The 72,089-nt window shown below is 43.5% G+C and overlaps 2 protein-coding genes across 2 annotated transcripts; both read left to right on the top strand.

The window, feature by feature from the left end:
* Positions 1-18,725: 18,725 nt before the first annotated feature.
* On the top strand, positions 18,726-21,133 carry LOC127785213 (BAG family molecular chaperone regulator 1-like). Its single transcript, XM_052312643.1, has 4 exons — positions 18,726-19,639; positions 19,748-20,004; positions 20,081-20,227; positions 20,320-21,133. The coding sequence occupies exons 1-4, from the start codon at positions 19,375-19,377 to the stop codon at positions 20,671-20,673; spliced, it is 1,023 nt and encodes a 340-aa protein (XP_052168603.1). The 5' UTR covers positions 18,726-19,374; the 3' UTR covers positions 20,674-21,133.
* A 24,081-nt stretch (positions 21,134-45,214) lies between these two features.
* On the top strand, positions 45,215-47,304 carry LOC127784245 (protein DETOXIFICATION 49-like). Its single transcript, XM_052311439.1, has one exon. It carries the CDS (start codon positions 45,292-45,294, stop codon positions 46,915-46,917), a length of 1,626 nt encoding a protein of 541 aa, XP_052167399.1. The 5' UTR covers positions 45,215-45,291; the 3' UTR covers positions 46,918-47,304.
* Positions 47,305-72,089: the final 24,785 nt, after the last annotated feature.

The raw sequence follows: 72,089 nt of genomic DNA, 5'->3' as shown, positions 1-72,089 counted from the left end.
AATTGCAGTATTTTAAGCACTGCGACACACTGCTCACATTTTCCCAATTGATGCATCAGCTTCAGAAGAATCTCTGAATTTTTTTTTTAGGCAAAGCTTCAGAAGAATCTGATGTGATTTTGGCACATACTCCTAGATGCGCATATCTTAAAATCAATCAACCGTGCTTGCAAGAGAGAGTGCGGTTGCCAATACATTATATGCTCATGATGGTATTACATGTCACAAGAACAAAAGCAAAAGCAAAGGCAGGCACACATTATGGCATTAAAGAAGTATCATATTATTGCTGAAGCATAAAGATTCAAGCTCAACAACATGATTGCTGCCTGATAAAGCCTTATGTTAATCGTTGCTCCATGCATTGCTCTCGTACTTTCCTCTTCTTGTTGTGCCAACTTTTGTCAAGTTTTTGTGGTTGATGTTTTACTCCTCACGTTACTGAAAGTCTGAAATGTCTCTGAACATGATCACTGAACTGAACCGTTGAAATTCAGAGAAATGATTTCGATCCATCGGTCAAGGAGTTGACCCGGTGAAAGTGCAGACCAAATGCAACTTGATCGACTTTAATGATAAAGAAAGCCCACAAATTATCAAGTGATCTTACAGCTAGTTAAGTGTACCAGAACTATAATCAACTGAAACTGAAGTACCAGTAAGTGCTAATTTATATTTGCACGACAGCTACAGGTAGAAAGCAATTAATCATCAAGCTGAGATGAACTGATGAACACTGCTTGTACGTGCAGTATTTGATATGCCTTTTGACTAATCTCATCATATCACAGATGAGATCGATCACGAGAAGCGTCCGGTTCAGTGCTACCATCCAATGCAGATTTTGTCCGCACACGTTATTACATCGGGTATTGCGAGATTACACCAAATGCAGAGATGATTATGCGTTGTCGCGCTCTGCAAATCGGCCATTGCTGACGACTCTTCCATGGAAATGGTCACAGGTCTGCATATACCAGAACGAAATCAGACACATACGATGGAATAATGGATGAATTAGATGTACAAATCCGTGTGCTCTCTGGTCGTTTTGTACGTTGGCAATCATGTTGGTTTTTGCAACATTTTCACTAGAGGCCAAGAAAGAAAACTTTGCTGAATATTGTACCAACTAACTAATCAATCATGCAAGCTTTACAAGTTTCGAACTTGATCTGAACAGTGTTCAGTTGCACAGTACTCTGCTGCTGCTGATGATGATGGTATAACTCTGGCTCTGCCTGAATCTTCCTGCTCTTATTTTTCTCCAGAAAGGGAATAAGGCTGCAAGGTTGGTTCTTTTTTAAAAAAGAAAGAAAAACTTGTTCTTCTATGCTCTATGGGGTATCCAAAGTTAGAATTGCCTGTGTAGTCCAAGTAGGACAATCGGTGGCAAAAGCAGCCAAGTAGGACGGTTTGGCTGCACATACTATGGTGATAATTCTGCTGGTTAGCTAGTTCAGCTGGAGTTAAAATTACAAAACTTAATTTTAAGGTTTTCATTATAGTATAATTTTTAGCATTGATTTTTAAACCATAAACAAATACATATATAAAAGTTTCAGCTCTGATTATTTTTCTTATATACTTGTACTTGCTCCCTCCATCCTAAAATATAAGTATTTTTGGACCTTGGATCGGTCTTCGAGTTGCTATTTTAACCAACAATATCTACAAAAGTAAGATGTTTTTGTTGAATAGTCCCACATTGGTTGTGGAAGGGCAAAGGACCTAAGATATAAGTGGGGGAGCCCCTCACCTCAATGGCTAGCTTTTGGGGTGGGAAAGGCCCTTTACGATCCTACAAGTGGTATCAGAGCCTTGTTTTCTTCTTTGGATTTTTATCGATCTAGAATTTTTGCCATGACTACTCCCGCTAGGTTTTCAACTAAGCCTCATATTTTCGATGGAACGGATTTTTCTCATTGGTGTAGTAGGATGAAATCTTATATTATGGCTGAAGATTATGATATTTGGAGAAAAGTTTCTCATCCTTATGTGATTCCTGAAGCTATTAATACTGCTGCTGAAAAAACTGCTTTTGAACAAAATTGCAAAGCTCGCAACATTCTTTTGAGTGATATTTCTCGTTCGGATTATGATCGTGTTGCGCATCGTCAAACTGCTCATGAGATTTGGACTGCTTTGAGTAATTTTCATCAAGGAACAAATAATATTAAAGAACTTCGTCGTGATCTTTTCAAAAAGGAGAATATTAAATTTGAGATGAAACCTGGAGAAGCTTTGGATGACTATCTTTCTAGGTTTAATAAAATTTTGAATGATCTTAGATCTGTTGATTCGTCTTATGATGCTAATTATCCACAATCTGAGATTTCTCGCTACTTTTTGAATGGTCTTGACATGTCTATTTGGGAGATGAAAGTTACATCTATTCAGGAGTCTGTTAACATGTCTACTTTGACTTTGGATTCACTTTATACAAAATTGAAAACACATGAGATGAATGTTCTTTCTCGAAAAGTTGATTCTAAATCGAGTGCTTTGGTTTCTTCTTCTTCCTCTTTGGATGTTGATGCTTCTTCATCTAAGTCTTCTTTTCTTGTTGTTTTTAATGCCACATCCGATGATCAACTCGAACAAATCGAGGAGGAGGATTTGGCTTTGGTTGCTAACAGAATTGCTCGAGTTATGAATAATGCCAGGAACAGGAAAAGAGGTGGCCCAAATCATTGCTTTGAATGTGGTTCAATTGATCATCTTTTTTCGCATTGTCCTAAGCTTGGGAGAGGCAAAAGAGAATACAAAGATGGTGAGAAGACCAACAACAACAAGCCCAACAACAACAAGTCGAAGGGTTCATCCCAAGGGAGGAAGCTGGACAATCTTAGGAAGGCTTTTCAACAAGTTTGCGCCGCCTTCGAGCCACTAAGTGATGTAGATGGTGAAAGTGGAGATGATGATAAGGGAAAGAACATCTCCGATGTTTGCTTCATGGCGCGTGGTGAATCTGACACAGAGTATGAAGATAATGAGGTGAGTGAGGAAGCTATTAATATTTTGAGTGAAAAAAAATAAGAAGTGTGAGAAGATGTATAGAAAACATGAATTTATCATTGAATCTCTTAAATCTGAAATTGCTAGATTAAAATCTCTTATTCCTAATGATGATGATTGTGAAAATTGTGAGGTTTTAATGAATGAGATTTCAAAAATTAGAAATATTAATGCTGCACATGATTTGAAAAATATATCTTCTCTTGCTTGTAGCTTTGCTTTGCACACACGCACTTTGGATGAGTTGTTTTTAACTAAAAAGTTGTTGCAAAAATATCGAATTGCTTTTCATGCCAGTTTGATGTTTAACATAATTTCTGCTAAAAAGTTAAAACGACCTCATGATGTTTTGGATTGCTCAACATGTAATTTGAATAAAATGAAGTTAAAAGATGCTTTAGGTCGTGTTGAGTACATGGAAGATGTTGTGAAAAACAATGAAGTGCTTTCTTGCCCTAAATGTCGTAAAAGCAAAGGTGTTATGGTAGATTGTGAAAATTGTGCTAATTTGGAAAAAGAGGTTTCTTATTTGAAAAATTCTTTGCTAAGATTTTCTGATGGTAAAAAGAACCTCAACATGATTTTGGATCAGTCAAAGGTTAGCACACATAACCGTGGTTTAGGTTTTAATCCTTATGCTTATAATTCTAGATATCCTCCTGTTGTGTTAGGTGTTGGTGCTAGAAGTGGTGAGATTTTGGTTAAACCTGATAATAACAAAACTGTGTTTAAATCTGCTGGTATCATGTCTACTATGAGTGCATCTTCTTCGAAATCCAATGTTGTGCATGCAAAATCTCCTGTTGTTGCTTGTGTTGCTAAGTCTTCTAATGCTACCAATGTGTCTAATCATCGTGAAAAATATACTTGTTCTTTTTGTGGCAAAGATGGACATATTGTTGGTTTTTGTTTCAGATTAGCTCATAAACAGAAAAAGGAGAGAGAGATTGCTTTTGTAAAATCAAAGTGGCAAAAATCGGGTTTTCCCTCGAGGAAACCGGTCAGACCGCAGTGGGTCCCGCGGTCAGACCGGCTATTGAGCGTCGGTCAGACCGGGCACCGGTCAGACCAGCGGTACAGACCGGCCCCCGGTCAGACCGGCCACTGTACCTCGGTCAGACCGGCCTCGGAGGAATTTTTCTGAAAATTCTAAAATTGATTTTGCACGTGGATATATGCCTGTTGGATCTTCTGGTCGTGTGTCTCAATACTGGATTCCTAAATTTTTATTATCTTCTAACCCCAGTACTGAGGCTTCGACTTCTGCTTGTGTGTAGGCTTTGGTGGCAAGGAAGGAGAACGTGTGGATCGTGGATCCCGGTTGTTCGCGGCACATGACCGGTGATAAAAATTGGTTCTCCTCTCTCAAAAAGGCATCCAAGACTGAATCGATTATCTTTGGTGATGCTTCTACAAGTGTCGTTCTCGCTACAGGTTTGGTTAAGGTAAATGAAAAATTTGAATTGAAGAATGTAGCTTTGGTTGAGGACTTAAAATACAATTTGTTTTCAGTTTCACAAATTGTTAATGAAAATTTTTAGGTTCACTTTAAGAAAACTGGAAGTAAAGTTTTTGATTCTTGTGGTGATTCTGTGTTGAATATTTCTCGCTATGGGAGAGTGTTTAAAGCTGATTTTGAAAATCCTGTTTCACCTGTGATAACATGTTTGGTTGCAAAGTTTGATAAAGATGTGATGTTTTGGCATCGTAGACTTGGACATGTTGGTTTTGATCATCTCACTAGGTTAAGTGGTTTGGATCTTGTTCGTGGTTTGCCTAAACTTAAGAAAGATCTTGATTTGGTTTGTACACCGTGTCGTCATGCTAAGATGGTTTCTACTTCACATGCTCCTATTGTTTCTGTGATGACGGATGCACCGGGACAGCTATTACACATGGACACTGTTGGTCCAGCTAGAGTGCAATATGTTGGAGGAAAGTGATATGTGTTGGTTATTGTTGATGATTTTTCTCGATATTCTTGGGTTTTCTTTAAGGCAAGTAAGGACGAAGCTTTTCAACACTTTCGTGGTTTGTTTCTTCGATTGGAGCTTGAATTTCCTGGTTCTTTGAAAAGAATTCGAAGTGATAATGGTGGTGAATTTAAAAATGCTTCATTTGAACAATTTTGCAATGAAAGAGGTATTGAACATGAATTTTCTTCTCCTTGTGTTCCTCAACAAAATGGTGTTGTTGAAAGGAAAAACCGTGTTTTGGTTGAGATGGCTAGAACAATGTTGGATAAATATAAAACTCCTAGAAAATTTTGGGCTAAGGCTATTAACACTGCTTGTTATATTTCAAATCGGGTTTTCTTGAGATTTAAACTTGGCAAAACTTCTTATGAACTTCGATTTGGACATCAACCCAAAATTTCACATTTGCGTGTTTTTGGTTGCAAGTGCTTTGTCTTGAAATCTGGAAATTTGGATAAGTTTGAGGCACGTTCTACCGATGGATTGTTTCTTGGTTACCCCGCACATGTGTACTTATTTTGAAGACTAACAAAATCGTTGAGACTTGCGAAGTTTCTTTTGATGAGGCTAGTCCAGGTACTAGACCCGATATTGCAGGTACACTGTCACAGGTTTAGGGGGAGGATGGTCGTATTTTTGAAGACGAGAGCGACGACAACGACGATGACGAGGTCAGCTCGGTCGGTCAGACCGGGCGCTAGGCCGGTCAGACCGCCGGCACACCTCCGGTCAGACCGGCCCATGAGGAGCGGTCAGACCGGCCAGGGTCGTCGGCTGAGGGTTCTGTTGATGCAGTTCGAGATGGTCCTCCAGAGATTAAAACTTCGACCAGTACTGATACAGAATGTGGATCAACTTCAGAAGTCGCTGCTCCTTTGAACATTCAACGACGACATTGTTAACGACCAAATTTGGTAATATTAGCATCGGAGGCGAAGATGGGATTGAAGCGGAATCAGAGATAAGGATTGTTGCGGGAACAGAGTAAGAATCGGCTAGAGTCCAGATCGGCTACGACTAGAATCGGCTAAATCTGAATCAGACTGGGTTAGGTGATACAGCCGATTCCGGCAAAATGACTCGTATCCAACATTGGGTTTGAGTTGATATGCTTCAAGATGATTACCGCACGTGGATAGAGTCCTGAAAAGGCAATTGTATCTATTAATTAGGATGTTTTATGTAATTTCCTTAGAGATATGCTTAGGGCAAAAGTCTGCCGCAAAGACTTATGGTATCTTAGAGTTTGTTAGAGATAATAGTCGTGTCCAGTATGGACATATCTTGTAATTCTCGGGTATAAATAGACCCCGAGCCTTATGTAAAAAAGGAGAACACACGTTCAATACAATTTCGGCGCATCGCCACCTTTTTGCTTTAGTTTTATTTCGACAAGTTCTTGCTTTCGGGTTGAGCTGCATCGGTTTCGATCTTCAACAAGAGGTAAAACTTGTTATGATGGCTTGTGTTCTCGGGATTAGTGCTTCCATCTTCATGATACTCTAATCTTGTTTACGTAATTCGTTGAGTTATCATATATCGTACATAATCTCTGGCAATATCGCTACCTAATCTACAATCGGCTAACAGATTAGAGGACAGCCGATTAGGTTAGATTTTGATGTTGATTTAGATTATATAAGATATCTACCACTCTATGAAACTTCCAGCGGCTTGATTGTCTAGATATTGTTCTTCTTTTCATACTTAATGTTGCATCAGTCGAGTTTGATCTATTAAGTCGTGCTTAGAATATCAATCTCTAACCTGCCTTCTGGTTGCCGATTAGGGTAGTATCGGAGTTTCAGCCGATCTTATCTGATTTAACCATATTCGCTCTATATGCTTCAGTGACATATTAAATCCGCCCTTTATGTCAAGATCTTATTGCATTTAAGTATATTAAGCTTTTGTTTGATATATTATACTTATTTTAATATCCTGATATAGAGTAGTATCGGAGTATTACCGATACATGCTAGATCTATATGATCGGCTATGCTATAAACATATATAGTCCTGTTATTAATATATATTTCGATCCAAGTGATTTATACTGTCTCGGCATGGCGACCGATCTATCCCAATCACTTGATTTAAATATATATCAATATAAGAGCTATATATTGGTAATATCTACAGCCGATCGAGTAGATTTAGTTCTTTATTATCTATTTATAGTCGTCGATCGATTCACATATGACATCGGCTCAAAGATAAATGATATGTCATCGGCACTTAGCCGGTCGGCTATCATTTATAGATTTAACCACGATCTCTCTGTTTCTATTTCTTGTTGATTGCATGATCAAATCAACTGGCAGGCTAACACACCCGAAGGCGAGCTTTGGACCTGCACTGGAGTTAAGCAGATCTCCTAGGCCTCGTGTTTTACGTCAACAGACATCCGCCGGAACAAATCATTGGTAATATAGGTGAGCGGACTATAAGGTCTAAGGTAACGACTCATGATGTTTGTGCAAATTCTGCATTTGTTGCTTCTTTTGAACCCAAAGATGTGTCACATGCATTAACTGATGAATCGTGGATTAACGCCATGCATGAAGAACTTGAAAATTTTGAGAGAAACAAAGTTTGGACTTTAGTTGAACCAACTTCAGGACATAATATTATTGGAACCAAGTGGGTTTTCAAAAATAAACAAAATGAGGACGGTTTGATTGTAAGAAATAAAGCTAGACTTGTTGCTCAAGGTTTTACCCAAGTGGAGGGTTTGGGTTTTGATGAAACTTTTGCTCCTGTTGCTAGAATTGAGGCAATTAGACTTTTGTTGGCTTTTGCTGCTTCAAAAGGTTTTAAATTGTATCAAATGGATGTGAAAAGTGCTTCTCTAAATGGTTTTATACATGAGGAAGTTTATGTCAAACAACCACCAGGTTTTGAAAATCCTGTTTTTCCCAACCATATTTTTAAATTTTCTAAAGCTTTGTATGGCTTAAAACAAGCTCATAGAGCATGGTATGATAGGCTTAATAACTTTTTGCTTGCGAAAGGTTTTACAATGGGAAATGTTGACAAAACGCTTTTTGTTCTTAAGCATGGTGATAATCAACTTTTCGTTCAGATTTATGTGGATGATATCATCTTTGGTTGTTCAACTCACGCTTTGGTTGTAGATTTTGCTGAGACTATGCGCAGGGAATTTGAGATGAGCATGATGGGTGAGTTATCATACTTTTTGGGATTGCAAATTAAGCAAACACCTCAAGGTACTTTTGTGCATCAAACAAAGTATACAAAGGATCTTTTGAGACGGTTCAAGATGGAGAATTACAAGCCAATTTCAACACAAATTGGTTCTACAACTGTGTTGGATCCTGATGAAGATGGTGAAGCTGTTGATCAGAAGGAATATAGAAGTATGATTGGATCTTTATTGTATCTAACTGCTTCTAGGCCAGACATACAATTTGATGTGTGTTTGTGTGCACGCTTTCAAGCTTCTCTTCGTGCTTCACATCGTCAAGCGGTCAAGCGAATAATGAGGTATTTGAATCATACACTTGAGTTTGGAATTTGGTATTCTACTTCATTTTCTATATGCTTAAGTGGATATTCTGATGCTGATTTTTTGGGGGTTGTAGAATTGATAGGAAAAATACTAGTGGAACATGTCATTTTCTTGGTACATCATTGATTGCATGGTCTTCTAGGAAACAATCTAGTGTTGCTCAATCAACTGCTGAATCTGAATATGTTGCTGCTGCTAGTTGTTGTTCACAGATTCTTTGGCTTTTATCTACTTTGAAAGATTATGGTCTTACTTTTGAGAAAGTACCTCTCTTTTGTGATAATACTAGTGCTATTAACATTGCTAAGAATCCTGTTCAACACTCACGCACAAAGCACATTGATATTCGTTTTCACTTTTTGAGGGATCATGTTGAGAAGGGAGATGTTGAATTGCAGTTTTTGGACACCAAGTTGCAAATTGCTGATATTTTCACTAAACCTTTGGATTCTAATCGCTTTGCTTTTCTTCGTGGTGAATTGGGCATAATTCATCCTTTTGGCATGGTTTGAGGGGGAGTTTGTACCTCATGGTTTTATCAAGCAATAATATGACAATGAAAAATTTGCGAAAAGATAGCTTTGTTTATGCATATGGTATTTTCTTGTGCATGCTATCAATAGTTTGAAGGTTTATTTGTCTCTAGCATAGCTTGTATGTATTCTAGTCTTTTCATGAGATTTAGATTTTGCTTTTAAGGGAGATGATGCATGACACTTAAATTTTACTTGAATTAAGTAAATATGCAATGTTGATGCTAGCATATGGTTTGATTTATAAATGCTTTATATATATGCTTTATTCACTTATTATTCCTCAAATAGCTTTAATTGCTCATTGTGAAAAAGAGAATAAAAAATATGAAAAAAATGAATACCGAATCCTTGGAAACAGTCTTGACGACAAGGACGTATTTGATGTGAGCAAAATAATGGGTGCCGAATCCCTGGAAACAGTATTGATGACAGGGACGTACCCGGAATAAAAGAGAAAAATATGAGCAAAAAGGCTCAAGAAAAGAAAAGTTAAAAAATTCTCTTGGTTATTTTTGTGCTAAAGTTTATTTGAGAAAGAGTGATAAATGCAATAGGTATATGTGTTTAGTGTTTACTCTTCAACCTATGTGCTTGTTAAGATGTTGTATTATAAATCGTATGAAATCATAAATTTTGATTGTTGATTCAAGCTTAATTGTAAAATCTTTGGTTCATGGTTATACTTTAACGCATGCTTGTTATATTATAGATGGGTTCATTTTCTTTTTATTGCAACACATGACTTGATATGATATATGTATGCTAAGCTCTTGAACATTAATGAACATAATTCCTATGCTTAATGAAATCATTGTCAAAAGGGGGAGAAGTAATTTGAAAATTTTTGGATTTTTTGGAGAAGCAAGGTGAATTTTTGGAGAGTTGTTGAGAAGAGCATGTTTTTGGTTCAATTGGGAATTTCTTTCTTTTAAAAAGGGGGAGAAGTTTTCTTTTGGATTTTTTGAGCACGATGTGTACGTTTGTACGAAGTGTGCTTTTTACCACTTTTGTTTTTATTTTTCCAAACACCAAAACATTTTTGATGGGTTTGCCAATGTGTTCATCAAGGGGGAGATTGTAAAATCAAAGGTGTTTTTGATTATTATTCTGTGATGAACAATTGGCATTGGAGATTATTGGTTTTGTCATTTGGAATTTATTCACGAAGTGGTTTTGGAGATTATTGGATTTACAGGTGAATCGCAGGATTCTATCATTTTATGTGACCGGTCAGACCGGGCTGTGTATGCCGATCAGACCGGCAGTGATTGAGCGGTCGGACCGGCCAACCCACAGTCTGACCGGCCGACGCTGTGTCGGTTTCGGTTTCGGGTTGTTTGTTTGGATGTCCGTGATTATTTCATGATTATGACTTCTAGATGGATACTATACGTATGTAATACTGTTGTTTGCTACTAATGAGTCAAGTTAGAGATAGCTTGGTCTCGGAATATGGTTTCTTTGTTTATTTCATGTGTAGGTGACTCGATGTCTCAGGAGAGTATTTACGGTGATGGACCGGGAGTCGGCTTGGGGATAAGACGACGTCTGTGGTGGTCAGAGATCATGCGGGATACTTAGGCTAGAGTTGATGCACGTGGTTGATGGAGATTCCATATGGCATACGATGGAGGTATTGTGTGCGTATGGGATGCGGAGTCGAATTTGGAAGGAGTCCAAATTTGGTACAATTGGTTATGTAAAGTTTCTTTCTTGTACTAGAGGGTTTCCTAAGGTGTTTAGGACTCTTAGTATGAGTTTGGTTCGTGGCTTTAGGCTGCCTACCTCATGTATAAATAGAGAGGGAGCGTGAGGCTTCTCGGTATCGCTTTAGAGAGCAATTGAGTTGAGTTTTGAGTTAGGGTTTCGAGTTTAGTCGAAATTTTTGTAAGGAGTGCTGTTGGTGCACTTTGTAGACACAGAGAGAATCAATAAAGTCGTCATCTATTTTAAGAGTTCTTCGATTTGTGTTTCACCGGGTTTCGGCGGTCTAACCGGCAACTCACCGGCGGTCAGACCAATGGCATTGCGGCGGTCAGACCGGAGATTCAACACCGGTCAGACCGAAGGCATCCACTCGGTCAGACCGGCGGCATCCACTCGGTCAGACCGGCAGATTAATCTCGGTCAGACCGACAGATCAATCTCGGTCAGACCGACTTCCGTCAATTTCGAGGGTAACTTTTATTTCCGCTAAAAGTTTTTGGTTTTTGGGTATACCAACCATTCACCCCCCCCCCCCTCTGGTTGGCTTAGTTCTTGTGATTCGATCCTACAATTGGTATCAGAGCCAGGCTAGGTTAACATCTCGACACGTGTGAAGGCCTGATGGACCGTGGGCCGGTGGGGGTCCGGATACGGTGAAGGGGCAGTGAAGGGCTGAGGGACACCAATGTGTGAAGGGGGAGATTGTTGAATAGTCCCCACATTGGTTGTGGAAGGGCAAAGGACCTAAGATATAAGTGGAGGAGCCCCTCACCTTAATGGCTAGCTTTTGGGGTGGGAAAGACCCTTTACGATCCTACAGTTTTAAATAAAGAGAGTTACATATTATAATAGTTCGTTTAATGATAAATATAGTAGCATCAAATTTACATGATTAATCTTTTTAATTTTTTTGTTATTGATAGTCAAAATTTAAAAAGTTTGACACTGTTATAAAAATGTTTATATTTTGGGACGAATGGAGTACCATTTATCGGCCATTCCTTAACGAATCAGAATAAGAGTTGATCTCCCTAAAATGAAAAAAAAAAGAGTTGATCTTGTTGGCAAGCTGACACCTGCAGCTCCCCTGCATCATTTTGTCTGTTTGCTTCGTGTAAGAATCTGCACGTGCGTAGCACGACGTCGTGTATAATCTTTTCATGTTCTAAAAATACATTTTAATTGTTTTTTACTGTCAAAGTGGAGTGGTGCTCCGTACATATAGCAGATATTACCGTTGGAACCAGAAAGAGCACCTCCGTTCCATATTACTTTTTTTTAAAATTTTATTTACAATGTTTGATCATTCATTTTATTTATAAAATTAGTGTAAATATAAAAAGATAAGTCACTCTTAAAGTATATTTGATAATAAAATAAGTCACAAACAAAATAAATGATCATTTTAAATTTTTTTAATAAGATAAATAATTAAACATTATAAATAAAAACTCAAAGCGACGAGTGATAAGAGAGTAGAGTATATTTTTACGGGTGGCCGTGACACGATGCAGCACAGGTCAGGTGGGTGCCGCGTCACCGCCGGCGAGTGGGCCCCGCATTCCAGAGAGAGTAGTAGTAGGCCGGAGTAGGTTATACTGTCCCTTTCCGAGCCACGCGGCGAGTGCCACGTGGAGGTCTGTGATGAAGCCACGTCGGCGGCCGCTGTCGGTGCGGCTCCTCCTCCCCACCGAGCGGTGTTGGAGGACGCACCAAATGACAGGTGGGGCCCACTGAGTCCCCCGGATGCGGGGTGGGGCCCGCGCACCCGGAAGCGTTTCGTTCGGCTGCGCTGTCTTTCTGGCTGGCCCATGTGAGAGACGGGGCACCACTCGGTGGGACGGCGCGGGTGGGCCCACCAGCCTCCGTTTGGTGGCTTCGGAGAGGAGTGGGCTGGGTGACATGCGCAGGTGAGAAAAGTTTTTTTTTCCCTGCCGCCACGTCAGCTTCACCGCACGCCCAATGTGGAGTACGAGGTGGTAAAAAATATGTCCAGCGAAATTATGGGATTCTTTTATACACTTTTACTCCTCCAGTGGCTGCTCCGTTTGACCGATCAAGGTAGTACTCCAAGCTCACACACACACACCGTAGCTGCTGCTACTACACATCCGTAGTTATTCCGATTCTTGGAATTTAGATTTTTATTTGCACACTTTATAAGCTACTCCTTTCTTCCCATAATACAAGAAAATATTTTCTTTTGGATAAGATTAAAGTTAGCAATAAAATACTCCATCTGTCTCAAAATATAAGTATTTTTTAATAGTGCTAAGTCATATATTTTTAACTTTAACTATTAATAGAAAAAATAAAAAAACATCAATCATGTAAAATTGATGTTACCAGATTTATATTAAAAAATATCATAACATGCAACTATTTTTATTTAAAACATTTTACTTTCATATATATATATATATATTGTTATTAAAGTAGCATCTCGAATACTATGTCAAGTCCTGAAATATTTATATTTTAGGACGGAGGGAGTAATATTTAATTAAGGTTAAAATAGGTAAAATTTTGAATTGAAGTTGATGGATGTATACTGTGGTATAACTAGAATGGGCAAAATCACTTATATTAAGGGACGTTTGAGTACTAAAGGATGTAAATTTTTTAATACTTTTCTACAAGCAAACTTATAACTTTATAGTTGTTAATTCATTTGTTCGTTTTGTTCATAGTCTCAAATAGGAGTAGCTATCACAGAAATCAGATAAATCATAAAATTTAGCTATCTTACATGAAAAAAAACACAATGAGTATAGTGTGATATTGCATTCCGTTCTCTTTGTCTCGCCGCTTCACCCCATTTGGGTACCTTGGACTGGTACCAAATACGGCCGCCACGCCACGCCTCCGCCCTCCCCTGCACTCAAGTGCGCCAATCATCCACCCTAAAACTAAAAAGAGTGAAATACATGGCCGGTTCTTAAACTTATGGGTGGTGTCATTTAGATCCGTGAATTTAAAAATTACACGTTTAGATCCGTGAACTTGGTTTAATGTACCATCCCCAGACCAATTATCCTTTGACCATATTTGACAGCCAATATGGCATGTCACGTAGGCAACACTTTTGTACTCAGCCCCCTCCATATATACCTTCGCACATAACTTGCCCTGATAAGTGCATTTCAACCCAAATCCCCCAAAATATCCCTAAATCGGCTAGGGTTTCGACGGTGAGGTTAGTGGAAGGAGGCAGGAGACAGCACAGTGCAGTGCAGCGGGGTAAGCGGTGGCACAGCGCGGCCGGATTAGCGACGGGAGGCAGCGCAATGCGGCTTGCACACTAGGCATCCCCTTGGATTCTCCAAGCTCGTCCTCATTTTCTAAGGCCATTTTAGAGTGTAGAACAATGGCAATTTCTAATCGGGACCACATTTTCTATACATGCAGGGAGAAGAATGAGAGGGAAGAACGAATTGAGGATTCTTTTGGGGGGGGGATTTTGGTGTCACTAGGGGTGGGCGTTCGGTCAGACCAAAAAATTCGGTCTCGGTCTTCGGTTTTTCGGTCAGTTCGGTCTTCGCAAACTCAAGACCGAATTTCATCCAAAAAAACTCAGGACCGACAAATTCGGTCTCAGTCTCGATCTGACCGAAATTTTTGAGGAGAGTTTGGAACGAAAAAATTTGGAACGCGCGGTGGAGGGCGGCGGCGGCGGCCACGGCGCGGTGGAGGACGGCGGCGTCGGCCGCGGCGCGGTGGAGGACGGCGATGGCCGCGGCGGGGTGGAGGACGGCGGCGTCGGCCGCGGCGTGGGGGAGGACAGCGCCGGCCACCGCGCGGTGGAGGACGGCGGCGTCGGTTGCGGCGCGGTGAAGGACGGCACCGGCCGCCGCGCGGTCGAGGACGGCGGCATCGGCCGCGGCGCGGTGGAGGGACGGCGGCGGCGGCCGCACGGTGGAGGGCGGAGGCGGGCTGCGGCGCAGGGGAGGGCAGAGGCGGCGGCGGCGCGGTGGAGGGCGGAGTCGGTGGCAGCGGCGCGGTGGAGGCTAGAGGAGGCGGCAGCGCGTGGGGGCTGGAGGAGGAGGCGGCAGCATGGTGGGGGCTGGAGGAGGAGGCTACACTGGTAGTAGGGTTAGTATCACATCTAGGGTTTGTTTTAGTGGGCTTATTGGGCTTCCTAGGTCTATTGGGCCAAAATTTCGGTCATTTCGGTTAATTCGGTTAACCGAACCCAATAACCGAAATGACCGAAATAAATTCGGTCTTTTGAGGGCTAGGACTGAATAGATAACCGAATTTCTCGGTCTCGGTCTTTTCGGTCTCGGTCTCGATCTTTTCGGTTCGGTTCTTTGGTTCGGTCTAAATATGCCCACCCCTAGGTGTCACTATATAGCTACAAGGAGATATATGCGACGTATTGTGATGTCGAGGGGGCTGGGAGCAAAAGTGTTGTCTACGTGGTATGCCACATTGGCGGTCAAACACAGTCAAAGGACGTTTGGACCGGGGTGGTACATTAAACCAAGTTCACGGGTCTAAACGTGCAATTTTCAAGTTCATGGACTTAAGTGATACCACCACACAAGTTTATGGACCGGCCATGTATTTCACTCAACTAAAAATACACCTATAATTTCATTTTTCAAACCTTTTCCTTCTCCTGCGAGCAACTGTTATTACCCGCTCTGTTTAATATTACAAGTCATTTTAACTTTGGTTAAAGTTAAACTACTCCAAATTTAATTAAGTTTGTAAACAAATAGAATAATATTTATAATGTCAAATTAATTAAATTAAATCAATAATTAAATATATTTTTACATTATATTTATCTTGGATTGGAAATGTTACTACTTTTTCTACAAACTAGGAAGGCAGCCCGCGCAGATGCGCGGGCACCTTATTTAGTGGTGTTTGAAATTTTGTGATGAATGTTTGTTTATAGGATTTTTTTTCAAGAAAATGTATATTTTACTCTTCTAAATCTATGTTTATCAATAATTTTTCTGGGATTGTTTTGAAAGTTGGTTTCGATCACTCGACGTACGGATGTGCGTTAAGGGGTGACATGTTCCTGGACATTTGTCTATATGCATATGTGACTATGCAGGCTAGTTGGACCGACTGGGACATCAGATCCTTTAAGGGGGTGTCTATGACATCCCTAGTGCAATTAGGATGTGGTCTATATGTTTTATTCGAAGGATGTAACCTGTGTTGTACTTGAGTAGTACCATCTTGCTAGTTATAGCAAGAGAGTAGCTAACTTGTAAGACATTGCCTCTCCAACCATATCATTTTTGGGTTAACAAATTTACCCGAAGCGAGAATGATAGTGTAAGTGAGGTGATATTTATAAGTGAGCATGCCAGTTGAATGGAGGCTGGGTTGCCTTATTTTGAAGGATGGGTTGTTACATATTGTAAACTAAAATTACTTGCATCATGGTGTCTTAAATTTATGAGAAAAATATGCCGCAACAATGGAGCTTGTTCATATGAAACTATCATTTTTATACTACATGTGTTTATTTTTTAAAAAAGATATTTAGCATCTTAATTTAAACTTTTAAGTAATATTTTTTGCTTGTATACTAAAGATGTCTTTGTAGATTTTAGGATATATTGATTTAAGAAATTTTATATTAGAAAATATGATAATATGACTTCTTTATCTAATTAAAGACATATTCACCTACTTCTATTTACTTCTACTACCTCCATCCATAAATCGAAGGATTCAAATTTTATCCTAAAATATAAGGGATTTTTTAATACTACTCGTTCCATCCAGTCATTCTTCATTTAAATTTTATCCAACATTACTCTAACCATCTTCTAACTCTCTGCATACCCCTTATTTAATGATGGGTATCTTAGTTTTTTTTTCATTCCTCCTTAATTCCTATAAAATTTTAGCATCCATTATAGGACGGAGATATATAGTAATAAAAAAATAAGCTTCAATCATAGACAGATTTATTTGTACTGTTGTAGATTGATTTAGCTATATTTGTATAGGTAAATAGACCTCGTATACAAGTTGAGAAATATAATTAAGTTGGTAGAAAGTCATTAGATGTCTTATGTTATGAAGTAATTAGTCCACAAATTTTATTAAAAAATTAAGGTGAATATTCTTTTCGGGGTAATTTTTAGGATCTTCTTCTATTCAGTTGTTAACTTAATTGTTGTAAGGAAAATAAAGAGTTGAGAGCCAGTTTGTTCGTCTTGTCCGTAAGGAGGGAACTGGATACATGTGTTGTACATACGCACTGGCCTGATCGATCAGTAGGTTTTTTTTAATATATAGATCTAAGAGTTTAAAATAAGATCCATCGGTTTGGGTAAGACGACATCAGCTCAATAGTACATACTCCTGCGATAGTTACTACAATGTATCCACTTGAGATCCATACTTGGCACCCTTCAGGGTATGGAGAAAATGGAGGTGATGAAAATAGTTTTTTTATGTCTTCAGTTGATTTATTGTATAGAGTATACATAATTTGTTTGTGGTGTTAATCAATACTACTATATTTTAGTGGTACATATATAATTTTCTCTTTTAAAAATTAGCAGGGTTGATCATTGGACTCTACTTCGAAAAATATAATAGCTTCAGTGGTGAGGACCATGGAAAAAAATATTTGCTCAAACTGTGATCCTTTGCTAATATACAAGTTAATATAGGTTTTTATTTTTTTCGTATTATACATCTAATTCACTTATGCATGTTCGTGGGGATTAATATTCGATGAAGTTTGTTAAAATTATGTGTGCTATTTATTAACACTATTTTGATGGGGACGACATAAAAAGATAAATAATGTAGTTATAAGTATGTTTTTTTCTAGCGAATAGTAGTCTCTCGTATGGACGTTTGTTTTTTTTTCTTTTTTTTCTTTTCGGATGAATATTTGTCTATCATAGGAATAGGGTATGCGTATTTGTATTCATAGTGTGCGTCTGCACGCATATATATGAGCTCATGTGATTGCCTTTTAAATTGTTTGTAAAAAAGTATATTTAAAAATTTGACGTGATGAGAGTGGAGCAACGGGTGGCATGAGACGGCGCCGTGGCGTGGCTTCTTTTACCTCCTCGCAAGGAGTCGTCACTACGTATATACTCAATTTAGAAAAAAACTTTAGAGCTGGAAAGAAAGAGAAAACTACCATATGGGACAAATCATATACATAGGAGTTGTGTATGTATGTAAGGAGGAATTAGATGATTTTTAGATAGAGGGATTATTGTCATAGATCTAATTTAATGGTTGAAAAATAAGAGATCACCGATTGTGAGTATAAATCGATGAATAGTTATTTTTATTTTATTTTATAGTTTTTCTTAGATTCTCTAATTAGAGCATCAGACATCTTCGAAACAACTCGAAATAACATATATTTTACAACTATTAGCTAAAATATTAATTTGGTTTTTATCTCATGAGAGTGAAAAAAAAAAGAGAAAATAAAAGAAAAGAAGGTGGTCACGTACGAAGTATGTATGTACATGATCGTACACGTACGGGTGACGTGGGCGTGTGGCTTTCTAATTTCTAAAGATAAATTAAATCTATTTGGTATTTTTAGATCTAACGGTTAAAAATATGGCTCCACCAGATTAAATGAAAATCAATGGTTAGATGTTTTAAACGCCACTTGGCAGCCTGAGAGTGTTTGTAGGGATACCATGTGGCGGCTTAAGAGTGTTTGTAGGAAATTTAAAGGACTTTTAGTATATAATAGACTTGATTAAACTTAAAACATTTTGATTTTTTATCAAAGTCAAAACAATCTGTAATCTAAAATGGAGGGAGTATTATTATTCTTTCAGGCCGGCAACTTGTGAAAGAAAAAAAAAATTAGAAAAAGGGCGCGTCTTTGATGTCTTTGGCTCGGTGTGTTTGCCTGCTTGCAGCGTGCGTGAAGGAAAGAGAGAGAAGAAGCGCGCCACGAAAAAGGCAAGCGACCGGTGAGGCCGGCGGAGGTGAGCGATGGTGGAAGTGGCAAGTTTGGCCGAGACGAGACGACACGACGGTTGCTTCCTTCCTAACCAACTCCCCAACCAAGCCTCCCTCCCTCGCCGGAGCTCTCGCCACGCCGCGGCCGCCGCCGCCGCGAAACGGAGCATTTGGTTAATTGCATTGCGTCCGCGTTGGGTTTGCGTTGCATGGTCACGCGCGCGCACGCACGCACGCGGCTTTGGGTTTTTTTTGGCGCATAAATATTCCGCGGCTGCTGCTGCTGCTGCTGCTGCTGCTTCCTGCCTGTCCCTGAGTTGTACCCGCTCTATTTTTTTTTCTTTCTCTTTCTTCTCCATCTCTCCTCCTTCCTTCCTAACCTCTCCCCACCTACCTCTCTGCCGCCTGATCCTGATTTCCCCAATTGAGGCCAGCGTCGAGCACCTGCACACACACGCACACGCTCGCTGCTGCGCCTCGATTCTCGTCCCAGATCCGCCACTCCCTTCCCCAATTCGCCGTCACCTGCAGCTGAGTGTTGCTTGCTCGAGCTAGCTGGTGGTTCTTGCCTTGCAGGGCGAGGCAGTGGTAGCTTGCGAGCTTTAGCTGCGGGAGCGGTTGGCTTTGGTTTTGGTTTGGTAAATTGGTTGCGTGTGCGTGTGCGTGCCATGAGAAGATGATGCGCGCCAAGGCGAAAGGTACATTCCCACCGGCGGCGGCGGCGATGAAGGAGAGCTCTGCTCCTCCGCCGCCTGCTGCTGCTGCTGCGGCGGCGGCGGCGGCGAGGGAGGATGAGTGGGAGGTGCGGCCAGGTGGGATGCTGGTGCAGAAGAGGAGCCCGGACGGCGACGCCCCGGCCGCGCCCGTGCCCACCATCCGCGTCAAGGTCAAGTTCAACGGCGTCTACCACGAGATCTACATCAACTCGCAGGCGTCCTTCGGTAATGCACGCGCCTCGCCTCGCCGCCGGCGGCGTGCGAGCGCGGCGTCTGGTTTTGGGGGTGGTGATTCGGTCGAGCAGGTGCTGATGGTGGTGGTTGGTGGTGCAGGTGAGCTGAAGAAGCAGCTGTCGGCGCCGACGGGGTTGCACCCGGAGGACCAGAAGATCGTTTACAAGGACAAGGAGAGGGACTCCAAGGCGTTCCTCGACATGGCCGGCGTCAAGGACCGCTCCAAGATGGTGCTCCTCGAGGACCCAACGGCGCAGGCCAAGCGCCTCCTCGAGCAACGCCGCACCGACAAGGCCGAGCGCGCCGCCAAGTCCATCTCCCGCATCAGCCTCGACGTCGACAAGCTCGCCACCAAGGTAATCAATCACCACAATTTGCGGCGGCGCGGCTAATTTGGTTCCGAATTAGCTGAATTGGGCGGTGGTCTTGCAGGTGACGGCTCTGGAGGCCATCGTCGGCAAGGGCGGGAGGGTGGTCGACGCCGACGTGGTCACGCTCACGGAGGCGCTGATGAACGAGCTGGTCAAGCTGGACGCCATCGCCGCCGAGGGCGAGGTCAAGGTGCAGAGGCGAATGCAGGTTAGCACACGAACTCCAAACCGATTCTCGTCGCCGTTTCTTGCCCGATTGATTTCCGGCGAGCTCAATTTCCGACGAACGTCACGTCGCAGGAGAAGCGGGTGCAGAAGTACGTGGAGTCGCTGGACGCCATCCGCGCCAAGAACGCGGCGTCGCACAACAAGGCCAGCGGCAACGGCCACGCCAAGCCCCGGGCGCCACACCTCCCGCCGCGGTCGCCGCCGGTGTCGCAGCGGCGGCAGTTCCAGGCGCCGCCGCCCGCCGCGCCAACGACAACGAAGACCGCCGCCGCGCCGGCGCCGCCGCCCACGGCGAGCTGGGAGTCGTTCGACCTGCTGTCCTCGATGCCGTCCACGTCGTCGTCCACCGTGACGACCACCATGGCCGCCGCGACGACCACCACCACCACCTCGCCGATCCCGCGGTTCGATTGGGAGCTCTTCTAGCTCGCTCTCGCTCTCCCTCTCCTCCTCCTCCGATGGGTACACTACTCTACACTACACTACACTACACACTTCACCTTTTCTTTGTCCATTCATCTCGTGAGCTCATTCGATCGGTCGCACTAGCACCTGATCGATCAGCAGCGCTCGCCATTGTTTCTTTGATTTCTTCTGTTCATTCTTCCTCTTCTTTCTTTTTTTCTTCATGTTCCTTTTTTCATTTCGAGAGTATATCTACAAAAACAAAAAAGAAGAAACACCATGGGTGATCGAGTGTGTTCAGTACGTATGTCATCACTCAAGTCAGTTCATCAATCCAATGCATGGTCAGTCACACAGCCAAAAAAGAAAAAAGTGGGTGGTATCATGACGAAGAATTTTCCGGTGACACTATATATATACAAAAAAAACAGCATGTATATGTGATTCGAAACACATTGAATTTTCTTCCTGTCTTGGATCATGATTGCTTGGGATTAATTGGGGAGAATGGGAGTGAGATTTTGCCGCGCAAACGCAACGATCTCCAGTCGAATTGCAATTGCATCATCGGGTCTGTGGGCGCGGAGCTAGTAGCGCAATTATTGCTGGCCATCTGCGCGCCACTCCGGGGAGCCGAGCTGAGATGAACAGTGAGTCAGTGAGTGATCCGGGCTAAGTTGAGTCCAGCCAATTCTGGGGCCGGGTGGGGTTGCGGGCGCGTTGGATCGTGGTCAAACGACACCGCTTGATCGAGCCGTCTGGTCGGCCGGATCGGAAGTCTCGGTTAAACTTCTTGTTTTATTTTTTGGAGGGAAAGAGAAATCATTGATATCAGAATAGGAAATTGTACATTCCTAATGAATCAACCGCGAGACACACGTCGTTTCATGGCGAGCAATTTTACGGTGCTTAAGAGATATCACGAGGAAAAAAAAATTAGTACCTTATAGTATCTAGGTACTAAGAGATATCAAATTTATAATAGAAAAGATGATACCTCATAAAAAACGATAAAATTGCTTGTCTTGTGGCTGAGCCGGAAGTCCGAACATTCACCTTTTCTCCCTAAGTGGCTATAACTGATGACTAATCTTATTATGATGGCGATGTATCGGTTGAACTAGTGGCTTGTTGGGCACTAGTTGCTTCGATTCTTCGATGAGGGCATTGCTACACCGACTCACTGAGGCAATATCTGTTAAAAAAAAGATGTTCTTCTCCATGCATAATGCAAGGTGCTTCAAATAGCTTCAATATTTGGAATCGGGCTCTAACATTATTTCCTATTTTAGTCCTCATATTTTTCTCAATTTTCACTGGAGTCTAACATTCTACACTAAACGACTACTGGAAAATTGATATGAAATATTCCCAATCTGTCCTCTCTTCTCCTCGCTCCACTACCCATCCTCTTATGTAGCTAAGTAACTTCCTTCCTGCCGGCGCAGACGGAGGACAGGGATGTCGCCACCGCTCGCGACCTCTTTCCATCTACTGTATGCTAGTGCGGATTATGGGACATGGAGCTTGACGCCGCATGCGGAGGAGCTTGATGACATGGCACAAATGAGCTCGTCGGCGGTAGATTTGCTCGGTGTCGGCACGGAGAAGCTCAAACAATGGTAGATGTGCTAAGGTCGTTGTCTGGTAGGCCTTACTCCCCCTGTTGTTTATCCGCATTTTGCTAGATAACACACAGGACAATAGCTTATTCAACGTACATGTAAACCCCTGAGTGAACTCGTCCAGATGAAGCAAAAGCAACCATGACCTCTGCAGAGCACAAGGAGTCTTGCGAGGCCACTCGAACATGACGTGGTGCCTCCGATGTGCGGCGATGATCGATGCCACTCGTCACCGCACCGTATTGTGAATGCTCTTAACCATCCAGGGTGCAATTAACTGGCAGATACTAAATCACCAAGCTTTAATTTTAGTCTAGAATAATATCAAATAGAAAATCGTAGCATTTTTTTGCTTCCATTTTTTTCTCCTTTTGCAGCAATGCAGGCTTTCCTAGCTAGATTCAGCATGCACCCAGGCTACATCATTGTTACCTCCCAATGGAAGAAGAAGAAAATCTACCAGTGCCGATAAGGTCCGAGAGTCCGGGCCCAATCAACGCCCGTGCCACACTACCTGCACAAGATACAACTAACCCTTACCTGCAGCTCAGCTGCAAGAAGGTAGTACTCCAATTAAAAATACTGTTATCATCTGGGAGTGAACTCGCTGTTTTGGCCCGGACAGGAGCTCCCTGTGGCCGTCTAGAATATCTGTTTATCTGCACGAGAGAGAGAGTGAGTGAGAGAGATCAGGAATGCATGTGTGGGTGGGCACGGAAAGAGGGGAGTGAGCTGGCAAAATGTGGGCAATGATGAGGTCGTCGAAGTGGACTTTTGGAAGCTTCAGGCCGGCCATGGCCCCGTGCGGTGCTAGGCTGTAGGCTGCTACTGATTAGATTTATAATATTACGATGTATCAATAATCAATATTAGATTAAATTTTTATGGGATAAAAGAAGTAGCTCCTCCTACGTATATTGTTCCTGCTATCTGGCCTGCACTGTAGTTTCTCTGACCTAATCAATTGCATTGTAAGTATACTTACTATATTCAATTTAGGGATAAATAAAATATTTTAGAAATAAACTTAAATAGTTGACGGTAATTAATAATCAAGTAATATAGCTGAAAGAAGGAGCCCTTATACATTGTCTCTGTTATACTTTCTATATGGAGTAATAAAAAATAAGAGGATGGATGGTGAGTTAGTACTACATTGTTTGTAATATTGGTTTACTTAAAACCCGTGGGATCTTTAGAAGGTTAGGGCCGCCACGTCAGCCGATTTTGCAAAAACCCTTGCACTTTCGGTTAATTACGCGCCGGTCCCCGCTAATGTCCACCGTCCGATCTCACCGTAGGATCGATCTGGCCGTCCACGTTCCTCGCTGTGCCAGACCTTCCGCACCTGTGGGATCGTCGGATCTCTAACGGACGGTGTGGATTTCGCCAGCCCGTACAAACCCTATCCGCCTCGCCCTCCTCCCCCACGCGCGCCGCCTCGCCCTCCTCCAATCGCGTCGCAGCCTCGCCCTCCTCCTTCACTCCCGTGCATCGTCGCCGCCGCAACCTACTCCAGTCATCTTGTCGTGCTGCCGTCGCTGCTCCCTCCTGCGTGCGCACCGCTGTCGCCGCTTCCTCCCGCACGCGCGCCGCCATGCCCTCTTCTCTTCATTCCACGCGCGCCGTCGCCGCCGCAGCTTCGCCGTCCTTCTCCTCCCTCGCGCCCTCCTCCAGCTATTGTTACTGTGCCCGTGCTCCCGCGCCGGCAAGCGAGTCCGTCACGTCCGCTAGTCCTTTTTTATACCGGAACTGATCCCATACATTGGGAGCAAACGGTTGGTACTGCCCGTCTGCGCCGGCCTGTCACTCGTTTCTATACATTACTAGTATCATTATTCTCTCGATCTATCTCTCCCAGCAAAAACCTGACGTGTTGCGGTGTACAAAAGGGATGTATCATCCATGATCAACTTCAATTCGTGTCGTTATCAGCCATCAAATGCATTCACGATTAATCGCCTATGTAGTTTCCACTAAGACTTTTGTGTGTGGCTAGCTAGCTAGCTCGACGATGAACGATTAATTCAATGTGCCAATAGTCCAATACTCTCAGAATGTTAATTCACCAACAACGGATTGAAGACTTCAAATGCTACTATACGAGGAAGTGGATTTTCGTCCCTCGATAAGACATCCCTTCGTTTTGTGCATGTCGTTCAAAAGTTATTAATTTTTTTTAAAAAAATTGTCAAGATATATCAATATATGCAAATATACAAGTTAAAATTCGACTTATAAAATTCGAAAAAAAAACAAATTTGACCGTGAATTACACATTCTATTCATTGTCAAATCTATTATTTTTTTCTACTTATATAAGTTGAATTTGAATATGCATATTTGTGAAGTGACATATCACATATTGATCTATCCTATCAAATTTTTTCAAATTTTTTTATTTAAGTGACATACAAAATGATGGGATATCCCCTTATATAGGATGAAGAGTTTTCCACTAAATGATACTCCATCCGTTTCGAAATGTTTGACGCCGTTGACTTTTTAGCACATGTTTGACCGGTCGTCTTATTCAAAAACTTTTGTGAAATATGTAAAATTATATACCTAGATAAAAATATATTTAACAATGAATCAAAATGATAGGAAAAAAATTAATAACTACTTATACTTTTTGAATAAGACAAACGGTCAAACATGTTTAAAAAAGTCAAACGGCGTGAAACATTTCGAAACGGAGGGAGTATATATGTACACTAATGCACAACAAGTTCACCATGTGCCAAAAGTGCCATGCCAATATATAATATCTCTGTCAACAAGGCACGTTTTGGATCACGATCTAACCCCCCTGCTAGTCTCGTCGCTCTAAACACACACATGGCGTAGCTGCACCCATTTCGGTACTTAAATTAATTACTGATTGCATAGCCAGATATGGGATCGAGAGCTAGCTAACCGGAGAACTCACGAACCCGGCCTGATTAAGTAAGCTATATATATACTGATCTGCTGCTGATATGCTCTCTGCTCCTGCTCCCACATGACCAACAACCAAAATGATCAAGAACTAGATGATCAGAAGTAGCTAGGGCCAAGGACCCAAAACCTGTCGATCGTGCACGCACATGCGTATGTACACACCAACTCCCGTACCAAACTGGAGTAGCTACTGATGAAACGCCGGGCGTCCCATGCACGTTGTGACATACATATGTCCACATCCAAATCTACATGCATGCAGCTCAGGTACGTGTAGTTTCTCTGTTTTTTCTTATTCGAAAAGAAATACATTCTGTTTTTCAATAGATGATATTAATTGTTTATTTTTAGCATGATATTTGACCATATGGTTTATTAAAAAAATACGTTTGTTATTTATTTTTGCTACGACTTGTTTTTTTATTGTTTTACACTAAATTTTAAATAAAACGGATATTATTTTACACTAAATTTTTAAATAAAATAAATAGTCAAATATTTATGTAAAAAGTCTATGGTGTCATCCAGTATCATAAAAGCTCGATCTGGTCCTTTCTTGATCACTTCAACTTTTGCAAGCGCTGATCTCTTGCCAATTATTGCGCGGAGTTAGTTAGGAGCAGTTGCATTCTCGCCTGCTTGCAGGATCTAGTTGCAGCAGCAGCTGCTTAATTAGCTGCTGTTGTGTTTATTGTCGTCGTTGGAACGGGCCGCCGGGCCGGCCGGCTAGTTGATAGCATGGCCAACAAGAGGACAGAGAGCTATCTGAGCTTTGGATACATGGAGGAGATTATCTGCAGCACGGCCAGTTAGTACAACGTTTATATGTTGGATGCAACTGTATTACTAACTCGATCCATTTGGGCGGCGCGTATGTCCAGATCGTACGTGGCTGGAGCCGGCCGCTGTCTGTCGTCCCTCGCGAGAAGCAGGCCACATGATGTCTCTCCGATAATTGGGGTTGGGGGGGGGGGGGGGGGGGGGGGGTGGCAAAGCATGCAGCAGCGAACGGTAACACTGCCTCTAGGTTGTTAGAGCAAGTTTAATACTATAGACAACTACTACCTCTAATTCAACTATAATCAATATAATAGCTCATTCATACAATAGTTACATACTACACTATTGATACTTGGTCCCACCTATCATACACACACTATGTTTTGGAGTCCATGTTACAGCTGTCTATAAATCTATAGCCCGTTGCTCTTCTCTCTCCCTATTTATCTCCTTAAAATATGTTTGCAGCTGGCTTATAGCCTGCTATTGTACCTGCTCTTAGGGCAACGCCAATGTTAAAGGTTACATGAAACATAAAAGTGGGACCCACCACAATAAGCAGCAGTTGTTTCCATGCCTACAATGCTTGTGTTGCGGAGAGAAAATAAGGTGGGGCCCACTGGGTCCCATCAAGGGGAAAAAATATCACTACTCACTCCTTCCGTGAAACACTTGGCGCAATGAAAAGTCTCCATCTTCTGTTCACTGCATATTTTATTAGCTTATTGCCGTACCGTAAGCTTAAGGCTTCTTTTTGCTCTATGGTTCTTATGGTGTGCTTGCACAATGCTTAAGGTATTTTACTGTACAACATTAATTGCTTAAGCCTAACTTTTTACCAACATTCTGGATGCCCTTAGTATCAGGATACTAAGTAGGATCTGATTTGTTTCACATGATGATGACGTATCTAGAATTTAGGGTTTGGATGATCCAACTTACCACCACGCCGCCCTTGCCTCTTAGAGCAAGTTTAATAGTGTAGCCAACTACTAGCTCCAATTCATTTATAGCTAATCTAATAGCTTATTCATACAATAGTTAGATACTATACTATTAATACATGGTCCCACCTGTCATACACACACTGCGTCTTAGAGTCTGTGCTACAACTGGCTATAAATATATAGCCCGCTGACCTTATCTCTTCTTATTTATCTTTTTAAAATATGTATGTAGCTGGTTTATAGTCTACTATTGTACTTGCTCTTATCGTCCGCTGTTGACACACACCGTGTCACGCGCTGCCAAGCCGGTTTACTCGGATGGGGGCGATGCACTAATGCCAGCTTATTTGCTTGATGACCTTGTTATAGCCGGTTTGCCATCTTCGTGTCGGACTCCTGGTTGTCACCTGATCTGGTGACTGCTGCTACAATTGTGCGATGTGAGGAGGAAGTAGAAAAGACGAACGCGATACGTGACCGAGACGATCACCTTTTGACTTCACGTTTCACAGGAAAATGTAGTTTTTCTTTTCTTTTCCTTTTTTACCACACCTTCCTACATGCATTCCCCTAGCGGCTTGTTTGCCAACTCGAGAAAAGGGGATTACAGCCCGTTTAATTGGAGAGAGTTTTTAAGAGGGATTGGGAGTTTAGAGGGATGAGGCTATTAAGTGTTTTGTTTGGTTGGGAGAATAGGAATTTTTTTAGGATGGGGATGGGGAATTGAGGAAGGAACTCCCTCCTTTTCAATATCTGGGTAGAGACAGGTAATTGGGAGGGAATTCCTCCTTTACTTTATCTAAGCAAATCTCAGCCATCCGTTTTTATTAATGACCTAATCTCCAACTAAACTCCCTATCAATTTCCATCACCTCTACCAAACAAGATATTGGGATTAAAAATCAAATTCCCATCTTAATCTCATCATCAATTCCCTCGTATAAACTCCCAATCCCCTTCCCTCGAGTTACCAAACAAGCCGCTAGGCCCGTTTGGTTGCAGGGAGTTTTTAGGAGGGATTGGGAGTTTAGAGGGATGATGCTATTAAGTGTTTTGTTTGGTTGGGAGACATGAGAATTTTAGTGGGATGGGGATGGGGAATTAAGGAAGGAACTCCCTCCTTTTCAATACCTGGGTAGGGGCAGGTAATTAGGAGGGAATTTCTCCTTTACTTTGTCTAAGCAAATCTCAGCCATCCGTTTTTATTAATGACCTAATCTCTAACTAAACTCCCTATCAATTTCCATCACTTCTACCAAACAAGATATTGGAATTAAAAATCAAATTCTCATCTTAATCTCATCATCAATTCCCTCGTGTAAACTCCCAATCCCCTTCCCTCGGAGTTATCAAACAAGCCATGGGTATTGAAAAGGAGGGAGTTCCTCCCTCATTTCCCTATCCTCATCCCACTAAAATTCTCATTTATCCCAATCAAACAAAACAGTTAATAACCTCGTCCCTCTAAACTCCCAATCCCTCTTAAAAACCCCCTGCAACCAAACGAACCGTAGGAAATTTTTGGGTGGTCTAAGGACCACCATATAGATACGCCCATTATCATGACAGTATCACGGAATTGAGATCCTGTGTGAGATCCAATTGATCTCATGTGATGCATATGAAACTTTTACAATTATTACTATGAAAATTAGGAGTTGTGGTGAGATCGGTATTATTTCGGCGTAATAAGTATATAATCATAGTATGATACTACCTCCGTCCCAAAATAAGTGCAGTCGTGGATATCTGTGCCCAACGTTTGATCGTCTGTCTTATTTGAAAGTTTTGTGAAAAATTTGAAAATATTTAGTCACACATAAAATACTATTCATGCTTTATCATCTAATAGCAATAAAAATACTAATTATAAAAAAAATTAAAATAAGACGAACAATCAAACGTTGAATGTGAATAGTGCAAAACTGCACTTATTTTGGGACGGAGGGAGTAAAATATCGATATGTATCGAGATACTGATATGTATTGACATGTATGGATTAGCAGTGCGCTTCAATATGGTGGGGCTACTCTCGTACTATCACGCCTCGGAGAACTTCTGTCGGTTGGATTAATCAGGCATACGATACGAGGATTGATCATTTGGAATCTGGGACATATATACTGAGCCTGGAGATAGATCGATCTGTATTATTCCTGTTCCTGCACAATTGTGCTTTGAGCCTGTGACAGTGTGTGAGACTGTGAGTTGCTCAGTTGCTCAGCATCTTTGTCAGACCGATCGATGCTTCGAGATGTGGGGATCGGACGGACACAGAGGAGAGGGTTCTCCTTTCGTTCTGTCTCTGCAGGTTTGCATGTGTCTGGTACTCTGACGTTGTCCCTCGCTTCAGTCGCTCAGCAGCAGCATCTTTGGCGAGTGATGAACTGGCCTGGCCTGGCCATTGGATGGACACCGTTCTTTCGTCCTGAGGACAGTTGGGACAGCCTCCCTGCCGGTAGTGGCCCTCTGTCTTTATGCCTACTGCTCTGTCCACCAAAAGTTGGCTCCACAATACACCTTTTTTTTAGTATGTGGCCACTGCAATTCTACGAATCCTAAGCAAGGCACCTATCGAGCTGTACAACTGTATATTTGCCAAGTGCCTCGGTTTAGAAAACAGAAAGAATGGACAGGACGTTATCCCGTTCGGACGGGATGATAACTTAGAGATATTGTCTGATACCTAGAAATCAACCGATACTACTAGGTATCAGGCGATACCTCAAAAGTATCATCCCATCCGAACATAATACTGTTCTATATCATTTCCCAAATGAAAAAGATGTTGGAATCTTTAAAAAAAAAAACAGTCGCGGGCGACGGCCCACTACTACAGCGCCGTCCAGGACTCTTTGTTCACAAAGGAAAAAGTATACCCAAGGTCCCTCAACTTGTTATCGAGATACAAAATCGTCCCCAATCGCAAAACCAGATACCAGGCGTCCCTCAACTAACAAAACCGTTTGTTTTAGTCCCTCCGTGGTTTTGGCCGCGGTTTTATTTGACATGTTGGCTGAGTCAGCGTATGACCCGTGTGGGACCCACATGTTAGGCGCCACGTCAACATGTTCTCTTCTCCCCCTCTCCCTTCCTCCTCTCTCTCTTCTCTCTTCTCTCCGGGCAGGGCAGCCGGCGGTGGGGAGGAGGTCGCCGAGGCGAGGAGGCCCGACGGACAGCCGGCGATGCGGCGGCGACGCCCGCGAGGGGAAGGGGAACTGCTGCTGCATGGGGGTGGCGCGGCCGTCGCGCTGTGCCGGGACCGCGCCCCGCTGCTGGCCGACGCCATCCGCCACCGCTACGCGCTCGCCGACGCACACCGCGCCTACGCCGCCGCGCTGCACGACTTCCTCCGCGGCGTCCAGGTGCTACCGTCGTCGTCAACCTGTTCGACGGGGAGAGGAACCACGGCGGAGCGGTCCCCTTCCTCAGGTCGGGGGAGGCGCAGCGTCGCGGCGCGGGCGGCCAGCTGAAGGAGCGGCGGGGGAGGTAGTAGAGGTCGACGGGGGAAAGCGTCGGCCCTGTCAGCGACGCCGCCTTGCGCGCCCGTGCGCACGGCCCTGGACACGCTCGTGACGCGGCCGCCGGAGCCGTTCACGGCGCTGCGCGACGCGTACGCGCCCTCCGTTTTCAGCCGGCCTCCCTCGTGCCGCCACCACGTAGGACCACCAAATTCTGCAACCCCGCAAAAACCACCAGTCCACCGCCAAGATTTCTCCTCTTCCGCCGGCCGGTCGGCCGCCCCTGCTGCGCGCGTCTCTAGCTAGATATCGGCATGGAGGCATGCAGGACAAAGAAAGCCCATGAAAATCCAGTCTCAATCATCTCAAGCTAGCTAAGCATCCTGCATATCTTAGCTCAACTCATTTGATCGATACTTCGTCGCTGAGCTGAGGCTGAGCTGACAACGAGCTAAGAGAGGAAAGCAACTCATCAAGCAAGAACGGACACCACACTGCAAGCTCTCCCTACTCCTTGGTCTCGCTTTTGTGTCGTGCTCCGTGGCGGCGGCGGCGTCAGGCGGGACGGTGGTGATCGGGCTGGCTGCTGACTCCGGGTGCGGGAAGACCACGTTCGTGCTTCGCCTGACGAGCGTGCTCGGCGCCCGCACCGCGGCAACGGCGGCTGCGCCTCCGTGGGGCGGCAACCCGGACTCCACGCTCGTCGCCGACGTCGAGAGGGAGATGGTCGGCGTCGAGGCCGGCGAGGTTGGGCACGCCGTCGGGGACGTCGGTGGCGACGACGCGGCAGCCGAGTGACGACCGCTCCCCATCCGCCGGCCGCCTCGCACTCGCCCGCCGCCGCTCTGCTCCGTCGGCCGCCGCGCGCTTGCACGCCGTCTCCGCCGGCTGCCGCTCAGCCCCGCTCCCCGCCGCCCATTGCTACTCCTCCCAGAGCAACGCCCGCACGCTCTGCCCGACGACGACGCCCGCACGCCCTGCACGACAACGATGCCCACACACCTAGCACGGCGGCCTCAGCCCAGAGCGAAGAGGGCGGGAGAGATCGGAGGCCGCCGCCGCCGACGTCTTGCTCCCCCCGCCGCCGCCTTGGGCAGAGCGAAGATGACGGGGCGAGCACGGCGGCCTCAGCCCAGAGCGAAGAGGACGGGGGAGATCGGAGGCCGCCGCCGCCGACGCCTTGCTCCCCTGCTCCCCTCGCCGCTGCCGCCTTGCTCCCCTGCTCCCGCCGCCGCTGCCGCTTTGCTCCCCTGCCCAGAGAGCCCCGGAGAGAGAGAGATGAGGAAGGGAGAGGAGAGGGGAAACTGGAAAGAGAGAGAGAGAGAGGAGGTTGACGTGGACACTGACATGTGGGGTCTACGTGGGTCCTGACTCAGCCGTCATATAGGCTAAAACTGGTGTCAAAACCACCGAGAGACCTTTTATAACCGGTTTTAATTAGTTAAGGGATGCATGATATCTGGTTTTACGGTTTTTGGACGATTTTGTATCCCGATGACAAGTTGAGGGACCTTCGGTGTACTTTTTCCGTTCACAAAGCCTCCTACTTTCGTGGCCCAATATTACAACGGCCCACACGGTGCATTGCGTCGCCGCAGGCCTGCGAGGTCGCGACTCGTTCTACGGCCTTTCCACCACAGTCCGTGAGGCCCCAGCAATCAGGGAACATTCGACGCTCGCGCGCGGCCCACGGCCCGCGGTCACCGGGCCTCCTCCCACAAAATAATCCTCGCGCCGCAACGGCAATAGCAAGAGCGCATATCCGTTTACTTCCCTTCTGCGTCAAATCTGAACATTTCTGTTGGAGTAATACTCCCCCCTCCCATAATGTAGCAACCTAATACCGAATAGGACATTTTATAGTACAACGAATTTAGACAGGAGAATATCCAGATTATCACATCCGGTGTCAGCAAACTGGATTGAGGTGATCAGTGTCTGTCTCTCTGGTTGTGTTTAGATCCAAAGTTTAGATTCAAACTTCAGTCCTTTTCCATCACATCAACCTGTCATACACATAATTTTTTAGTCATATCATCTTTAATTTTAACCAAAATTTAAACTTTGCGCTGAACTAAAGACAGCCTTTGTTGCGCACGGCTCTCTGGATTCTGATCAGGACGGGGAGGATTTTCAACGGAAATCCGCAGCCAAAACAGTGCAATTTTTGGGCAGGAAACCAGACCGAACCCTGCAGTCTCCAAGTCTCCAAGCAGCAGGTACGCCTGCCTGCCTGCCTACCTATCACCGGCAGTTTGTGGCCGACGGCTCCAAGTCCAGGATTATTCACCCATTCCTGCTTCACCAAATGCGACATGCAATGCAACAAACCACTCCAAGCCGTCAGGTCAGATCAGGTCAGATCTGAACGACACACATCCTGACTGGCAACGGTGGTACATTTACTGTTTCTCTCACTGTTGGCCCAACTGGCGACACATATATTTTCTGAACTTTTCTCTCTGGTACTTATAAATCAGAATCATAGCTTGTCCGGATAAGATAAAACCTTCTTCCTGTGGCTTTTGGGGGGGGGGGGGGGGGGGGGGGTCTGGGAGACACGAGTTATTGATGATGGGACCTGATGATCATGGCCGCATCTTGGAAGGTTTCTCTCTTCAATGCCCCTTAAATTCCAAACTATGCATGTGCCTCATGAAAAAAGTAGCCCTTCTAGACTCGTTCAGAAACACAAGTTATATATATATATGGGAGTATATATATGGCACGAGCATTTTCTTTCTCCCTTGACATCTTATCAGATAATTTGGTCACTGGTCATCGTATATACTCTGTCCTATTCTATCCATTAACAATGCTACAGTGCAGCTTAGAACATGCCAGATCAAACTACTACTGGCCAAAGACAGGTCCCTTCAGAAAAATGCAGTGACCAACAAGTGCAGGACATGAACAGCAATTCAAAAGTTCCCATTTCGTACCTCCATTCTTTCTTGCTCCAATCATCCAATTCAATATTAGTGCTACCACTGTAGTGTCCTGTGTGACCGAAAGGAACTAAAAGTCTTGACCACACGTTGTCGTTCATTCTGGCAATCCATACTACTCCCTTCTTTCCAAACTATAAGCATTTCTAATTTTTTTAGCAAAAACTAAGGTAAAAGGGAACAATTTCAGTAGTCAAATTTTAAATTTTAAATTGTTTACATTCCCTTCCCAAGCATCTCATTGGCTTAAATGTATAAATTTTCATGCCTTGGAATCAATGCATCTTATATTGTGGTATAAAATTTTGAGTCCTAGAAATGTTGGTATTTTGGAATGGATGGAGTAGTTAAGCTTCAATCGGCACTTAGCTTTCCCAACCTCTATCTCTCATTTTTCGTACACACGCTTCCCAAAGTACTAAATAATGTGCTGTTTTTTTTTCAAAAACCTTCTATACTAAATTACTTTAAAAAACCGTATTAATCCTATTTTAAAGTTTTTTAAAAGCTAATACTTAATTAGTATACGCTAATAATGAGTTGCTCCGTTTTATATTCATAGGAGATTATTTTCCAACCAGCTTTGCCGAACACATTCTTAGACTAGTTACTAGTACTACATTTGTGTGCTGTTCTGCCCATATGGGGCACAGTAACCCTAGGGATTCAGTGGTTATACCGAACTAGTAGGATTTTGATCTCACATTGTGAAGGTAAACAGGTTAGGTGCAGATCCTACTATGCATGCACGGTCAAAACATCAACCTTTATTGGTTCCTTTTGGAAAGTTCTTGGCCAACCCTGAAAACTTTGGTTCCTAGCTTGCATGTGCCCGCATGGCTGCAAATTGCCACTCATGAAATGATTTCTGATATAAACCTGCCTCACAACACTTTCGAACAATCCAACACTGAAACTGTTCGTCTTCCTCTCCAACCTCCATGAACGCACAGTAAGTGGAGCCCCCCTAGTTTGAGCCGTGTGTGCCTCGTCGATCACGACGTGGCGCGACGGCATTGGCTGGGAGGCTGTCCTAGCATTATCCTTGGTAAATGGACTTGGAGAGCTCTCTTGTTCAGACTTGGACAGGAGCTCTTATGTGAGATATTTGTTGAGTACAAGGCAGTGCAAGCCGAAGAGAAAGGATCAAAAGATAGGATCATGCAGAGGTTAGCTCGCCAAATTATAAGGTTCTGGAAACGGGACAGTAAAATTGACCGATCTGTTCTTGCGTCCTGGAATGGTTTGCCAATTTGCTATAGTTCCCAACTTTCTCAATCCAGAAAGTCTACTGGGTTTAGGTCACAAAAGGCACCAATGATCTGACCACTCCGGGTAGTAAATGACTCATCAGAGGAGACAAAAACAAGCAAACTTTTCCTACGTAACAAAGTCATATCAAAATTGATAACAAGTGTTCACGATACCATATTTTCAAGAGCACTGTGCCACAAGAACTGCAGCTTGATGGTTGCAGTTATTCGAACAGATCATGTCAAATTCAGCACAGGCTTTTTATATATATATATATATATATATATATATATATATATATATATATATATATATATATATATATATATATATATATATATATATATGAGTGTATTTCATACCATGGTGCCCGGGCACCATGGTGCCCCATATGAGTGTCCTATATATATATATGCATGAACAAGCTGGCATACCTAAGAATTTGAGACTCAGGTGCTAAAAGCAAATTGATAGAAAATGCTAATAAATTAAAGTATGAACCTTTTACTTTATACTAAAGTTGTATGATAGAGCAAGGCTAGGCCCACTTTTTCACTTGATTCTATGTTTTTTTTTTGAAAGAACCACGGTAGGGGAAGCCCCCATCGTTAAGATTTTATATTAATAAAGAAAAAAAATTACAACAAATTTAACCACTGCAACAATGTATCTCTCTCAGAATCATGGTGTATCATGGTGAGTGATTCTCTATCCACAACAGGAGAGCTCAGGATCGATCTAACATTCTCCTCTCTTTGTTATATGTACTACTACTATTGAATGAGTAGAAATTTTGCACGGCCACATCTGCCCTAAAATGTAGCAAGTTTTAACTACGAAAGCACATAAACATTTATCAAGATTCATAAATAAAAGTGTTGCTATAATTAAGGATGCAGTGATTACGTAGCAAAGCTTGAAAAATACAAAGATGAACTACTTGGTTTCTTGGTTATTATCGATCTGGTATGCCGTTTGGTAAACCACCCCAATGGAAAATTATAGTTTCCACTAAAATTTAGGAAGATAAAAATATATCCGAATCACATTTTCTTTATATACATCAGTAACCGAATGGTAACCGCAGTTATCAACAAAACCTCTCACAAACTATTTTAGAGAAGGGTATTTTTATCCTGCATCTACATCGAACCGGATATACGCAACGTTTTTAAATTAGATACTTAGCCTTTCGAATAACTCAATCTAAAATTTACTCCTACAAATATTTAAACTGAGAATATTGAAGTGTTACTAAGTCACTTCAACTAGTAGACTACATGCGCCCTTTCGCGGCTCGCAAACGATATCCGGTGCCCGAACGGTTTTCTCTGAAACCTTGCCAGCTACAGCTAGCCGTACGTGTGTAGGCAGCGCTAGCGCACACAACTGCACATGAAGGCAACAAGACTAGGCCAGTAACGCACGTACGACTTTCACGATACGCGAAAGCGGCGGGCGGCATGGGCGCGATCGAGCCGACTCCTGTACGATCCCAGCGTCCACCGTGCTCTCTGCGGCGCGCGGCGTCGTACGCGCGTACGTCGACCGATCGATCGACCCCGCGCGGGCACAAAAACGTGCGGTTTTTCTCGCGCGGCGGCAGGCGTGCAGCACAGCCCTGTCACGACCAGCGGAGAGCCAGATTGTGGCGCAGCGGCGTCCACCAAGTCTCCTCCTCGACACCCAGAGAGATCAGTACTTGTGCTTAGCTGCTCGGCTGTCACTACCACTGTTGCCACTTGCCAGTGGAGATCGTACGTTTGCGTGCCTACGTACAAGCACGCCAGGCCAAAAGATCGCGATGCCGGTCCATGCGTGCAGCGCGTCCGTCGCACGCGCCATGCATTAACTCCTGCACCGCGATTGCGGCCGCCCGGGCGGTGTGGATGGATGGATAAATTTGGCTGTGTACTACGTACGCATAGTAGTAGAAGCAAATTCGCGATCGGCACGGACAGTGGAGTGTGCATGCACGTGTCGAGCAGGCAATGGACTGGTGGCGGCTAAGGCCATCTCCGGTGTGATAAGAGTATGTTTGGTTCCGGGACGTACTATAGGTGAAATGGGACGGGACCATCTTTGATTTTAGATTGGGATAGTTTCACTTGTATATCTGGTTTATAGGATGAAACGAAGAAACCATTTTTTTTTTTGGTAAAAGGGATGATAGAGAGATAGTATGGACGGTGTTTAAGCCACCGTCAGCCCCACGTCTAGTCTTGGTGGTGCGATGAGTGGCTTGCAGAGGATTTGGGCGACGAGAGGCGGTTGGAGGAGTGGCGGATGGCGGCGGAATGCATGAGAAGGATTTGGGCAGCGACCGGCTAGCGGAGTAGTGGCATCGAATGGGCAAGCGGACGAGCAGCGATGACACGGTAGGTGGCCGTGCGGATGAGCGGGCGGGGGATGAGTAGCACGAGCGCCCAAGGAACAGTGGCAACCAGCGGGTAGGCGGATGACCGACGCGAGGAGCAAAGTAGTGATGGTACTCACATCATGCAAACCGTACCTAGTGGGTCGAGCTAGTCTGCTCGGTTTTACCAAATGGCTTGAAGTTGGATATTAATCAGGGGAATATTCCTCTAAGAAGATCAACCCATCCCATCTATCCCAAGCCAAACAATATAAAAAAAACGTGTTCGCTCCATTTTGACCCATCCGAACGCTCTAACCAAATAGAAACTAAAAGAATCGAACCATATAGAACTTAAAATTCGAACCATACCACTGCAGAGTGCATGGTGTCTAACACCTAAAATTGAATAGACTTTGCATGCATATTGTGGTCGCCCTAAATCAATTGTGACGTTAGAGATGTCCTAACGATCCTATTGGCTCTGTCCTTTTCTGAGGGTCGGGCTAGCTACTCCTATGAATTATCGTGGCACGTTTCTCAATTAAGCTGCTAAATAGTATGATTATTTTTTACAAAACTTTTTATATAAGAAGTTTTTATTAAAAACTCAATTAAATTTATTTTTTAACCTTTCTATATTGAAGAATTAGTCAATCATGCTCGAATAAACTATCTCATTTCGTGTGCATAGATGAGCTAAATCCACCATCCCAAACAAATGCATTAAACTGTAGAAAAATAAACACCAAAAAACAATTTATAGCATGATTTTTATATTTCTAGAATCTTATTACAAGTGTGACCATGAACCAAAATATTGAACAAATTCAATCAAACTTGTCTAACATGATATATATGACAAGGGAAAACCAAACAGTGACTGCTAGTAGCGCGGCAGCTGCTCGATCATATCAGCCAGCCACACCAATCTAGTGACCATCCATCCATGATCCATCCGCGGCGGCCGTGAGGTGACGGACGGCGCCGCGCGCGCATGTGCGTCGTCTCAGCTAGCTCATACATTTTCCCCTCCCTTTTGATCGGCAAATCGATCAGCGATCAAATCATCGCACGTATGGACATGATTGGCTCTTTTTGCTGCCGCCCCCCGACCGCCGGCGTTGTTCGAACGATGGAATTGCAGTCGATCGAATATATGCCGGGAAAACGTGATGAGATTCCAACAAGAAAAGGGCATGGAGTTTACCGTGACCCCTTCCTCCCTCGCGAGAACGGTGGCCTCAGATGTTGGCGTCACGCACGAACGGTGGTGGTTGCGATGTGGGGGCGTATGCACAAGGACCACCACGACGCTGTCGCTGCGTGAGACGGGCCCAAGAGCTAAGCCATTAGCTACTGCCTATGCTATGTTTAGTTTGTGTGTCAAAATATTTTAAAGTATACAGACATATATTTAAAATATTAAACGTAGCCTAATAACAAATAAATTACAGATTCTGCCTGTAAACTGCGAGATAAATTTATTAAGCCTAATTAATCCATTATTAGCAAATATTTACTGTAGCATCGTATTATCAAATCATAGCATAATTAGGCTCAAAAGATTCGTCTCGCAATTTACATGTAAACTGTACAATTGATTTTTTTTTTCATCCACATTTAATACTGTATGCATGTATCAAATATTTGATATGACGGAAAAGTTAAAAGCTTGAAGAAAAAATTTTGAACCCTAGCCAGCCGGCACGGCATGCCCGATTTCCCTTTCGCCCACCTCACCCACGCCGGCCGGTTGGGTGGGTCGGTCTCCATGCAAGCTAGGAACCACCACCACCTCTGTTTCTAGCTATCCATCCTCCTCCTTGTACTGTCTCACTTCAAGTGGGCTGCTGCGCCTGGACACGACAGCCGGATCCTTGGTCACTCCTTTCTAGGATAGTATATATGTGTGCGCGCGCTCGCATCCCCTCTCCTCCAACCAATTTATTACTCCATGTATTGTGATAGTAGATAATACCCAAAAATCCATATGGACCCACCTGCATGTCACCTATATTACCTACTATATACGAGGATACGGATACAGATATGTGATATGTGGATATGAGGATACGGAATTTTTGAAAAACCTAGCATATAAGGATACGTATGTTACCTGGATACGTTCCAAAAGCCACGTATCCGTACCTGATATGTGAAAGGATACGTCACATCAAGTTTTCTTTTTTGCTACTAAAAAAGCAGTTATCGAGAAAACAACTAGGGAATGATATTCAGTGACTGAACATTTTTTTTACAAACCCTTAAGTAGGGTTTATAAAACCGATGAAAATTTTAGTTTTTTTCTTTCTGTTTTTGACAATTTCAATCCACCTCGACCTGACAAGTCACTCGGTAAACTCATCGTTTTTTTTCTAGATTTCAATTTTTAACAAATTTTATCCCAATTTCATCAGCTTCCAAAAAAGATAAAACCACCCACGAGCCGACGAGTGGTGCTTGATCAGCAAACTGTTTTGTGAACCTTGCTGATAGCTAACCGACCACAAACCTTACCTTGAGTTCCATCTATCCAGGTAAGGCCGTAGGTGGGTCAATATACCTAGTGGGTTACCCACTTATTTGTTTTTGTTTTGTAAGTGAATTCGCGGGTTGATCCACTTTTAGCCTGGTATTCAGGCCTAGAAAATTTCAGGTTTGTCATCGAGCATGAACAGCACACGGTGGGGGAGAGGAGCATCGTCTGCTGACCTTCCGGTGCTAATCGTCCCCCCTCCATCCATCCATGCATATGCACGCACGCGCACCATGATTGAACACCAGCTGCTAAACCGGTCCTGATTGATAGTAGGGCTACCACAGCGAGCTGAATTGACAACACCAAGCGAGAAAACGAAAGGAACGAACAAAGAAATGATCGGAACGCACAGTGTCCGGCGCTGCGTCGCGTTACAACAAGTCAAAGAAAATCGATCGGATTGGGATCGGGAGAGACCGGCCTATCTCCCTAGCCCAGGCCTCACCTACGCCCTTACCTATCCAGCACCACGGTAGATCTCAATTCTGAACCGTCCGTCCGTCTCGAAATATAAGTATTTTTTAAGTTGTTCGAAGAGTTAAATAGGAGTAATTTTGAATTCTGGAGCGTAAGAATATAAGATTCTCCAAGAAAAATATCGGGGAATTACGTAGTATATTTTGTTTGTGCAGAGTTTATTGGACGAGCGAGACATCCGTTGTCCTGACCTCCAATCTCCCGGGAGCAGACAGTGGATGCTGTCTGCTTCAATTTCAGTGGCAAACGTTTGCATACTACTATGAGTATATATAATCTTATCCAATCTCGTGGCTACAAGGTTGTACACATCCTGTCGTCCTGTGCACACATCTCAGCATATGGCAAATGCTCTCTCCAACAAGATCAGAAAGGATTATTGTAAGGGATTTTAGTGATCGAAATGGGTGATCAATTGTCTCAACGGTTGACAAAACAAACTATGCTGACGAAGCTGAAGATGTCGATGTCTTTACTCTCCAACATGCAGCCTGATGCAAAAAAACAAACTCTGTCCACACACACACACACACACACACACACACACACACACACAGATTCAGACATTCAGTTTTTTTTTTTTTTTTGACGCAAAATTCAGACATTCAGTGATACGGTCATTCAGAGAGTAATATGTTCGTCAGTAACTCGTGAGCTAGGATGGCCTAAAGAGAACAAAAGCGATGAGGATATCGGCGAGGATCTCCACATCCCATGTGTGTCCTGATCTCAGACCCCTGGACCGTGAGGGAATTCGTACCTGTTTGGAAGCATTTGGGACATTCAATTCGCCCCCATGTTCTGTGGGTGCCAGGCTCCTCCTCATCATCACAAGCTTGCAAAGCTGCAGGGCAAGATATAGTATACATGCATATCCTTATCAGGGAAATGCTGCGTTGCTATCCGGTTAAAACTGTCCGGTCAGGCCGGTTTAAGGGCATGAACTATGCTGTGACATCATCTTTTGAAAAAAAAGATGTCATGTAAGATTTTTATTATGTGGAGGAAAGGAGAAGGAGAGAGAAGATTGTTGTCTGTTAATCAACAGACGGTCTAAGAACCAACTTAATATGAAATCATTATTTGTATGTATATGTTTGAGGCATCTACACAGACGAAATGTTGTATGAATTGTCTATATGTAGTGTCTAGATATAACGTGGAAAGCTTATATATCGACAGCAATCGTCCGAACCACTGTTCATGCTCTAACATGGCAGAAAATTATCTGAACAGGTTCGCATCACCGGGAATCACATTCCCTTGCAAGGGCACACACTGCAAAGACTCCGTTGATTCATCATGATGCCTTTGCACCTTTTCTGCTTCCTGAATGGTGGCTTCCACTTTTGTTGCAAGCTTGTACTGAACTGCTTGCTGAATGCTGATGCAGCAGTCTGAAAAAACCCAGCATTTCTCGTGGAATCAATGGTGTCCCTGTTCTTGGTTGCGTCACTGCATCAGGGGAAGGAGGCACGAAGAATCTGCAGTGATATGGATGGGCATACGGTATGACAGCGAAAGCACCATAGTATTTTCTTATACTCATTTAAATAAAATTGCAGCTACCACTAAAAATGAGGCTGGATAATCTGTCAACTACTCATCTTTGTTGTGTAAAAAGAGGGTAATAATTAGTAAATTCGTCTCTTCAGTTCATGAACATGAGAACTGAGTCTATTGTAAATGCAATAAATATTCTCAAATTGAGATGTAGGGGTACTCCTGAATAATGTTGCAGGGTCCAGTGGAATCTATTCATGTACTGTGACCTGAAAAATATGATATTATCAGGGTTTGCTCTTTACCGATGAAGATAACATATAGAAATATGTCAACTTGCAAAGTTGATTTGATTGATAAGAAATCCACGTCCCATTGTCAATGCGTTCAACCAAGTCCTTATTACTGCTTGGTAGAAAGATTTCGCTTGATTATCATATCAACACCCTGTTCATCAACATGATTCGATTCGATTGATCATCACGGTAGAACAGAATTTTTTTTGTCTCGCCAGCTACAAGACAAGAACCGATTAACAATGTTTCACTTGAGTTGCTTGCACCAAGACACTTTCTTTCTACAGTACTTTTGACATTTCAGGTTACAACATCAGTTAGTTTTCCCTAGCAAATTTATTTTTCAATAACGGAAATGATTTACTTCCCCGGCCTTTGCTGCAAAGCTCAGCATTGCACGATTATTCCATATCTAGTTATGTCAAACTGAATCTTGGAGAATCAAAAACTCGTTTTTTTAACGAAATGAAACAGCCTCTACCACTCTACCAGTAGTACGAGGACGAGTAGATGATTGAATTATAGTACCTGGCCGTATCAGCTTGCAATCTTTCTTCAGGTAGACTCACATGGAGATCTTGATGGTCATGCTCTTAATGGCAGGTTATGTTAGCTCATACAGAACTGGCCTCCTGGCGAAACTATTTGACCAAAACACTAATATAATCATTTCTGAATTTCTATCCCTCGTTGACCATCAATTGTTTGCAAAACGTGCTTTGAAATAGTCCAGAGTCAAAATTAAAACTCTAAATTCAAGCTGTACTGATGCAATCAGTTGTGGCTGACTAGGAAAGGTGGCACCTCTCCCAGTAGCCGCTGACAGTTTGTCAGTGTTCTATGGAGATCTTGCGTGATCTTGCCAGTTTATCGTATCTGAAGATTGTCCATATTAAAGGCTTATCAAAACTAATAATTCAGGTCAACCTTAAACTTCCATTTGGGAGTAAACACTCAGGTGATCAGCTTGGGCTCTTCGCTAGAGGTATAGGTCAGATGCTAATGATATGCTGAGACAATGCAGCTGCTGCAGCTATATATATATATGCAGATGTTGCAAGCTACATCGAATATTCTACATGGTCTCTGACCTGACCTTTCAAGAATGAGAAAGCTGTATGCTGAAAAAACATAGAGTAAACAAAGCTCCTGCAAAAGCCATGCATTTTGATTCCTTGTAATTTCTGTGTAGTTAGCAAACAACCAGCCATGTCTGAAAGGTGACCGAAAGATTAAACAAGTGGCTGTTTCGCCATCCTTACTGCAATGGCGCAGCAACTGAACGGTGGAAATGTCACACACGGCATAAATGTGACTGCGAGGTCGTCACGGTTTCCGGTAATCTTCTTTTTCCTTGAATGCATTAGTGCGGCGTTAAGCTGCCCAACGCCCTCGAAGGAGGAGGTGCCAAACTCCCAAATTTCAGCTAGAGTCGGGTTGAACTGTTCATCTCAGATGCTAGACTGTAAAAAGGGGAGGGAAAAAAAGATCAACTGCATAACATTGGGTAGTTAATTAGGAGTAGGAAAAAAGTTCATACCGGATGAATCTTTTTTCTTTCATGTTCATGAGGAAATACTGAGATTTAGAATTAGAGGTAACTTATAGTGTTAAAATTAGGAGGTATATATATTCGTCCTAATATACAATTTGGTTTCCACCGAAATGCCAATACATCTTAAGACCTAATTAAGTGGTTTCTACACAATGAATTCAAATAAATGTTTCGAGGATGACCTTACCCGCTACCTTAGAAGGTCGAAGAGTAAAATGCCTTCAACAATCGGAGAGCGGTTAACATAAGGAAAACATTAGAAGGCCTCTCGACGTGAAGTCCCAAATCATCTAGTTGTGTGACTTATGGCAAAACCGAGGAAATAAAATATTTTAATTATCTGAAAGATTATGAACCCCTGGATAGAGGGGTGTGTGCCAAGACATTCGACAAGTCGAAGACTCTCGGTTTATATAAGGCAAACCAATGTATAGAAGATGGGTGGTAAGACTCAAGCCAAAAATATCTCAAATCTTCGATTGTTAAGTGACCCTCCAATTATCAGACGGTTTGGTCGAAGACACAATCCTTCGGTCCCCTCTCCATATAGACTCATAGAACGGAGTAGTGGTGACCATGGAGTCATAGTCTTGGTCCATAGGTTTACGATAGTCCCAACTCATATACCATATGTCGAGGGTATGTTCATAGTAAATTTATACCATACAAATTATTAAGGAAACTACTGCGTAGTTTTTCTATAATATACCACTCAATGGACCACAGATATATGGAAACTCTCATGTTTTTGGGAGAGGAAAAAATAATACATACATGTGGTACACCATACTTTATCCCCTCAAACACTTCAAATCCTCTAGGCATCTTCTCTCAGAGAATCCTGGACTCCAAGTACTATCATTCACTGCCTACTTATGTAGTACATTGACAAAGATATTTCAGAATTTCTTTATCATCCAAGTGTATAGTACAAATATATCATTATTTTTACCTCAATAAATAAATTTGAGTTTTTTTTACCAATCTACTACTTATTTATAGGAATCTAAAGTAATGAACACAATAAGCTTTATTGGTTTCTTATTGGGCCATGTCGACGAGAATTCATGGACCGTCGAATATGGGAAACAAATGTATTGTGAGCGTCGAGTAGGCAAAATTTCAAAGCGACCATTCAGGATACTTGTATCAATTTGTAAGTCTTCCAACCTTCTAAACCTCTTCTATTTTTCACTTTCATGCCTCCCCTACCATGACTCCATGAGACCTCTACTCCTTGTCTCCACACACACGTTGTGTCACCGCCTCCTCCCCGACCCCCCCCCCCCCCCCTCTCTCACCACATTCTTCCGCCTATGCATGGTAAATTCTTTTAAGTTAACTCTTACACTCCTCCCCTCCCACCGTAAAAAAGTACATGTGTTTTCACCTATTCAAATTTTTACTAGGAGATATTTGAGAGAGTGCCGTTGCCTAGATCCAGCTACGGACAATTGGTACTCTGAACTTGTAACATAGTTCTGAACCATCTGAACTTGTAACGTAGATCTGAACCGTCCAAATGGTGACAGCTAAAGTTTCACAGTACGATACAGCGCGGTTCGAAGAACTGGCGCGCGCCTCCGAACACGCCAAAATATTTTGTTCCATTCGATCAAAACCACCCATTTTGATACGTTATACCAAAACGAGAGTCACTCAACCCGTGGCTACAGCTTTTTCGTTTAATCGAGAACCATACCTTTTTTTTTTCGCGTCTAGCTGGATCACTGCCCTGTGGGCCACACATGCAATTTTTTCCCAATTTTCCATCTGGCCCACTGAAAATTTCGAGTAGTAATGTTTTGCAGCAGCCAACGGTTATATATACAGCCTAGTTCAGCCATCATCCCCATGAACACAAAGCCGGCCTCTCTCCTCTGCAGCAACAAACCGGAGGGTCGGCTCACACAAAGCTACACTCCAAACGTGCAGCGCAGCAGCAGCAGCAATGGCGAGTCGCCACAGCGATGAGGCGACGCAATGCCACCAACAATTGCTTGTCATGCCGGCGGCGACGGCGAGCTATCCCAAGCTGCATGATCGCCCGAGGCTGGCCGGCGCCGCCGCCGGCGTTCTTGGCGAGGTGGCGTCCATCCTCTGCCTCGCCGGGCCGATGGTCGGCGCCGGGATCCTGCTGTACCTGCGCTCCCTGGTGTCCATGGTCTTCCTCGGCCGCCTCGGCCAGCTCCCGCTCGCCGGCGGCTCGCTCGCGCTCGGCTTCGCCAACATCACCGGCTACTCCGTCCTCTCCGGCCTCGCCGGCGGGATGGACCCTGTTTGCGGCCAGGCGTTCGGCGCGGGGCGGACTGACCTGCTCCGCGCCGCGCTCCGGCGCACCGTCGTGCTGCTCCTGGCGGCGTCCGTGCCCATCAGCGCGCTCTGGGTGGCCATGCACCGCGTCCTCGTCGCCACCGGCCAGGACCCGGACATCGCCGCCACGGCGTACGCCTACATCCTCTGCTCCCTCCCCGACCTCGCCGTGCAGTGCTTCCTCCACCCCATCCGCATCTACCTCCGCGCGCAGTCCGTCACGCTCCCGCTCACCTACGCCGCCGCCGCCGCGCTGCTGCTCCACGTGCCCATCAACGTCGTCCTCGTCGACCGCCTCGGCCTCGGCATCCGCGGCGTCGCGCTCGGCGCGGTCTGCACCAACCTCAACTGCCTCCTGTTCCTCGCGGCGTACGTGTGCCTCTCGGGAATGTACGGCGGCAGGGCGAAGGCGTGCGCCTCCGCCGCCGCGCCGGCCGCCGGCGAGGAGGACGACGACGGCGGCGTCAGGGAGTGGTGGAGCCTGGTGAGGCTGTCCGTGCACAGCTGCATGTCGGTCTGCTTGGAATGGTGGTGGTACGAGATCATGGTGCTCCTCTGCGGCGTGCTCGCCGACCCCAAGGCGGCGGTGGCGGCCATGGGGGTGCTGATACAGACCACCTCTCTGATATACATCTTCCCGCACTCGCTCGGCTGCGCCGTGTCCACCCGCGTCGGCCACGAGCTCGGCGCCGGGAGGCCGGAGCGGGCGCGCCTCGTGGCGCGCGTCGGCGTCGGCCTCGGCGCGGCGCTCGGGATCGTGGCGTTCGGGTTCGCGGTGTCCGTGAGGGCGGCGTGGGCGCGGATGTTCACGGCGGAGGACGCCATCCTGAGGCTGGCGGCGGCGGCGCTGCCGCTGCTGGGCGCTGCCGAGCTGGGGAACTGCCCGCAGACGGCCGGGTGCGGCGTGCTGCGCGGCAGCGCGCGGCCGGAGAGGGCAGCGAGGATCAACGTGGCGGCGTTCTACGGCGTCGGGATGCCGGTGGCGCTGGCGCTGGCGTTCTGGCCCGCGGGGCTGGACTTCCGGGGGATGTGGGGCGGCATGCTCGCCGCGCAGCTCGTCTGCGCGTGGCTGATGCTGCGCGCCGTGCTGGGCACCGACTGGGCGGAGCAGGCGGAGCGCGCGCGCGAGCTCACCGGCGGCGGCGACGGCTACGCCGCCGTGGCCGCCGTCATTGTCGACGACGACAAAGCCAAGCAGCATGCAGAAATGGACAAACCGCAACAGGTTGACAACACATTGCTCATGGCGATCGATTGTGTCTAGCAAAACCAAGCAGCAGCAGCAACACCAATTCTTGGATGATTGCATCCATGATTCTTTAGTTATAGGTTCTTTTTTTTTTTGCCTTAGTATTTTTGTAATTTTACCGGATTTTTTTTTCAGGGAATTCAAGCAATCAAAAGCTGAACATTCCCTACTTTTTAGCATTTTTTTCCTCTTTGAAATGAGGGAACCTAAGAGATAAGAAATTTACAGTGAAAACAGAGAGTGGCCAGTGTACAAAAGTAGCCACTATTGCCATCAGATTTCATAACAATGCCAAACTTTTTTTTCCCCTGGTCTCAGATCTATCTGGCCAGAATGTGCTGGTCTCTAATAGGGGAAATTGCATTTATTTAATCTTAGGATTTCATTATTAATGCAGCATGATTTAACTATCATTATCTCTGCCATGTGCAAAAACCTTTTTTTTTTGTCATAAGTGGTGTACTGCCTTGTCTCAGCTTATTTGTTTTATTGATGCCCTATAAGTCCCAACCTCTTGATAGAAACTCACACCCTTTTTTTTCATTTTCTTTTCTAAGAACACATTTCTTTATTTTGATTATATTATTCATTTTATGCACGGGACTCTTACATTCTTTCTTTATATATTTCTGAGATGCTTCATATTTAAAGCTGTATCTGAAACATCCATTCTCAATTTTTGAAGCAAACTCCATAGATTATTATATTTTCAATGCATTTTGTCCTCTATTGGCTCATTTAATTAACGGTATTAATTTTTATTTTTCCTCGACTAAACCCGCTATGTCATCTACTACTCCACTATGTATCCCCTGCTCCTATAGTAGTCCTGCTAATTAATTTTATTTGTGGCCCACGGAATGCTTGGTGGAGATTTGAGTTATCCTCCAAAGAACAATAAATTCTACATTTATATGGGGATGAAATTGTATCTTATCCCCCCCCCCCCCCCCCACAAACCCACCAAAAAAAACTAGTATTTTAAAATATACATATTTCTCAGCTCCTCTGTAACTGGCTGCAAAAATATTATGTGATTATTTTTTATCTTTTAGTTTGTTGTGCTTTATTTGTCATTAAAGTTACTTTAAGCATGGCCTATATTCTTACATGTCCGCATGAAATTTTTGGATAGGACAAATAGTTAAAAGTACATCCAAAAGTTAACGACGTTATAAAATTTAAAAACTAGAGGGAGTACTATGTAAAAAAAATATTCTATGTGTTTATATGTGAATTTTCTTTCTCTGTATCTCGATGTGTAGATAATGACTAGGCTTGAAATAGTCCCGAGGGTTGCTTCCTAAGTGTCATATTATAGGTTATCATTTTTTTTAAAAAAATATCTCCAATATTTTGTTGACATTTGAAGAGCTTTGCCTTCTCTGTTGTTGTTTGTAACTTGGTAAGACACTCCAATGACTTCTCTGTTCCGTGCACCTAATTTACACGGATTACAATAAAAATACACGGTAATTAGCACTGCTACTTTTCAAAGTGTCGATTTCAGGAGTTCTATCTAGACTTCTGGGAACTAGCAGTAGTGCAGGAATACTATACTAGTAGTAATACTCACTGCCACTATGAGTGTATCTTTCAAAATAGACGGTTTCTAATTAGATCCCAGTAAAATACTAATTGGTACTACCACTCAAATAGTTTTCAAACACATGGTAAGCAATCCTGTCACCACTAATATAGACATATTTGCATAAGGCGCACTGCCACTAATCGACAAGGTCCCATGCTGGCTCGCCGATCGTCTGCAACAACTTTGTCTTTTTACCCCTGTGCCCTGTTCATTGGATCCAAGTCCTAAACCATGCCTTTTTATTTCATAACAGAGGAAGTATATACATGCTTTTATACCAATAAGGATATGTAGTATCCTTCATTTCTTGAGTATGCGTTATGCAAGACATGCTTATAGGTATATAGTCTATGATACGTATGTATATGTTTTTTTCCTATATAATTGGGAAAAAACAACGTCCATTTTTAAATATGTTGTTTGGAGGGAAAAAAAAAAGAGGGATGCAACATGAGGAATTCTCAGGGGATCACCCATCCTAGTACAGCTCTCGTCCAAGCACACTTAATTTCGGAGTTTTGACGTGTTCCGGTGCTTTTGTCCTCGCAATATATATATATATATATATATATGTTGTTTTCGACATCGACACGATTTCTAATACACGTTTTTATTACTTTCTCAAACTATATATTTATATAAAAGTAACTATATATTTATAAAAAAAGAACAACTATATGAAAGAGTTTTCCATGACAGATACTATATGAATATTTTTTTCATATTTTAAATCCTGGTTTTTTATCTATTAATGGTTTAAGATTTTAATATCTGACTACACGCAGGAGCATGATCACTGACCGGCTTCCTGGGATCATCGGTGAAAACTCAATAGAATTTTGATTGTTTATCATATGAATTGGAAATATAATCTACATAGTAAGTACTTGAAGTAGATTTAGATTTGTTCGGGCTCTTAAAATTTTCTGGCTTCGTCATTGGCCCCACATATTCTTTAAACATTGTCCATTTAAGGCTGTAAAAAACAACTTGCTTATTTTCCGTTAGCACGCTTCTTAAATTGATAAATAGTACATTTCATATAAAAAAATTTCTATACATACATATTTTTTAAAAATAATATCAATCTATTTTTATTTGTGATAATTAATTAATTAACTAATAATAGTTCATCTTGTTTCACGTGCCACCAAAACTGCCAGCCCGGCTTAACAACAGAAGGGAAGGGAGTAGTATGTGTGTTCAGTTACCTTAATCTGTAAAGTATAAGGCGACACAAGTGTTTAACCGCGGGCGGGGGGGACCGTGGGTACATCCATCCGGGTGTTGGATCGACGGAAGCAGTGACAGGGGTGACAGTACATCCCAATCCATCGGCTTTTCTGCCACAACACACACAACACACACCGTATGTGTAGGAGCTGAGCTGACACATGTGTAATCACTCTCCCTTTGTACTGCAACTCTGCGACGCTGTCGGTGTGGATCGCTCCCCTGGCCTTTGCCCCCGGCCCACCATGCACCACCGCATTCTGCACCTCCTTCCCCCACACAACGGCCTGGCCGCATCTGCATCTGCTCCGGCAAACGCCGGCAAGTACGCACCCCGCATCGGCGCCATGCAATTCTCCCTGAGATAAAAATGTACTACTCCCCCATCTCATTCTCAAGTGCAGTTTCCATTTACTCTGTTCGTCTTATTTCAATTTTTTTTATAATTAGTTTTTTTCTATGAGATGATAAGACATGAATAGTACTTTATGTGTGGCTTATGTTTCTAATTTTTTTCAAAACAAATTTAAATAAGATGGATGATCAAAATTAAGCACGGAAAAACATAACTGCACTTAAAATGGGACGGAGGGAGTACTAGAATTGTAGCAACTTCTTCACGTGCTTACTTATCTCAATCGATCACAACGTCTTATTCTCATTTAGTTTATCTCAATCAATCAAAATAATTCCTTATTATATTTTACTTCTCTTTTTAATTTTCGTGGAAAAAACTTCAGAGCTACTCGTAATTTATGACGGAGGTAGCAATAGTAATTCGCTTGTTGCTAGGGTTGGGGTATTTGGTCGGATCAGAAAATTTGGTTCGCTCTTGAAATAAATTCGGTTATTTAGAATTTGAGACCGAATTACATTGTAAGAAAAAAAAAAGAAGACTCAAGCCTTCAACAATTCGGTTCCGGTTAGTTCTGTTTGGACTTCGGACATGACCAAAACATGTGACAGTTCGAAGGGGTAAGAAATAAAACATATGACAACAAACTTTTGATAAGCCTTCCTTGTTTTGGACATGTTTCGATAGCTCAAGATAATAGCAAAGTATATATGACGCACAAATTCACCAACATAGCATTAAAAAAAAGAGAGATTTGGACAGAGAGACGTCGTTCCAAACATTTTTAAGAAGAAATTGTGAGAATGTAGATCTTGAATTGAAACCACACCTCTTATTATTGCACTATCAAGTGCATATTAACATAGCACTGATCTTAGCAGTCCTACTCCTAACTTAGAACTCTTAACATCAAGTCAATCAAGATTAAGATAGCTACTTGAGCTTCTCTCCTTACTTCGGTAGGTTCGGTTATTTCGGTTAAACGAGGGTGATGACCGAATTTATTTCGGTCAGTAAAAATGCCCAACCGAAAATTCTAAATCTTAGTTAGTTCGGTTCGGTTTGATTTCCCGGTAATTTCTGCCCACCTCTATTGTCGCCATATCCTCCTCCTCCCCTGTGCCACACACAGGGCATGAACACTGTGGCTGTAGCAGGGGCAGTGTGTGTGGTTGGCCATGGAGAAGGGGAGGGATTCACGTGCCCCCTGGCCCCGGATGGTTTTCCCTTTTTCTTTTCTTCTTCTCCTTTTTGGCCACCACCACACGCAGCAGATCCCGCACGCGCGTGCGTGTGTGCCGGGCACGTGCGCGCCAGTTGAGCGAGAGCGCGCGCGACGCATTCTCCCCCCACCGGCGACAGCTCGCCCGGAGCTAGCACTGCCTGCTGCTGCCAACTCAATCCCAATCTTGCCGTGCCAAATGCATTGCATATGCAACGCTAGCTGCCTGCCTGCCTCTGATGATCAACTGATCATCGTGAGAGCCATATGCAATGCCAGACTGACAGTAAAACCGTACCTGTGTCGTCGTCGTCGTACGTCCTGGCCGGCCCTTCTGCTGGCCAGGCTCACACTTGCTGAGCTTTCATGCTGCAGGCCAACAGCTAATACGGAGCCCTGGTTTAGTTCCCAACTTTTCTATCACATCAAAACTTTTCTACACACATAAATTTTCAATTTTTTCTTTAAACTTTCAATTTTAGCGTGGAACTAAACACACCCGGAGTACTACGAGTCTGGACTGTGGACTGTGGAGTCGCATGCAGAGCGCACGGACGGTTCTACTACTCCCCCGTCCTAAAAAAACACTGATCTTATATTAGGATGTGATACATCCTAGTACAATAAATATAAACATAGAGTATGTCTAGATTTCTAATACTAGAATATATTATATTCTAATATTATAGTACGATGTTGGTTTATTTTGGGACGGAAGTAGTACTCCGTAAGTACTATGGATACTCCTAAGCACTAGCAGCATAGTCGTGGGTGCTGGTACTCCTCTGCTCTCTCGCTGCTTCGTTCTGCTCTGATACGGAATGAGATCTTGTTTCATGTGAAAAATCTTTAATTGTTGATTTAATTGAACTTGATGGATAGTTTTCGGAAAATTGGAAACTGTGGCATTGAACGATCGTGAAGCAGTCATTTCTCGTTACTCTTTTAATCTCTTGTTCTTTATTCTCTTCTCTTCTCAGCCCCAGGGTCTATAGTGGGTTTATCTTTTCGATTGAGTGCCGGATCCCGACCATGACAATACAACGGGTTTCGACAATTTTTGATATTTTTTTTTGTCAAAATTCTGGTTTCAAATTTAAGTCTCATTTGGAATCTGTTTTTGTCCCACGTAGAACCTTGAAATTTCATGGTTTTCGATCGGTTTTTCGATTGGTTTTTATCGAAAACGTGAACCCTTCTACATGTCACCAACTCTTACACTATCAAAACTATAAAACCGCTATGTAATATTGTTGATTTTTCTCACGATTTTTCCTTTCAAATTTGCTAAAATTGATGTCGACACATTTTCTACCACGATATATTAATCAATTTTTTTTTGTCCGCCAGTTACTCATACTGTTGTATACGTACAAAGTGAACGGAAATATATGAGTAAACCTAAAGACAAGTAGAGAGTCAATAAAAGAATCAAGAAGTACTGAAATTTCTAATATAATTACAGTGTTGGTTTTAAAATTTACATTGTAATTGCAATAATAAATATATAAGTTACATTATTAAAAATATTTTTTTTCAAAAAAAATAGCGCCATAAATATAGGCAGTCCCCCTTATTTTGTTCCTAACAGCTTTGGTGGCGTAGTTAGTATGTACACCCTAAATCCCAATTAAGTGTTTGGCGTGGGTTCATGTCAAGGAACAAGCAGAGATCATGCTTGGCCGGTTGGTTCGGCCTCTTAGCTAGATCGATAGCGCTAGCAGCTGAGACATCCATGGATCCACCTAACACAGGCGTAGTACTACGTTGATAGTGGATGGAGTAGTAGTCTAGTCTCATGCATGCGGCAGCAGCAATGTCTCTCACCTAATTAAATCATGTACTAATATCGATCGATCAGCTAGCTAGCTGCTGTTGATGATCTGTGTTCTCCCTGGGAGTTGGATTATGTTGGTGGCCGTTCCTATTCATCCTTAGACACGCATGTCGCTCACCAGCAAAGCACAATCGAAAGATACAACCCGGCCAATATATGTGTTAGCCCCATGCATCATCCATCCATCCATCCATGTGTAATGCGTCGTTGATTGATTCATTAATTCTGCCTTTTGATTTGACACGGACGGGCGTACAATTGCAGCAACTAACTAACAACCGGTCGATCTCTGCTAGGAGTAGCTGCCTCATGTGAAACCTGTCTCGCCAGATTTTGACTTCCATGCCTACTAATGTACTATTCCATTTCTAAATATAAGCATCTTTAAGTTAATTATTTAAGTACTTTCTTTCAAATTTATTTTTCAACCATCCTATACATACCAATAAATAAAAGCTAAAATACTCTTACTTTATCAAATCCCGGTGTAATTTATTATCGTTTTATATACTCCCAATACATTTGTTATTTACTTTTACAAACTCCGATACAATGATTATTTGAAAATAAACTTATTTTAGGATAAATAGGAGAGACAAATGAACTTATTCTGGCATGGAGGGTGTAACTATTAGATACTTCCTCCGTTTCACAATGTAAGTCATTCTAGCATTTCCCACATTCATATTGATGTCTCATCATGTAAGTCATTCTAGCATTTTGCATATTCATATTAATGCATCAATGTGGAAAATACTAGAATGACTTACATTATGAAACAGAGTGAGTATAAGATAAAATTATCCCTTTCAACTGCTTTTATTGATCATTTCTTTACTTGATTGGATTCCCGTCCTAAGTATCTGAGATGGTCTGAAAATGCTTGGTTTCCCGTACACTGAAACCAATGACTTAAAAATATTATATTTATATTTAAAAAACTAATTTCAGAAATACTTATATTTAGAAAAGAAGGAAGTATTCATGGCTGCCATCGTTGTTTGATCGATAAATTAAGATTGCGAGATCGATTTGACATTCAGTTAGCTATAGGATCAGGAACCCGTGAAGCAGAGAAGAAGAAAGATCTTAGCTTGTGGATGACTGACGACGACATAAGTGACGTTTCACCAATAGCTATGCTTTTGGTCCTAGGATGAGAGAGTGAGCTCTGATCTTGTCGATCGACAGGGCACTATGTAATGCTGGGGAGACTGAAGCAGCGCAGTTATGAGCTTAGAATCAATGCTGATGGGAACATCGGAGCAGATTACTGTGACAAACTTTGCCTGAATTAATTCACTGCTTGTATGCAACTGTACTTACTGAAGTGTTAGCTAGGTACTAGTACTACGTGCTACTAGTAGTGCTGTATTTGCTGCATATTTTGATAAGAAGTGCATGCATGCACTGGCTAATAAAAAGATGCATGCATGCCAGCATGAGGCAGCTCATTGGGCCTCTGTTTTTAAGTAATTTCCGCAACTGTTCGTGTTGTAGAAAAACCCATGCAAGTACGTATCTCATGAACCAGCTATGATTAAAGAAAACATAGGAGCATCTGATTAGCCATAGCCTTTTCAGTCAGCAGCACATGATCTTTTTTTTAGACGATCAATTGAGCGCCACATGATGATCCTACACAGCATTGCAACAGCAATTTAATCGCATAACTGTAGATGTTCTTTTTTTTTTTCTTTTTCGAGGTAGTTGAAGAAGTTTTCGTGGCCTCAAGGGCCACCGAATAAAAGCCTTGCCTAAGAGCAAGGATAATAATACAGCCAACTGCTTACTGTATAGATCTTCACAGCTTATCTCTCAGCTCATTTATATAGTGGTTAACTATTCTCTATAAATATATGGTTCACTTATCTGTCTTATAGATTTTCTTGGTTCCTGTGGCTGTAAACTTACAGCCCACTTCTCATCTCTCTCCTCTACTCTCTCATCCATCTTAGCATTTAGTCTTTTTATAGCCTTCTATTATACTTGCTCTAAAGGCATTAAGCCCTTGATTTAATATAACCTTAACTGCATGCACACATGAGCTAGCTACTGTACTGTTTTTTAATTTTAGGGTAGCAGCACAGATGAGCCACTCAGAGCGTAGCAGACTATTCTAATGAGGTGCCATGTCGGCATTGCACTGGCAGTCAAATTATATAGCCATAAAACTCTATTCACCATGCTAATAGATCAACGTACACCTGCTAATATCCCAGCAACAGAGCAACTTGCAGAGATTAATTAAACTACTAGCTAGTGTGCCTGCATGCAAACCAACGAAGATATAGCTAGCTCTTTCATACGGGTCACTGCATAATTAACCGTACGTGCGTGAGTTTGGGTCCAATTAACAAAACTCGTCATCTCATCAACGATCGAAAATTACGTGACTTAAAAGTGATTTGTGCGTTAAATGTGGATCCATAGGGGGTACAACGCACGCTCGCACTGAACGCGCGGTCAATCCGCATATTCATACATGCAGCCGGCCGATCAGGATCGATCCTTTTGTTGACATGTACCTCGCGGCAAAACAGAAAAAAAAAAACGAACACCCAAGCTAGCATATGCCAATGCGCGTACGTGCATGGGAGGGAATATTCTAAACTCTTCAGAGGATGACATCTCGTTGTTTGCATATGACTCAAATGATTAGAAAAAAAACTGAAATAAAAAATAAAAAAATAAAGAAAATATATTAGCATGTGATGTATCATTTTCACAAATATTAACTTTTACAAGTTTAAAAAAGTTAAATTAAACTATAGCTAGTTAACATGTATCCACGTACTCGATTGGTCTCGTGCATGCGAAAACCAGCCAGCTAGCTAGCCGGCCCCAGATGCTGAGACGACGCACGTACGTACGGCGCGCGTGCGGGTGATCACCCGATGTATCTCAGCTCGCTACCTGCTGCACGCGCACGGTTCGGCGGCTCGGCCACTCTGCATCCGCACCGCGCGCGCGGAGACCGGAGAGCATACGTACGTGCACTGGTGCACAGTACCGTGCACGCGCGCTGGCTCTCTCTCCGCGCGCGGGGGGGGTGGGGTTTGTCATGTACTCGTGCGTGGGCGGGCGCGCGGGTGGGGGGCCGGGGCCGGGAGCGCGACGAGGAGGCCGGAGAGATGGATGGGAGGACCATGCATGCGTGTGCGCGCGTGGGGTGGTGCCTAGCTAGCCAATGGAGCGGCGACAGAGGCGGGGGAGACGGGGTGTACTGATCGATCGCGAGCGGGTACGTGACGAGAGAGACCGACCGAATGATCAGCGGATGAGCTAGCTTGCATAGCACGGGCCGGCAGATTCGCCGAGGGCAACGGCCGGCCGGCGCACATGCATTCACGTACGTAAAGACGACGATATCCCCCCTTACATCCATCATTTGTTCTGTGTAGTAGCCTTACCTAAGGCACACGGGGAGGGCCGATCGCATGCCAAAAAAAAAAAAAAAGCTGCGAGAGTGACGCTGCATCTAACACATGCACGCTCACGCACCGCACGTACGCGCCCCGCCCTCATGCACGGCTAGCTAGCTGGCCGCCTGGCGCCACGATCCCCTTTTCTCAACCCGTACCAAGAGATGACTTAAGTGCAGCGGTAAGGGTGTGTGGTTTTAATCCCGAGATCTGATTTTCAACACTTAGCGCATTCATAATTTCTTCTTAAAGATTATTTGTAGGGACGTCTCTCGCTTCAAATCTCTCTTTTTTTTAATCCGTTCCAATATATTCTGAGAAGCAGCTAGTTTGTGAATATAACCTAACGATGATTTGGAATAGCTTGGTTTTTCGGTTTCTGTCTTTTAATTTATTTTCTGGATTAACTCTGCGTATTCTTAAAATAGAGATTGAGAATTAGGTTGTTTAAGAACGTGGAGATTATAAGTGAAATTGCAGCTGCCAAAGCTCTCCGAACATGCATGGTCCTCTTCTCCTTTGCTGCATGCTGCTGGCCCAGGTCGCTCAGCTCGCTCGATCGACGGACACCCTGTATTCTGCAATACACCGTGTACTACAAGGTCCCAAACTATACTAAACAAGCTAGTACTGTACTAATACGTACTCCCCCCGTACTCATGAAGGAAATCGAAAATCGTTTAGAACAATATTTAAGTCAAACCTTGGAAATATAAATCATAAATAACTCTTAAGTTGTTGAGTTTGAAAATATAAAAATTATATGAATAGATTTGTCTTAAAAAATACTTTAATTAAAGTATACATATATCAATTTTCAATAAATATTTTTATACAAACAAGAAGTCAAAGTTGTATTTTGGAGACCGTGTCGCTGCGCAAAACGACTTCCTTTACGAGTACGGAAAGAGTAATTAAATATATCTACACACACGCACGCCTAGCTAGCTTGGACTCTTATTTTGTATGTATGCATGAAGTATACTTCTTCCGTTTCATATCATAAGTAATTTGACTCTTGTCCTAATTAAAGTTCTTTAAGTTTGATCAAGTCTGTAAAAAAATACTAATATTTTCAATACAAAATATGTACATTATCAAAATATATTTGTGTAGAAGATGTTACTATTTTTTTCTATAAACTTGATTAGAATTAATAACTTTAACTTAAAAAAATTTAAACGACTTGTAATATGAAACATACACATAGAGTGGTTTGTATGACTATGATGACCTCTTCTAGATAGGTAATAGTCTCCACTCTCGATCCAGTGATCGATCGGATCGGGTTCGTGCATGCCAAAGATTGACGGTACACCGTACGCGTACTGGTCCAAAGTCCTAGCTAGCTAGTAGTAGTAGTACGACGTACGTCTCGCGTCCGTGCTAGCTTAGCTTGCTGCATGATTAACCAGCAGGGAGAGGACGATCCAGCCACACATGCCACTAGTACGTGCGTGACGGCATTAATGCGACAGGTGCGCACGAACGGGTGGATCCAAGTCATCAAACCCCATGGCCCCGCATGCATATGTTTGCTTGCACCCGTGTCGGCACACCACACCACCAGATTGACCGCAAACCGTACGGCCCTGTACCCGCGGTACTACGTGCATTCATTTTTTATATATATATTTTTTAGCATGTGTGGATTGCAGATTTTTATCTGTTACCTGAAATTTTATCAGAGTTCAGTAAGATTCCTCCTCTTTATTGAGCACCTCTTCTCTGGCGATCGAAGATGGCGACATCATGAAACAGTGAGGGCGGTGAGCGGTGAGCGGTGAGCGGCGAGACAAAGAAGAGAGAAGACAAAGGGGGAGGTGTCACCCAACTTACCGGGTAGGACGACATCGAGCTTCTCGGTATTCCCTCTATCTTCCCCATCACCGTCATCATCCAAACTCGATCCAATAGAGAATGGGGCTGTCTATACATCTTGTGACAGAAAATCCCATCCCATATCATTCGAATTTTGGACCATTGGATATGCTTCAATATTCGTGCAGACCCTTTTAACCTAACTCCTCTCCTCCTCCCCCCCGATTCAGATTGCACGCTGCCACCGCCCCTTCGTCCTCGTGCGATCCCCGTTGCCACCGCCCCACTGCGCCGCCGCCTGCCTCGCCGGCTAGTCGAAAGGGGTCAACGGCGAGCCCCTTCCCCCTTCTCCCCCTTCCCTCCTCTCCTCGAGGTGGCGACGGCGAGGTGCCCCCGCCCCGCCGTCTTCCCCATCTCCGGCGGCTCCACGCCGCCGGATCCGCCACCACCGGCCGCCGCCGCCTCGCAGCCCACTGGAGTCCACCGCCCACCACCGGTCCTTCGCGGCCCACAGCCATCCCTCTAAGCCCCGAGGAAACCCTCCTCTTCCCCCTCCCCCAACCCCCCTCCTACCCTCACCCCAACCCAAACCCTAACCCGCCGGAGTTTTGGGTGTCGCCGGCGCTGGAGAAGAAGGAGAGCCCACCGGAGTTGGAGGAGAGAAGCCGATGCACAAATCTTGGCATGGATCCAATGGTTCAAAATCTGTAAGATTTCTTCCCCAAATTTCATTCGAATGACATATAGCAATCCCAATAAAGAATCTAAGAATTAGGATTTCGGGGTTAGGAGGTGGTAGAGGAGGATAGAGTGGTGAATGGGAGATAGCAGACCAATAGTAGCGGTGGACGGTAAGGGTATAGGCGGAGCCACGTGGCTGGAGGAGGACGGTGGATGGGTTGGCGGTGGGAATGTCAGACCCGTAGTGGTTAGTAGACAGGAAATATGTTGGGGTGCAGGGGCCTGCGACCCATCTAGCAAGCCTCATTGATGCCATCGCCGGTGTTTAACACCAATATTGAGGCAGAGTGATGCAGTGTCGAGTGGATCGACTAGTGCAACAGATCGGGAGGCTGAATTACGTCGGTTGAGCACGGTGGCGGGTAAGGGGAAGAAGAAGAGGTAGGGCTAGGTAGGGGGGGTTTCGATCACGAATCATAAAGTCACCCTGTCCGTTCAAAATTTGACAATTTTTTCAAGGTTCCTGAACAGTAGACAGTCCCTTACTTATATATGTGTGCGTGCATGCAGGGGCGGCTTGGGCCCTAGGCTTGCCTCCAAAATCATGTATAGATTATGTTAAATCACCATGTAATTTTAGAGAGAAATCAACAACTCATTAGTTGAGCGCAGGTTAGCCCTACTCTTTAGTAATTTATGGGCTCCGCCACTGCGTGCATGCATGTATGATGATGATGATTAGTACTTCTTCATTCCAATCCTGCCGTGTTTTACCCAACCGATCGAGCAACGTACGCCATCAATTGGAAAGCAGATAGATCTACTACTCCCTCTCGAGATCGGCCACCAACTAGCAAAAGTTAGGAGCATATATATGCAGCATGCAAGTAGCAGGATGCATGAGCAAATGAAGCTTAGGCCCAGGACGACTTACTGATGAGCGAGTGAGTACGTAGTAGTGGTGCTAGATCCTTATTAATTTCCTTTCGGTGTGGCGCCTAGCTAGCTAGCTATTAGCTTCCTTCCCTGGCCCATGCATGCATGATCGATCGATAGATCGTCGTCAGTGCCGGTGGTTGCAAGCTATCTGATCTAGAGGTTAATTGAAATTTGAGAGACCGGGTCAAGAATGGACCAGCCACACCCGCTTTGCATCGCATATGCATGTTGCTAATATGCTACTCTCTCCGTCCCAAAATATAAGCATTTATAGACTCTAACACGGTCTTCGAGATGCTACTTTAACCAACAATATCTAAAAAAAGATATTTTAAATAAAAAGAGTTGTCATTATAATAGTTTGTTTAATAATAAATCTAGTAACATCAATTTTACATGATTGATATTTTTTTGTTCTTTTGCTATTAATAGTCACAATTAAAAAATTTTGACCTGTCACAATGCTAAAAATGCTTATATTTTAGGATGGGGGAGTAATAACTAGCCAATGTGATGTGATCGATATTGATTTCCGAGTTAATGGCGGCTGTTAAGCCAGCAAGAGAGAGATCGAGAGAGAGGGGCATGAGAGGTGGATCGCTTCACTGTTGGCTAAAGGAGGCCATGTCTCTGGGGAGAGGAGCAGCAGCAACGGGGGGGTTGATTTGACCGGGTGCCGTGTCGCCCGCCTCCCCGGCTAGCTGCATCAATACCAGGGACCCGGGCCGGCCGGCCGGCTCGTGGTTGGCATGTGTGCGCGCTGAATTAGCATCTATCGCCAACGACCAACACTTGCGAGAGTGGTACTACTACTTGAGTTCGATCTATCTGCATGTTACATTCCACGATACCGGTCGATCGACCGACCGATCGATTAGCTGATCCATACAGGTCAGTTAGCTAGCTATATAGCTAAGCTTTTGGTGAGACGGTGACACTTGATCAATTCTCCTCGTGTTGATCCCTGGTTGAATTAGCAACTATAGTAGCTTTTTTTTTAAGATGTAAAAAGAATTTTATCAATCTCAGATAAGAAACCACTCTTGAACTCTGCATAACTAGGTTGCACACACAAACTATAATTATCACTAAAAACACATGACAAAAAAAAAATCATGTCGCAATGAGCTACATACAATTCTTAGATTCATTCACCACCATAGTAATACTTCCTCCGTAAAAAAAAACCATTTTTAGGTTTGAATCTGGACATACACTATGTCCAGATTTAAACCTAGGATTGGGTTTTTTTTTCTTTTGGACAGAGGGAGTAGACCTTAAGAAATGCTCCTCCAAAATTAAGTAATGCCTCCAAAAGAGAATAATGCGTATATCGCGTTGTTGCCCCAACCAACAATTATAGGTTTTCATCTTGGAGAGAACATTTTTTTCAAACTTCACATAATGCCTTCAATTAAAAAAAAATAAATGCTGCCATTGTTAGATATAACCAGCTAAGACGATACCTAGAGCTTTCTCGCGGTTTTGGGCAAAAATCATTAGCAACAAGCCCCCGAATTTCATCTGGAATAGTAGTACAAAATATAACTGATAAACTTATATAGAAAGATGAATATATATACACCCAGGTAAACATAGTGGTTAACCTATAATTAGGCCATACAAATAGGAGGTTGTTGGAGCATGAGCTCCTCTAGCAGAGTGGAAAGGAACCCTTTTTGAGATTTGTCCAGGATGCTAGTGTGAGGATTCGAGGTCGGGACAGAAACAAAAAAAACAATAGATACGGGAGTTTATACAGGTTCGGGCCTCTCGGAAACGTAACATTCTAGTCTTATATCTTTTGTTGGATCCCTTGCTGCAACGTGTACTAGATGGTGAGTTCTTTTTGTCTAAAGCTGGTGAGGATTTTTGTCTAAAGATGTGAGAATTAACTATAATAAAGTTAATGAATTTCCATGGAAAAGTAATAAGAAAATATTATACATATTTTTTTTTGACTAAGCGCAGCATTAATAAGCTTAGAAACCGTGCAAACAAAAAATCGAAAATCTAGGTTCAGAAACAACATGGCCTAATTTGGCGTTTCTATCTAGTGATTTGAGCTCGCACAACACTCGTGGTTAGCTATTTTATTTCTCAACACTTTGACTACGTGTGATAGATTAGTATACTGCTATCTACAGCCTCGATCCATGGTCTCTCTGATTATATTGTATTCTCGCAGGAATCTAATTAATCTCACTAACTTGCCCTTTGTGGTTCCTGATAACCATTCTTCCAGTAGATTATTCGATCGATCATATGCGGACTTGCTAAACATATCCCGTAGACTAATTAGTAGCTACGAGCCAATTATGTTGAGCGAATCGATGCACGTAAGCGATCGCTTGCAATTCATCAGCATCTCTTATCACCTTGACTACGTACTCCCGCTCTCTGAATCTGAATTTCGAAGATGATCTTCTGAATGACTGAATCCAATATACTTCTGGTTTGTGCCAATTGGCATGGAGCAAAAGAGGCCATGATTGATCCCATGATCTTGTAAACAACTGTTGTTACTCAGAGCTTGACAATTAATCTCACTACAGGACACTTCCGAATCCAGGGAGAAGCTCTAACTTTGATGTAGGTTGCTATTTTTTTTTAGCACCACAGTAAGCTAATTAACTAGAGGGATAGTCTAATATGCAAACAATTAATATATACCAGTGGCACTCAATTATTTGGACTCAATCTGCCGAAACGAAGACTGATGAATTAATGTAATTCTATAAGACAAGCTAGGTCTACTGTCATTCTTAAATCTTAAACACAGGGTAACACCTCCTCTTCCAAACGTCTTTTGTTTTATTAATTGATAATCCAGAGGGTTATCCGGCACATTTGCCAAGGGGCTATAATATACTTTAAATTATATTTGTAATACAACTGCGTTGTGTTTCTATCTGGAAAATCAAATAAAACCTGAATCTTATACACAACTATTTACCAACAATAATACAATAGTCCCTCTCATAATAGTAATGGTATAATATTCTCTCCCGTTCAAAAATATAAGCATTTATAGGTTTCGAATTTTGTATCAGAATATAAATATGTAGGCATTGATTCCCATCATTTCAGTGACTGCAAAGCAAATCAGATGCTTGAAAAAAAATCTAAGCAATTCAAAATTTAAAAATTAACTAAAGCGACTAAAAGAAAATATCTTTTGATCTAACATTAGTATTCGCTAAACAACCTATAAATCCCTATATTTTGAAACGGATGGAGTTGCAATTAGTAGTTTCTAGTCAGCTGTGTGAGGCCGGAAACGTAAACCATTTGCATTATTTAGGAAGGAAGTTTAATCTCTAGCAAAGATGTAAATAATAGAATTTGCTCCCAACAAAAAATATTACTGCAGGCATACACAGTGGCCCAAACTGATATTGTTTCATCCGTGCATTCATAAATATCTACTAGGATCGATATATCGATCGATCGCACATGCTTGACATCTCGTAAAGGCGAGACGGCCTTGGCACGGCAGCCACAGACTGGGATCTCGTCGATCGCCAACATGCGGATAGCAGATTGGGCGTGATCTTGCAGGCCGTTTCAGGGACATATTCAGTGACAGGTTGAGGACGACTGTACCGTGGACACCAAACAGGCAAACACTAGCTTGTTTGTGATGCCTTGGCTTGCTGTTGTCCTCTCTTCTTGCGTCCCCTTTTACATGCAGGAGCACAGATATTTCGGTTGCAGATGTTGTGCTGTTCTGCCTTGATCATATATTCTGATGTAGTACCAGCAAGGTACTTCTGCAGTTCTATTTTGTCACCTGATCTAAGGCCTGTTTAAGGGAGCTTTTAGCCGTTCAGCTTTTCATCAGAGGCTAACCCTCTTGTTGATGAGTGAACTGTGTTGATTTCCTAGTTTTGGATTACAGAATGATTTAATGTATTTAGTATTTAGTACTAGCTTATGTTACTGCTGATGCTGTAATTAGTTGTTCATCTTTTACAGAGCTCTGCAGTCTGCAATTAGTAGCAAAAAGGTTCAGTTGTAGACTTCTAGTAGCCTAGCCTAGTGGGCCGGTCTAGTCAGAGGCTATTTGTGGGCTGTTTGTCATCCCAGCCAAGTAATTCTTCCCATCTGAGAAACAAAGTCAAATTGGCCAGGTAAGGCCCAATTGAACACTTTTATGCTAAGCATGAATTTTTCCATCAAAAAACGACGCGAACGGTCGCGGATAATTTTAGGGGCTTTATATACTACTTAATTGTTGGAATTTCAAAAGTTTTTCCAAATTTTATTCGAAACGTCAAGGGCCTCTTCGGAACACATGAATTTTATAGAATTTTCACAGGAAATGGTTCAGATCCTCAAAATTCCTATGATGAATTTCTTCCAATTGGAAGGCCCCAAATATTTATGACCAAAGAAAATAATATGTGTCCAGATTCATCTCTAAAGTTTGAGTTTTCTTTCAGACTGAGGGAGTAAGGTTCAGGTCCTGTTCTTTTCTCCAACAACTCTTGGATAAAGATAAACATTTCGTGGCACGATTTTCAAACTGCTAAACTGTGTGTTTCGTGTGAAAATTTTCTATATGAAAGTTATTCTAAAATATCATATTAATCTATTTTTCAAGTTTGTAATAATTAAAACTCAATCAATCATACGTTAATACCACTTCGTTTTGTGTAAAAAACTTAATCTTCGCCTTCATCTTCATCTTTAGGAGAAAAAAAACACCACCTCAGAAGCCTAGCTAGTAGGCCAGCCTTACGACAAAAGGAATAAGTTCACCGGAGGTCCCTTAACTTAACAACGAGAATTTTTGAGGTCCCTTATCTATAAAATCAACTTAATAGAGAGAATTTTTGAGGTCCCTTATCTATAAAATCAGAAATGTGTACCCCTAAACTCACATAAACCGTGCACTCAAGGTCATATAGCAGTATATATGGGTGGTTCCCCTAACGTCGCATCCTAGTCAGAAAAAAAAAATGTCAGCTGCACTTTTTTTTTTCTCTTTTCTTCTCCAGCTCTTCACTTTTCTCTTTTCTCTTCTCTTGAGGGAGGCTGGCGGCTGGCGGAGCGACGAGGGCGAGGGCGGATACAGGCGGCTGGCGGGGAGCCCGCGGAGCGGTGGTGGGCGAGCGCGGACGGCGACCATGGATGTAAGCAGGGCTCGTCGTTGGTAGTCGTCACGGGAGGTATCGCCGTGTGCCGGGGATGTCAAAATGTAGAGAGCTCGCGTCTTAGAAGACGGCCATGAGCTGGGCTTCTCCCAGCACATGCCCCTCGATGGCGTCCATCAGCTTGTCCTTGATCACCTGTAAGCAATCAAGAATCAATCACAGTTAATTAATCCTTAAACACAGCAAAGATAATCGCTAAAATATTGTTCGATCGACTTGCCTTGTTGCCGAGGTGCACCTCGTCGTCGAGGGCGTAGAGCTTGAACTGGCTGCGGTGGCCGCAGGAGGGAGGGATGACGACGACGCCGGCCGCACCACCGCGGTCGCGACCTGCGCCAGGGCCAGCGCCGCCGCACAGCCACGCTCGCGCCGAGCTGCCGCCAGCCGCGCCCCGCCGCATCGGCGCCGCCGTCGCTCGGCCAAGCTCAGCCGCATCGGCGCCGCGCTCGCCGGCGACCTCCTCCTCCGTCCACCTCCCGCTGCTGACGATGCCCTCCCCTTCTCTTGCGTCGCTGGCTGGCGCCGCCAGCAGCCGAACCTCTCGTGACCCGTGGACCATGGCTCCATGCTCGTTCGCCGTCCGCTCCGCCCACAGCCCGCCGCTGCTCCGCTGACACGCTCGCCCACCGATGCTCTGCCCGCTGTCGCGCTCGCCCACCGCCGCTCCGCCGGTGAAGAGAAAAGTGAAGAGGAGGAGAAAAAAAAAGTGAAGCTGACATGTAGGCCTTACACACTTTTTTTATTTCTTTTTGTTGACTACGATGCCACGTCAGTGAAATCACCCACCTATACTGCTATAGGACCTTGAATGCACGGTTTATATAAGTTTAGGGGTACATATTTATGTTTTTCGGTTAAGGGACTAAAAAAATCTTGCTGTTAAGTTGAGGGACCTCCACACCGTTACAACCGTTATTTTTTATAATAATTACCATTTTGCCCTCAGTGTAAAATATACCCAGTTTTCAAATTTCTAACACTAACCCTACCGCTACCGATCCCGATCCCGATCGGGTGCTCTCCCCGGTGGCGTCTCGGTGACGGCGGCTCAGCGGCGGTCCCTGGCAGTGGTCGTGGCGCCGCTATGTTGGTGGTCCACGGGGCGGCGCGGCGAGGAGGACCAGGGCGGCGGCCTCACAGGGCACGGCGAGGGGTTCCACGGCGGCGGCGAGGAGGTCCACGACGGCGGTGGCGCGTTCTCTCTCTCTCTCTCTCGGGAGCTGCCTATTTGCCATCGGGGAGAGACTACTAGGGATGGCAGTCGGGCACGACGGGCACGGGTAGTGACCACCCATGCCTGTGCACGCGAGGTAATTCATACCCGTGGGCATGCCCGTTACTACATAACGGGAAAGGGACACTGCCCATGCTCGTTGCCTGCGGGCGCCCTGTGCCCGCGGGCATGCCCCTTTACTCGTCAAGACTCACAATTCAACCACAGATCAACACAAGCAGAGAAACATTATCACAGTTTAAAGAAAGGGTATAATTGTATCAAGTTTAACAATACAAGCATTACAAGTTCAAATCACTACCAATCAAAACAGAAATAACATATCAATGTCAAGAGGGACAAGATTGAAAAAAAACAAACAACTAGATCTAAAGTAGGAAGAGAAGGGGAATACCTTGCTCAAGCACCAACTGGAGGAAGGTGTGGTCGTCGACAGCTGGAGGGTGTGGCGCCCGACGGTAGGAGGACGGCGACGGTCGGAGAGGGAGCTCGGCTCAGTGGAGGTAGGAGGCGGCGGCGACAACCGAGGCAGCCGACGGCTGGAGGACGTCGATGACCGGAGAGTTCGGCGCAGACTAGGGTAGGAGGCGATGGCAGTCGCAGCTTGCCTAGGGGGTGGGAGGCAGCCGGCGATGACCGGGGTGGGAGGAGGAGAGATTTGGGGTGGTCGGCGACAACCGGGGGTGGGAAGATGACTGATTTGGGTGGCCAATGACGCCTGGGGGTGGGAGGAGGATCATCGGCCGGCGACGACCGGGGTGGGAGGAGGACCGATTTGGGAGCGATTTTGGCGGAGGTGCGTATGCGCAGGCGGAGCCGCGGAGGGAGTCGTGTGGGTTGTGGGCTGTGGCGGCTGTGGAGGAAAGGGGTAGGGGAAAGAATCGTAGAATCCTAGATGGTGGTATTTATACATAGTTGACTGAGGGTCCACATGTCAGTTGGTTTTTGCGGGTAAACGGGCGAAGCGGGCATGGGTAGTGACTATCCATGCCGGTGCCCGTATGCCCGTTGGGTACAGGTTTTGACCCAATAAAATATCCATGGGTACTAAATGGAGAACAAACCCAACTCTATTAGGGTTTTTACCCATGGGTAAATGGGCAAACGGGTCAAATTGCTATCCCTAGCGACTATATATGGATGAAAATGGAAGGAAATTTTCGAATGATGTTGGTGAATTTATAAGCTAACATAAATATAATTTGTTGTGATCAAACAATGCAAAATGATGTTGTGTGAGAAAATGATTGCCTAGGGGTAAGATTGTCTTTTCATGCAACTTAACGGAAAGATGCTAACAACAGTTTGACAATGATGGCATTTTTGGGAAAAAGATGCTTGTGCAATGGTTTTTTTTTTTTGGAAAATTGCCTTTGTGGATGGCATTTCTGAAATTAGGGTGTTTGTCGATAGTATTTCGTGGATTTTTTTTCCATCATGGTTTTAGTTTACATGCAATATATATATGGATGCTGAGAAGTTGGGTGAACCCATCAATTACCTGGACCGACAAGATTTGTTAGACCCAGCATAGCGTCGCTCTCAACTATAATTCCGAGCAGGTTAAGGTCAAGAGTACTAAAGAGATTCATGAATACAAGAAAAACTTGCGCAACACCAAGAGGTGGCCGCCAATATTGGATGCCTGGACCATACACACACACAGTATTAATTAGAAAAATACTATTACCAAATTTGACATGAAAATTTAAATTTGGTGCCTACATTTTCATAGGCAGCTTGTCCTACTGAAAGGAAGGTGGCGATATACATTTTCGTAGGCAGCCGACCCTCCGCCTACGAAAATCCTACTTCCCAGCTGGTGGCCGACCCTCTGCCTATGAAGATATATTATTTTTTAACCCTTTGCCTATAGGCGGAGCATGTGGTCGCCTACACATAGCAATTTTGATCGCCTGCAAAATTTGTTTTCCTAATAGTGAGGAATAACTGAGATTATCGTCCCAACAAAACAAACCCAAAAGGATTAAAAAAAAGAGACATTTTGACTGAGAAGGAAAGATGTTCATGGAAAGAAGGAACTTATACCAACCAGATCAGTACGACACATTAGACATTACAACAAAAAGCACCAGTACACAAAAGATTTTCCTGGACGTCGGCCCCGGTAGATTTCAGGCGGACCATAAGTAGCGCCGTCTAAAAAAACTGGGTGACCGGCGCCCGCACGGGAAAATGCATTATCCACTTAACACGAACCACACGGGATAATCGATTATCCCGTGCGGTTTGGGCCTCCCGCACGCGAAAATATTGATTTTCGTAGATCTCCGGATACAGACGGGCGCTACCTCCGCACGGAAAATGGATTTTGACCACGGAAAAATGAATTCTATACTAGTGAAGTAGCCCAAAATAGTAGTGGCATATATTATACATATTAAGGTATTGCAAAATTAACTCCTCCCAATTCAGTTTGTGTGCTCTAATGAATATCATACTCAAATCTAAGAAAATCCTACCACTGGTAGCTACAAATATATGGACTAAAATAACCGGTAGATTGCATCAGAAAACGCACAGGACAACAACTATTGCAGCTTCAGCAACTGTGAGAGAAATCAGAGAAAAACTGTGGAACAGAACAGATCCATGAAGTTGTTGTCCTGCATATCACTGCATCCAGAATTAATAATACGAGCATAAAATCAGAATCTTAGATAGCATGAGCATACTTGAAAACCAAGATCAATGAACATAGGGCTCATCTAGTTTTGTTTAAGTTATATATATATATACATATATATATACATATATACATATATATATATATATACACCAATTGCGCGCGGCGGGAATAATCGGCCTTTGTAGTTTTTTAACGAAAAAATCTTGCAAACACCTATCAGTATATACCACATTGGTCACGATTCAACTCAACTCGTCTCATACTTGCATATGTAACTAAGGCTTGTTTAGTTCCAAAAAATGTTTCATCTGTCACATCGAATATTTGGACACATGCATGGAATATTAAATGTTGACGAACAAAAACAATTACACAGATTGCGTGTAAATTGCGAGATGAATCTTTTAAGTCTAATTACGCCATGATTTGACCATGTGGTGAATATTTGCTAATGACGGATTAATTAGGCTTAATAAATTCGTATCGCAGTTTCCTGGTGAAATCTATAATTTATTTTGTTATTAGACTACGTTTAATACTTCAAATATGTGTGTCCATATATCCGATGTGACATGCAGAGATAAATTTTTTTGCCAACTAAATAAGACCTAATTCAAAGGGACAACCAAAAAATTCTCGTGGAAGACGAATGTATAGCACTAATGGTATGTAGCGAGTACTATCTCAATTTTGTCTAAATCTAAATATCGTCTTTTAAGGAACTTTTTACTGCACATACAGATTTAAGTTAATTTGCAGAACTATCTAATAATTAGATATAGATAACTACTGGTACATGCTTCTTAGAGCAAGTTTAATAGTATAGCCAGCTTTTAGCTTCAAATCATCTATAGTAATATAATAGCCAATTTATAAAATAGTTACTTACTACACTATTAATATATGATCATACCTATCATACACACAATGTGTATCTTGAAGTTTGTGCTGCAGCTGGCTACAAATCCATAGTCCATTGCTCTTCTCTCTTCTCCTTTATATCTTTAAAATATATTTATAGCTGATTTATAATATGCTATTATACCTGCTTTTATACCTAGTACTATCTTAATCAGAGCATGGCTAATGATTTCACCGGCAGTCGGCTGTAACGTGTGCCAAATCACCACGCGGTGGTGACGGACCCACTAGTATTTAATGCACAGAAACGAGCCTAAGCCAATAGCAGAGGCCGTAGCGCGTATCCGCCGGCCTCAAGCAGACGCGTCACGAGTCGCCCGTCCAGTTCTCTCTCTTCGTTTCTCCCTCCTCCACCTCCAAGTAGATGCTTACAGGCTGTTGTAATACTTGCTCTCAGAGCTGGGAAACGAGGGGAGTACTGTAGGAGGTAGTAGCACTGTAGCAGCAACAGGACTGCAGGACTGCAGGAGACAGGAGTAACTTGCTGCTGGGAGAAGAGATTGGCCCTGACCTGCTGCTCCTTGTCTTGGTCCTTCTGCTTCTTGTCTCGGAGCAAAGCTCCCTAGACTCTCGATGAGTACAAAAAGGCAAAAGGCTGCATGGGATCTGCTTCTATACAAAAGGAGCTGGGAATACATCAACTCTAGAGCAACACTCTGCTTAAATGATTGGTGCATTTTTCACGATAGAGTCTGTGTAGTACGTGTTGAATGTGCACAAGACACTAGAGCACGTACAATAGAATCTAAAGTGTTGGCAGCTACCATTGAGGAGCAGCGTTTTTACAAAGTACCGTCCGCTACATCCACTATATTTTTGCAAAGAACCCCTGACCCTTGGTTATCCATCCCACGATTATTCAGATCAACCAGATCGTCTTCCAACAGCGGCACAAGGCTCAGATCGCTTGACTCTGGAGGAGCTTGTTATATATCCTAGCTTGGAAGAATTTGAAACAACACGCTTGTGCAATATTTGCAAGAAATTTAAATGGTGTTTCATGACTCAATTGTCCAAGCAAAGTGATGATAGGGGCAAAAGAATATGGAAGCGGCTAGCAGCTGAAAAATAATTCAGTTAAACACAAGAACTTAGTATTTGACAGAATAATTCATTTCTTTTGCTTACATCGTTTTCTTTGTTGATGTGTGGTTCATGCGTTCAGCCTTCAGAACATGCATATAATTAAACATGATGCTGGTGCTATTACTTGAATGGATAAGCACACAAAATCTATTATATTCATATCAACAGTCTTTCAAAAACCATTGCATTCAGTTTCAGGGGTTTAGAAGATTTTACATCCAGTGTATTGCTTGCTGGTACATCTCTCAAATATAGAAAAGAGGAAAAAGAAAAGTTATAAAAGATACATGTTGTCAATCACCAGCTACTTACTGGATAAATTTATAACTTATACAGCAAGATTCTTCAATACATCTAGCTTCGCAATTACAACAAATTGGCAGCCTTAACTATATTTCTTCTCAAAATTCAGAATGGTTCAAAATAAGAAATTATTGTCAACATGTTTCTTGATTCTTGTTATTGCTAATTCCTGTTCTTGCGCACCACCTAGAAGTAGCAATGGTTGTTATAAAAAAAATTCTTATTCTTGCACATCATCTAGTAGTATGCTTCAACAAATTGGCTGCTCTGGAAAAACTTCATCTACAAAGTGAGCTCATAGGGCTGGATCGATGCAGGAGAGCACGGGAGCAAGGGGGCACAGAGTTAGCCTCCATTTCTGGCTGCCTGTGCCTCCGCCGCAGCCGCTGCTTCCGCCATCGCGCTGCCGATGCGACCGCTATCAGCCGCCGCGACCTACAAGCTAGTTGAGGACCAAGTTAGAGGGAGCGAAAAAAAATTTAAAGATTTGGTTTTGGAGAGAACCTGAACGGTACTTGTTAATTCATTCTTGTATGTCTCAAATCTGAGGAAGAATCGAGGAAGAAAGAATGTGTGGGGAAACGATCAGAGCCTTGTGCAGCCGCTGGAAGACGATATGGTTGATCTGAATAATCGTGGGATGGATAACCGAGGGTCAAGGAGGTTCTTTGCAAAAATGTAGTGGAAGTGGCGGGCGGTACTTTGTAAAATTGCTGCTCCTCAATGGTAG

The sequence above is a fragment of the Oryza glaberrima genome, chromosome 9, assembly GCF_000147395.1.
Source record: "Oryza glaberrima chromosome 9, OglaRS2, whole genome shotgun sequence".
Classification (NCBI taxonomy): Eukaryota; Viridiplantae; Streptophyta; class Magnoliopsida; order Poales; family Poaceae; genus Oryza; species Oryza glaberrima.
The sequence above is the reverse complement of the archived record's forward strand: the minus strand, read 5'-3'. Positions and strand labels throughout refer to the sequence as shown.

Bases quoted from the DNA above. Each gene is read 5' to 3' on its own strand.
- LOC127785213 (XM_052312643.1), top strand. From the start codon at position 19,375: ATGATGCGCGCCAAGGCGAAAGGTACATTCCCACCGGCGGCGGCGGCG. The intron at 19,640-19,747 runs GTAATGCACGCG...TTGGTGGTGCAG, and splicing joins CAACTCGCAGGCGTCCTTCG to GTGAGCTGAAGAAGCAGCTG. The intron at 20,228-20,319 runs GTTAGCACACGA...GTCACGTCGCAG, and splicing joins AGGTGCAGAGGCGAATGCAG to GAGAAGCGGGTGCAGAAGTA.
- LOC127784245 (XM_052311439.1), top strand. From the start codon at position 45,292: ATGGCGAGTCGCCACAGCGATGAGGCGACGCAATGCCACCAACAATTG.